The sequence below is a fragment of the Chelonia mydas genome, chromosome 1 (genome assembly GCF_015237465.2).
Source record: "Chelonia mydas isolate rCheMyd1 chromosome 1, rCheMyd1.pri.v2, whole genome shotgun sequence".
Taxonomy (NCBI): domain Eukaryota; kingdom Metazoa; phylum Chordata; order Testudines; family Cheloniidae; genus Chelonia; species Chelonia mydas.
In genome coordinates this window covers 307,173,452-307,245,540 of record NC_057849.1, presented here as the reverse complement: position 1 = coordinate 307,245,540, position 72,089 = coordinate 307,173,452, and the positions used below count along the sequence as shown (strand labels likewise).

General features: G+C 42.7%; 1 protein-coding gene across 1 annotated transcript; it reads left to right on the top strand.

Moving 5' to 3' along the window:
• The first annotated feature begins 14,238 nt into the window (after positions 1-14,238).
• GPR37 (G protein-coupled receptor 37) lies at positions 14,239-50,792 on the top strand. Its single transcript, XM_037888991.2, has 4 exons — positions 14,239-14,250; positions 30,504-30,552; positions 30,766-32,006; positions 48,091-50,792. Exons 3-4 carry the CDS (start codon positions 30,885-30,887, stop codon positions 48,907-48,909), a joined length of 1,941 nt encoding a protein of 646 aa, XP_037744919.1. The 5' UTR covers positions 14,239-14,250; positions 30,504-30,552; positions 30,766-30,884; the 3' UTR covers positions 48,910-50,792.
• The last annotated feature ends 21,297 nt before the right edge of the window (positions 50,793-72,089 follow it).

The following is a 72,089-nucleotide window of genomic DNA, read 5'->3' as shown; positions in this document are numbered from 1 at the left end:
TACTGGTATAAGCAGAGATTTTATTTCTGTGCAATTTCTCCACTTGCTAAAATGTTCATGCACCTACACAAATTGTCTACAAAATCCTATTTAAAGCTCAATTTGTTTCTATATATAGAGCTCTAACATTGAAGAAAAACATCAGAATTATGTTCATTAGCATACATAGAGGGGGTTTTCATGCTCGAGAAATAACTCTCTCTGCTTCTAGCTTGCAACTGTATGATATTCATAGCCTACTTGTTATTGATATAGAAATAACTTTGATATAGCTTTACATTTTAAAGGGTTTGCTAACTGACAAAAAAATGTTAGTCTTGTGAGACAGATTCATGATCAATATTTCCCATTGTAAAAGTGTTATTTACACACTGTTCTTGGCACGGTATTTTCCTGCAAGTATTGCTGTCCTTCACTGAATTTTATGATAAATGTACTGGAACAAACTTTTTAGTGCATTGTGGTTTTAACAAGCACCTTAAAAAGCAGCTTTAGAGCCAGCTCATATGGTATGGGAGGCAGAGGAGGAAGGAATGATTTTTGTTCCCTGATAATATCACTGCCAGTCAAACCAGAATGGTAATGTGATATTCCAATAATATGCACATACCATAGTGCATTGCGGGGAGATGGACAGGTAATGACATATGCACAGAAATCCTACAAAATATCTGTTGACCAAATTCTGAGGGCCTGATTCTGATCTCACTTACACCAGTGTGAATCAGGAGTAACCCCCCTGAAGGAATTACACCAATGCAAAACAGGTGTCTGATTAGTTGGGCCCTTGCATTCGCTCTTTATTCAGGCAAACACCCATTTGCAATCAATGGGCATGGCTGAATAAGGACTGAATAAAACTGAGCTGAATTGTGTAACAGCCTGGGGGAGCCTCCTCATTCCAGGGAGAGCATCAGGAGCCATTTACCTTAGAAAGACACAAGGCCTCCAGGAGCTCCTGGGCTTACAGCAGCCCTTTCTGGGGGTGCAGTTTACTATCCCTAGTGGAGCAGGCCAGTGGATAAATCTATAAAGTACCTACCTCATTCTCTTTCCAATCCCTCCTTGACAGTCACTTCTCTTGTGAATGATGCCCATGGAATGTTGCCAGCTGGTAATGGGTGGACATGCAGCAAGCTGAGATACAGCTACTGGTCTGCTGCTTGGTCTCCATTACTAATAGGGCTGGCCAGAAAACAAGAATTCTGTTTTGTGAGAAATGTCAAGGCTTTGAGATTTTTGTTTTGTTTTGTTCCTAGGTGGAATGAAAAAAAAAGACCTTCCAAAAATCGTGGGGGTTGGGGGAATTGAGCATGACCCACCCCGAGGGTTAGGACTTTCCCTGGGATATGGGAGACCCAGATTTAAGTCCCGCTCTGCCTTTTTGAGTAATCAATGTATGGGCAATCAGTAGACTACACTTACAGTTCAATATTAAAAATATTTTAGAGACCAAATAGCCAAGCTTAGCCAGTTTATTAGTCTTGGACAAAGCAGTACAGTAGGAAAAGAAGGCAGACATACCACTACTTCCAGGATGCAATCAATCTCACAACATTCATTCACCTTACAGAGATCAGCTTTGAGAATATGCACCTAAGACTAGCAATATTTATAATACACCTATTTACAAGCTAGACATCATTATCTACATCAACCAACACTTAACCTACCAATCCATATCAGCTTCTTTATATTGTTTTTCTGCACCATCCTATACCTTCCCTTATCTTTGTTTCGGCCATCACATTCCAGCTATCAATGAGTTGTGCATTACCTAACTATACCAAGCACACCATTAACAAGACATCTTGCTTCTGACAGGATTTGTATCTGTATGTGCCGAACTGTTACAAAGTGTTATGGGATATACCTTAGCATGAGTGAACAGGAACGCACAGCATTCTGGGAAAATATGATTCACAGCATAGAGCTTAATAGAACTACCCAACATTCATATATAATATAGTATATATTAATGTCATTGGTGTAATACCTATCAATGTGGTGTACAATACACATAACATATATGTTGGCTAACAGCTTGATTCAGAAGAGGGACTTGGATCAGGGTTTCCCACATCTCAAGTGAGTGCCCTAACCAATGGGCTATTGGCTGTTCTGGGTGCTTGCTTTTTCTCTTTCTCAATCAATTAGAAATTTCACTGAATAGTTTCAATTTTGATGAATCCACATTTTCCAATGAAAAAAATGTCAAAAAATTACTGGTCAGTTGTAATTAACAATAAAATACTCTATACCAGGGGTGGGCAAACTTTTTGGCCCAAGGGCCAAATAGGGGAAAAGAAAGTGTATGGCAGGCCATGAATGCTCATAAAATTGGGGTTGGGGTGCGGGGGGACTGGGGATGAGGAGTTTAGGGTGTAGGAGGGTGCTCTGGGCTGGGACCGAGGGTTTTGGAGGGCGGGAGGGGGATCAGGGCTGGGGCAGGGGTGCAGGAATGGGTGCAGGTTCTGGCTGGGGGTGCAGGCTCTGGGGTGGGGCTAGGGATGAGAGGTTAGGAGTGCAGGAGGGTGCTCCGGGCTGGGATCGAGGGGGTTGGAGAGTGGGAGGGGGATCAGGGCCGGGGCAGAGGGTTGGGGTGTGGGGAGAGGCTCAGGGGTGCAGGCTCCAGGTGGCACTTACCACAAGCGGCTCCTGGAAGCAGTGGCATGTCCCTTCTCCACCTCCTACGCAGAGGCACAGCCAGGTGGCTCTGCATGCTGCCCTGTCCGCAGGCACTGCCCATGCAGATCCCATTGGAGCGCTTAGGAACCGGAGCGGGGCCATGCTCTGGCTTCCAGGAGCCGTGTGGAGCGGCCCCGGACCCTGCACCCCAGCTAGAGCAGGGCCATGCTGTGACTTCTGGGAGCTGTGTGGTGCAGCTCCCAACCCTGCACCCTGGCCAGAGCTGGACCGAACTGCGTGGTGCGGCTCCTGACCCAGCGCCCTGGGTGGAGCGCCGGAGCAGGCCCCGACCCCGCTCCCCAACGGGAGCTCATGGGTTGGCTTAAAACGGCTAACGGGCCAGATCCCCACACTCCCTTATGTTTGCAGGAGGGGGAAGCTTCTTCTGCCACCTCTCACACTGTGGTCCCACATAAGGGATAGGCAGGATCTGACCCTGAGCTAGGACCTTAAGATTTAGTCCATGATAAATAAAAATATCTTAATTTTAGTGTTTAAACATTCTCTCTTTTTAGCGCTTAATCCAAAGTCCATTGATCTCCATTTTCTGTAGTATCTGGCTGATGAATCTTGCCCATATGCTCAGGGTTTAGCTGATCGCCATATTTGGGGTCGGGAAGGAATTTTCCCCCAGGGCAGATTGGAAGAGGCCCTGGAGGTTTTTCGCCTTCCTCTGTAGCATGGGGCACGGGTCACTTGCTGGAGGATTCTCTGCTCCTTGAAGTCTTTAAACTACGATTTGAGGACTTCAATAGCACAGATATAGGTGTGAGGTTTTTTTTTTTTGTAGGAGTGGTGGGTGAAATTCTGTGGCCTGCGTTGTGCAGGTCAGACTAGATGATCATAATGGTCCCTTCTGACCTAAATGTCTATGAAACTATGAATCAATGGGACTCTTTCAATGGTCCTAGGATCAGATCTTCTAATGTCTTAATAACCACCCATGCCACTGCTTCCCAAACCTCTTGTCCCTTTGCTTCACCTCCAGTGCCACTGTACCTGGTACTCCTAAACCCATTCTTCCTTCCCCCACCTCCCCCAGCCCAGGCTCCTCTCATTAATATTTGCTCTGTCGAATTGTCCGTTAGCTACATCTATGAATTCCCAAGCTGTAACATATTTAAATACTGCATATGATTTCTTATTGTTAGATATTTAAGTTACAGCTCATCAGTTTAATTTTTATGCTGCTACAGTGGATTGCCAAGTTTTCAGTGGTAATAACAGTAGCATCCTTAGAGGATATTCAGAGAGGGTTATTGCTAATGGTACTAAAACATCATCAATCTCCCAATGAGGGGAATATTATTTTTTTTTAAACTGCCAAAGTATTCTATGAAACCCCATTTCTTTTTCTCACGTATCTCTCTAAAGAAACGGCTAAAAATCTCACACACTCATCATGCCTGAGCTTCTATGGGATTTCATGAGCCCCTGTGAATTAATGTAGAGATCTGAGCCAAAGAGACGCATGAGCTGCTTTCCCATTCACATTTCAATCGTAATGTCACCTCATGCTTCTTTTCTTTTGATCATGCACATCATGCCAGGTAATATACAGCAGCATGACCACTGCATTAAAAGAGTGGGCACACTTTCAAATAGGCCCTGCTCGCTTTTTAACAGAGTGCCTAGTTCTTAATTAATAAATTGTAAAATCATAAGCCTAGGGAAAAAACTGCTAGAGAAGAGGAGGCTCTGTGAAGTCCCCAGTGCTCTCTGGATCATTTTGTCCTCTTCCACACCCTTTGGGTTTTGTCCACCAAGCTGCTGGGTCCCTGACGTCTGCAAGGACCATCCATGCACAGAAGCCCTGAGCCACCGATGACTACATAGCAGCCATACAGTGATGGATTCAGTGGCGAGGGCCTTCCCCTGGAGTACGTCATCGGTGGCTGTTCCAGAGCACACAGAGGCTGCAGGCCAACGTTAATACTGACTCCATCTTATTAGTGTTGCTAAAGGATCCAAACAGAGCTGGACGGGGAATGAAACAGGAATCCCCAATCCCTATATCCAGGTATCCCCAATCCAGCCTAGCAAGCAGGACCAAATTTCTAGAATATTAGACCTTTTGCCTCAGTTTTCCAATGCCAAGTGCAGTTGTCCACACACCATACAGGATGTCACAGCTGGCAGAAAGCTGAAAGACCCATTTTTAGAGGGCCAATCGTGTACCCACAATTATAACTCTGTGGGGGGGGGGGGGAAGCGGTGTCAGTGCTTTTTTTTTTAATCATGCATGTTAACAAAATGGCATTTCCATTTCTAAAAGGCTTGGCTCACTGGGCTCTATTGTCAGACTTGACAAGGACTGTCTGGGATAATAAATGACTATAGACCCTGCACAATTGTTACCAGGATGCATCCCTAACTATATTTTTAGAAAATTGCTATAAAGCACAAGTGTTTTCAAATGCATGTACTAAAACATACTCAATAACAATGTCCAATAAAACATTGAGTTAGTGATGGTCCCTTTGTCTCTGTTTTAATTTTATAATTAGTATAATAATTAGCAGGCATGTATTTGGTAGATACCAACATTTTTTTCTAAGATTTTTCATCTACTAACCTAACAATCCATCTGAGCCATTAGAAGTATATCTGATTATATACACTTAGGGCAATTTAGGACTTGAGAAGAATAGTACATTGAAAAAAATACTTTGACTAACAGATATTGCATCAAAAGTAGATTGAAAGCATGGCCTATTAAATGCTAGCAGAACTCGTAGTATTTTATGCATTCTACTGTCCCGGAGAAGTGCCTTAGGAAGTGTTAGTGTTCAGATTTTTAAACAGCTCTACCTGCTGCCAAATTCCTGCTGCTTCTATTTTGTGCTGACAGCCAAGTCCACTCCCGTCTCTTTCTTCCTGTGAATACGCATCATAGAGAAACAAAAAAAGATCTTCGGCAGCATACGTAGCCAAGATAGAGGGGCGTTTCACTTAGAGTGAGAACTTGTGCTTCAAGTGGCTGCCGAACTGGTCCAATGTGCATTCAGCGTATCCAGCATTCTGCATGCGCTGGCTTAGACACGCTGGCCGTCCTCCAAGAGAAATAGTTACACAGGTCCTCAGGCTTCATTTAAAAACATGGTGGTCAAAATAGCCCATATTTTTCCAGTAGTACAAAGTTGACCAGTGTTGTCCCTGTTTGATTTCAGTTGCTCGTTCTCTTCTTGTGCTCCTGGCCCTTTCTGGCCTTAGTAAGTGACAAATTTGCCATTGTTGATATTAGAAATTCAAAGTAAATTTCTTGGCAGTGGGAGAGGAGGAAGGATCTTGTCATAATTCTGCATTTGCTCCAGTTCTCAGTCCCCATTTTGGCCAGAAGGGGTGCCTCTAAGCAATATGTATATCTCAAATAAATATTTGAGCTAGATATGGCCCAACACAGCAAAGATCTCAATAAAAAGTTAGGCAGCTAGTCTGTTGAGACTACTGCCTATCACACCGGCCAGTACTGTCTCACTGTTGCCTTGTGCTTGCTCATCTGTCTGTATCCCCCTGTTGTCTGTTGTTTTATACACTGGCTATGGCTACAGTAGACAGCTTACAGTGGTGCTGCAGCTGTGCTGTAAGCTATCTCGTGTAGCCGCTCTAAGCCAACAGGCCAGAGCTCTCTCATCGACTTAATTAATCCACCCCCAGTGAGCAGCAGTAGCTATATCGACAGGAGAAGCTCTCTCACTGACCTAGCACTGTGCACACTGGTACTTTGGTCGGTGTAACTTATGTTGCTCGGGGGGTGGAGGGAGTGGCTTATTCACCCCTGAGCAACATAAGTTATACCAACTGTGACAAAGTCAGGCTGGACGGCTGCAAGAGGGTCCTGGAAGGCCAATATATTAGCCCTAGAATGATAAAAGCCCTTTTTCCTACAAGCTGAGAAGAGGTTACCTCAGGGGGGGTGGGATAGCTCAGTGGTTTGAGCATTGGCCTGCTAAACCCAGGGTTGTGAGTTCAATCCTTGAGGGGGCTGTTAAGTTGATCTGGGGAAAAAAATCGGGATTGGTCCTGCTTTGAGCAGGGGGTTGGACTAGATGATCTCCTGAGGTTCCTTCCAATCCAGATATTCTGTGATACAGGTCAATTAGGGACACCTGCATCCAATTATAAAGGCTGCAGTGAGGCCTTTAAAAACCCCTCCTCTGGGGGAGAGCAAAGGGAGAGAGAGACAGGATAGGACAAGAAGCAATGGGCTTAAATTGCAGCAAAGGAGGTTTAGGTCGGACATTAGGAAAAGCTTCCTAACTGACAGGATGGTTAAGCACTGGAATAAATTGCCTGGGGAGGTTGTGGAATCTCCATCATGGGAGATTTTTGAGAACAGGTTAGACAAACATCTGTTTGGGATGGTTTAGATTAGTCCTGCCATAAGTGCAGGGGACTGAACTAGATGGCCTCTTGAGATCCCTTCTAGTCCTATGATTCTATGACAAGCTGCTGCCAGGCTAGTGGCAGCAGGGAAATAGGCTGTTCCAGGGTGAGAGGCTGTGCTTCTTCCTGTAGGGGAAACAGCCAAACCTGAGTGCCTGCTAAGGGAAGGACTGAAACCCCAGGGCAACCAACAGGATGACACCAGTGAGGGAGCAGGGAAAGGTACCCCCCTGTTTTTTTGTTTATGAGACTGTTTCCTTCTTGTTTGGTGAAGGATTATCCCTTAGGCCTACCCTAAGGCCTACCCTGAAAATATGACCAAGGGAGCACAGAAGGGTGAAAGCAAACCCTGCCTGAGTGCTTGATTACCCCAGACCCACCATCACTAGAGGGGGAAGTGGTAAGTGTGGTGAGAGAAAAGAGGTGCCTTGCCACATTTGGTTAGGGTGACCAGATGTCCTGATTTTATAGGGACAGTCCCAATATTCGGCGCTTTGTCTTAGATAGGCACCCTGTTACCCCCACCCTATCCCAATTTTTCACACTTGCTGTCTGGTCACCCTACATGTAGTGTCAGGGGTGGGATAGACTTTGTGGCGAACCATCCCAGAGCAAGGTAAATAATCCCCACCCCCAAAATGGATGATGTAGTGAGGGCGCTGGTACAGGCCACAGCAGCACAACAAGAGGCTACCAGGGTCCAGATGGCTGCCCAACAGGAGTTGGTACAGCTACAGCAGGAAACAAATCAACTGCTGATGAATCAGGCAGCCAAGAATCAAGCCATCCTCCAGGAGGTCATGAACCAGCTGAAGGCCCTGCCCACTCTGATGCATGGCCACGAAGGGACGTGGTCCCTAAGGGCAAGTAGTTATCCACAGAAGATGACCGTGGATGATGATGTGGAGGCGTATCTTCTCGCCTTCAAGAGAACGGCCCTACATGAGGCCTGGCCCCTAGATCAGTGGGCCAGCATCCTCGCTGTTTTCTTGTGTGGGGAGGCCCAGAAGGCTTACTACGACATGGCGGCGAAAGCGGCTACAGATTATCCCCAGTTGAAGGCTGAGATCCTGGTGAGGTCTGGGGTGACAACAGCTATAAGGGCCCAGAGATTCCATGAGTGGAGGTACTGGGATGGAAAGCACCAAGGTCCCAACTGTTTGACCTGATCCATCTAACATGGAAGTGGCTGCAACCCAAGATCCACCACCCGGAGAAAATTTTGGAAGTCGTAGTCCTGGACAGGTTCATGAGAGGACTACCACCAGTCTTACGAGGATAGGTCAGCCAAAATTACCCCGCCTCCTATGATGAATTAGTTGCCCTCGTAGAGAGACACTTGATGGCCAAAGAACATTCTCAGACTACAGGGGAAGAGATGCGCCTGGTCAAGAGGCCAGTCCCTGCCCTGAGGGCCCAGGTTTCTGAAGCACCAAGCAGAATTATGTTGGGGAGAAAGGAGGCTGAAGAGCGGCCTGAGGCCATGAAAGGAACTGGGGAGAGATGGTTGTGGGGTAAAATCCACTAGCCCAAAGAATAGGGGGACACCTAGAGCAGGATATAGGTGTTATGCTTGTGGGGAAGTAAGGGATATAGCCGCCCAGTGCCCTAATGTGGAGGAGCCCGTGCAGTGCAATCTGGGGGATCATGAAGATCTTTGTGGCTTGCTAAACCTTGTGGGAGTCTTGATGGCCCCCCATAGATACATGTGGCCAGTTAGGATGAATGGCATACAGACCATTGCATTAGTGGACTCCGGAAGAGCCATCACGCTGGTCTCAGGGAAACTAGTGGGGTGGGACCAGCTGTCTTGGGCCAAGCACACCGGAATAACCTGTGTACATGGTGCTGTCAATTATTATCCGACCATCCCTGAATAAAGGGTAGCGCAGAGCTGCACTGCCTGGGTAAGCACCAAGACAGATTGTGCCTCCAAAGGTGCAGTCTCTCCAGGAGTTCACTGGTGGAGATGTACTTTGTGATGTGCATTAGGCTGCTGCAAATTTCTTCCCTTACCCCTCCATTCTCCCCCACATCTAGTGTTCCAACCCCACTTTGTAGATTGAAGCAGAGGGGAAAATAGGGAAGGGAGGGAATGGACCCAGGGCTCTGCTTTCTCCTTGCCCTCTTTTAGGTGACTTTCTTGATGGTGAGAGGAAGGCTGTAAATAATACCCCCACAGAGCAGATCATGAGCTACCCTGTATGTACCGCATACCATAGAAAACAGGTGTGTTTGCATTTCCATTACCTTTGGCATTTATGTTAGAACAGGTGTGTTTTGTAACGATTGTTCTTGTTACTTTAAAGTGGTTTCCATTCATACTTTCCTTTTCAGTTGCTCAAGACTTTCTTTCAAATAAATTTCCTTGGGGATTCAGTTCTGCTTACTTTATCTCAGCGCAAAACGTTGGAAAGCTTGAGGAGAATTGATTCAACTGGTTTTGATGAAGCAGGTCTGACAAAAATAATTTTCCAGCATTTCCCAACCAGAAAAGTGGCTGAAGCTAGGAATGCTAAACCTGGCTTTTATTTTAGATCTTACTGAGACTTAAAAAGCCAGTTAACTTTGATGAATATCAATTCAGAAGTTTAAAATGTATGAACATGTATAATATCATGCAAAGATTCTCAAATATTTCTATATTAAAATGTATTTTAAGAAAGATGAAGTTACCTTTTTCTTAGCTCCAAAAGCCAAAGAATACAGATAACAAAATGATCCAACTTCAGATAAATCTATGATTAAGCATTTAAATAGAAGTCTTCAGATTCCTCAGAGATGCAAATCTGGGCGCATTTATTTAGGTGCTTATCAGAAATTTAGAAGCCTAAATTTAGACAGCCATGTTTGAAAAAATGTGATCAGCGCTCATAATCTAGATAAGAAAGCAACCATGCTGTAGTTCAAGGACTTTTGAGCTCTGCTGCCAAAGTGGGTAAAGTTCTGCTGGGTCCTAGAGCTTCTCAAAGAAATGGTTGTATATTTTTCACATGGACAAAACAATGTATTTTTCCTTAATCTCAGTGTCGAAACACCGGAACTCCTTTAGTTGCAATATAAGAAAAAAAAGACAATCTGAGGAAGACACCCATCATTGGAAATTGTAGCTCAAACAGTTGCTTAGGAAAAGATATAAGAAACTGACAAGAGAAACCTATAACAGAAAGTGGTGGGCAACCGTACTATGTTACCTATAATAATTTTTAGTACCATGTTGATCAGGCTGGGCTTTTTGGTAGCTTTTTAATATGACTGATTATTTGTTGTTGTTTTAACAACTAAGGGATATTGCAGGTATTTCTGAAACTTCTCTCAGTCATCGTTATTGTTGTTAATTTCTTGTACTATGGCAGCACATAGAGGCCCAATCAATGCTGGATGCTCATGTACTAGGCACTTCAGATTTATAGTAGCAGTTAATCTGTGTTCCAAGGAATCTATATAGATCAAGACAGATAAAGGGCAGGAGATACAAACTGTTACTATCCACATTTTACAGACAGGGTACTGAGGCATGGACAGTCGAAATATCTTACCTAAGGTCACAAAAAAGATCTGTGTCAGAATGAGGGTTTTAACTCAGATCTCCCAAGTCCCACTGCAGCACTTTATCCACAAGGCCGTTCCTTTAGCTGCCGAGAAAATGAGACAACTGGATGTGCTGGTCCACAGTGGAGGAATGTGAAATGTGGCATCCTCCGAGGCTCCCTCCCATCTCCCATGCTGTATATATCAAGCCTCATTACTAAATGTAGGATAGAATATTATTATGCCGATGATGCAAATTGTATTTCACTTGCCCTGTGGAACTTGCAGATTCAGCCCCTGTTCTATAGAAAAGTCTGAGCGATGCTGCAAGTTGATTGCAGCAGTGCTTTCTCGTCCCCAAGCCCGCGAACACAGCCTTGCAGTTCGGCAGAAGTCATCTATCAGAGGAGTCTCACTCCTCCAGTCGCAGAATCATGCCGTTTACACCAGCTGAGCCTTTTTTATTCACTGATGACTTTGCAACTGAAGCTCAGTTATTCTAATTCCCGCTTCAGAGGGCTCTTGGTAGTGCAGCTACCGCTCTGCAGCTTATTCAGACTGCAGTGGCATGAGTGTTCACTGTTAGATCACAACATATTACACCTGCCCTACATTCTTTACATTGGTTGCTGCCTATGGTTCTTTAAATCCCTTACCAGGCTTCACTCTAGCTACATGTAAGACCTACTCCTTGAGCTTTGAACTGATGGGTATCTGTGCTTATATACCACCCACGGTTTAAAGATTCCACCATCCTGTCTGAAATCAGCCTGAGATCACAATTCTGTTATGACAGCCCTACAGCATAACATTCCCTCCCACCTCAAGTCTTGTTTCCTTTGATCTCTCCCCATTTTCATTATTTTAAAATAGACCCTGTGTTTTTAAAAAAATATTTCTACTCTATTATGATCTTATTTTAATATACAACACTCCAGCATTTTGGCTAGAGGGAGGAGAGTGGTACTATTTAAATATTATATTATATGCCTGTGAGTATACATGTGTGTATAACTGGGTGTGCGTGCATGTATACTACATATAAAATGTACATTTTAGTGTTGTACAGGTGTGTGGCAACTTGTGAAATTTCCCTGTATATTGTATGAATTTCAGGATATTGAGTGCATGCATCCGACGAAGTGGGTATTCACCCACGAAACCTCATGCTCCAATACATCTGTTAGTCTGTAAGGTGCCACAGGCCTCTTTGCAGGATATTGAGTGTATTTTAGTATGTTCTCTTATATATTTTATTGTATAAGGGTTCCATTACATATTGGGCACGTGTATAATTTCAATCAGCTGTTGTGTGTATGCAATTACATTCCTAATAAAACATAAAATTAATTATACAATTTAATATAGTACTTCCATGTTCTGTACTAGTTGCCAGAGCATACTTATATTTTATTAAAAAATGCCCTGTAGGCACCCACATGTTGGGATTTGTGTCCCTTAGGGCAACTCCTAATTTACTGAATGCCTGATGAAGATGTTTATTTTTACTTGATTTTATTTATTTTTGATAGTATAGTGGAATGGCTACCGTACAGGGGATAATCTTGATGGATTTGGTATGACAGATATGAGTACAGGAAACAATTTCTCATTCCTCATCCAGGTTTAAGATCATTGCAGGGAACATCAAGAAAGCACAGTTTGTCTGGATGCGAGTGGAAAAGGTAGCTGGGTATTTAGCATCACTTACCAGCATACAATCACTTGCACTGTGCAGATTTTTTCCTCCATTTTGACAGCTGTCCTTCACAGTTGTTCTGTCACCACCCTTGTATTTTTCAAGGAATGAAGACGCTTATGCCACCCGCAGCCCTCCAGTTAGGAATCCCTCCCCCCACATACAGCCTGTTTTGCATCTGTCTGTCTGGTCATTAATCCAAAGACCTTCAATGAAATCAGGACTCTCACCCTTGCAAGCTGGCTGTTTTGGTTTTGTTTTATTTCCCCATTTCGTTAAATCTTTTTGATCATCTATAGAAAATAGCAGCCTCTTACTTTAATTTCTCTGGGGTGCTCTAGTGGGTGACTTACCACACTATTGGACCTATGCAAACAGTCTTTCTCCTTCACAAAAACATAACGATGGAAGACACAAAACAGAGAGAACTAGCTTCCTGTGCTAGTGGCTTTACAGACCTACAGTTGCCTTTGTGATACTAGTATGCTAATGAATATATTTGTTTTGTTTGTTTCTTCACATAAATGTACTGTTAGAGGATAACAGAAACCTATGTTGAAGTGGACACAATAAAGACTTTTGCTGATACGGAAGTATACTGCAGTAGGGCACAGTGATGTGTGTATGTATGTATAATATGTGTATTTTTGTTACAAAGCCAATTCTCCCCCTTTTCCCGGCATCCAGTTGAAATGCATGTTGACAGAGCAAAAGAACGAACAAATCAAAGGGGATAAAACTCATTTTACAAATGAGTTTTTAAATTATTCTTAATCTGTGGTCTATATATAAAACTAAAAAGAACAATAAATGACGTGTGCTTTCCACCTAACCTTAATCCAGAGCCCCTGTTTTTACATAAACCTACCAGTCTGCGTTTTATTTGAAGAGACCATTTTAAACATTTCTTCCAGTTAGTTATCCAGACTCCTTCTGCAGGATGTCTTGGATGCTCTGTTCTTCATGCTTCTGACGAAATACCTTCTTTGAGAGGATAAAAATAATGTACAAGTATTCAGGCCAGATTCTTAGCCCTCAGTCTGACCCCTTTACCCTACTGTAGAATAAATGTGCCAGAAAGGAGCCCCAAAAGGGCAGCTGAGGGTTCTCCTGACAGGGGAATCCCTGGTTGGCAGAGAGCTGGCTATGCTGGCTGTCATAAATGTAAAGGGAAGAGTAAACCCCTTTAAAATCCCTCCTGGCCAGAGGAAAAATCCTCTCACCTGTAAAGGGTTAAGAAGCTAAAGGTAACCTCGCTGGCACCTGACCAAAATGACCAATGAGGAGACAAGATACTTTCAAAAGCTGGGAGGAGGGAGAGAAACAAAGGGTCTGTGTCTGTTGGTATGCTGCTTTGCCAGGGATAGAACAGGAATGGAGTCTTAGAACTTTTAGTAAGTAATCTAGCTAGGTATGCGTTAGATTATGATTTCTTTAAATGGCTGAAAAAAGAATTGTGCTGAATAGAATGACTATTCCTGTCTGTGTGTCTTTTTTGTAACTGAAGGTTTTGCCTAGAGGGATTCTCTATGTTTTGAATCTAATTACCCTGTAAGGTACCTACCATCCTGATTTTACAGGGGTGATTCCTTTACTCCTATTTACTTCTATTTCTATTAAAAGTCTTCTTGTAAAAAAACGGAATGCTTTTTCATTGTTCTCAGATCCAAGGGTTTGGGTCTGTGGTCACCTATGCAAATTGGTGAGGATTTTTACCAAACCTTTCCCAGGAAGTGGGGTGCAAGGGTTGGGAGGATTTTGGGGGGAAAGACGTGTCCAAACTACGTTTCCCAGTACACCCAGTTAGAGTATGGTGGTGGCAGTGGTTATTCCAAGGACAAAGGATAAAATTAATTTGTACCTTGGGGAAGTTTTAACCTAAGCTGGTAAAAGTAAGCTTAGGAGGTTTTCATGCAGGTCCCCACATCTGTACCCTAGAGTTCAGAGTGGGGTAGGAACCTTGACACTGGCTTTAAAATACCCTTTCATGATCCCTCCAGAGTAGGGAGTCTGTTTAGGGCAGGAGGGAACATAGACAGAGTTCAGGTTACTCTTGCGATTCTGGGCCAGTGCAAATTTACATAGAAGGTTGTTGCAGTTAGCGTACATTAGAGCAGTCCTGAGCATCAAAGCAGGCTACAGGGTCGGGGGGTTTGTAAAGGTGGCTTTACTCCTTCACTCTCTCAGGCCCTGCAGTTAGTAATGCTTAGACAGCTCCAAGGATCTGGCCCATCATGTGTCTGAATCACATCACTTACCATTCAAATGCAGGCTCTGCAAAGCTCAAAAGCTTGTTTCTTTCACCAACAGAAGTTGGTCCAGTAAATTACATCACCCTCCTTGTCTCTCTACTATCAGCAAAACTGAAGTTTTAAAACATTCCTAATCTTAAAAAAGACACCATGGGATCTTTTACTGACCACAAGATACACGGGGCCTTGGCATTATATTTTATGGGAAAGACATACTCTAAGAATCCAGTGCCTGCTAAAATCATGCTGAAGCACTGGTTCAGTAGTGATTCCAAGGAAAGAGTGCATTATTTTCTGAAGCATCTGGGTTTATCTTGGAGCTTTTCCATCTAAATACTGATACACTCTGACACTATTTAGCTTCAGAAATCACAGCCCGAGATGGTGTAACTATAGACAAGATCCATCTGTAGCTTCAGGTGCCCCATATGACAAAAGACTATTGTGCTTTACTGGGGGTTCGTGAGGCAGAATTTGCATCTAGGAGTTGCCTCTTCTCCTCAGTGATCCCATGACATCTTTATTAAGAGATACTGACAATTGGAACAACATTACCGTAGCTCAAGAAAATAAGTCTGCAAAATTAATTTAGGAAATTGTGCACGTACACCAGCCTCTTTCTGTAGGAGGTGGCAGACACATACAGGCAAGCAGCCACTCATGAAAACATGTGATCACAGGACAATGGACTTAAAATACCACTCTAGCTGCTGAGAGGCAGTTAATAGCTTTGTGAAGGTTGTCAGTGAGCAGGGAAGTGAAAGGTCTTTTATTATGGGGCAGCAAACTGGAGGGAAAGAGAGCTAGAAGTAGAGGAGGGGAAAAAAAAACAAAAAAACCCACCAAGGATGATAACTGGAAAAGGGGACCCAAATTAAATAACCGATAAGGCTGGTAACTAAGAGCCTGATCCAAAGCCCATTTTGGTCAACAGGGAGACGCCGACTGCAAAGGGCTTTGGATCAGGCCGTAAGTTAGGGAAAATTCATAAACACAACCTACGGAGTAAAAACTTGATGAAAAATAGAAAATGTATGAAATGAAGAGCTGGCACACACCATAAAATAGTGAACAATCCCACTCCATTTATTAATGGATGGGGGGGATCAACAAGAATATACAAAGTGGGTTAATAATGGCAGCAACAATCAAGGGCTTGTTCTTGAAAGGGGCTGAGCCCTCTGATTGCAGCCCAGCAAAGCACTTAGGCACACATTTAATTTTACGCATGTGAGTAATCCAACAGAAATCATTAGGACTTAGGTGCAGAAAGTTAAGTATGTGTTTAGGTGCTTTGCTGGATCAGGACCAGAGTGCTCAGCACCTCGCATGATTGAGCCCAGAATGGGTTAACGTTAGCCAAAGGGATTAATAAGAGGTGAAAGGTGAGTGAAAAGCACTAGTTTGAAAGTAGGCCCATTAGTAAATGAGGAGGGTGTTAGAATTTATGATTCTAAGGCAGATACATTTTTAACGTCTGTATTTGTCAAAAAAAAATAAAGATAAGAAGTTTTGACAGTTGGAAAATAAGAAAGACATGAAAAACTAGCTCTTGATAATGTGCAGGTAAAGAAATACTTGGAAAATCCAAACATTCAACCAGCTAATCCAGATGACGTGCATCCCTGGGTGCACCCTGCAAATGCTGAACCACTGACAATTATTTTTGAAAAGTCATGGAGAACTGGAACACAAACAGAGGAGTAGAGCAAAACAAGTGTGACATCAAGCTTTGAAAAAGGAAAGATGATTGATCCTTCATTCATTCACCAATCAGTGAGTCTAATTTCAGACCCTAGCAAAATAACATAACAAGTGCTGAGAAAAAAAAAAAACTGCAAACATTCAGAGGATAATACAACCATGGGCAATAAGCAGCATGGGTTCGGAAGGAACAAATCATGCTGGAAAAAAAAGTGATTGCTTTTTTGATAGAACTGCAGAACTAGTGAATAAAAGATATACAGCATGATTTTAATAAAGGATTTAATACAGCATCTCACTAAATCTCACAAAATGAATTCAAATTGCCTTGGACATGAGCACTGTCAGGTAGATTGAAAACAGAATGAAGGTTCCTAGACAAAGTGTGATGATAAATGGCAGTATACTGTGGGGAGGTGTGCAATGCTGCTGCTGAAAGGTTCAAAGTTAGTTCTGATTTTAACACTGATATTAAAGAAGAGGTAAACAGCATGTACAAGAACATTACAGAGAATACTAAAGTTGGAGTTATTGCAAAAGGCAGTCATGACTGGTAAATAATAATAAAAAGGACCTACAGTATTGATCTTAGAAATATAGACAGTAAATAACAAACTGAGATCTAAGTTAGTGAAAAGGAAGCAGCAAACTAATACATTTTAGGAAGAACAATCCACAGCAAGAAGAAAGCAACCTGAAAAGCATAAATTCCAAGAGACTTACACTTTGGGATGGCAGTGGACAGCAAATTGTACTTGAGATTGCAATGTGTTATGTCAGACAAAAAAGGCTAATGCAAGTTTGGGTTGCACTTGCAGAGACTTAACATCATGAAGCAGGGAGAGGAAAGCCCTCTGTACCGGGGTAGATGTAAGGATAAGGGTCTAGGTGGTGAATGAACTGAGGGGCCTGATAGCAGGGTCTAATGTACAATTCAAGGGGAAGAACCAGAACAGTGAGAAAGGCAGTCAGGAACTGAATGGTTTCAGAGTAACAGCCATGTTAGTCTGTATTCGCAAAAAGAAAAGGAGTACTTGTGGCACCTTAGAGACTAAACAATTTATTTGAGCATAAGCTTTCGTGAGCTACAGCTCACTTCATCGGATGCATACTGTGGAAAGCACAGAAGATCTTTTTATACACACAAACCATGAAAAAATGGGTGTTTACCACTACAAAAGGTTTTCTCTCCCCCCACCCTACTCTCCTGCTGGTAATAGCTTATCTAAACTGATCGCTCTCCTTACAATGTGTATGATAATCAAGTTGGGCCATTTCCAGCACAAATCCAGGTTTTCTCCCCCCCCCCCCCCCCCCCACAAACCAACTCTCCTGTTGGTAATAGCTTATCTAAAGTGATCACTCTCCTTACAATGTGTATGGAGTGACAGTCAGGCACAGGTGAGATGTGGCAGCTCCTTTCTCAGTGCTTCCTTCAAACTCAAGGACTTACACTTTACAGCCCGAAAGGATCATCTAGTCTGACCTCCTGAACATTGCAGGACCAGAAACTCACCCACCCACTCCTATAATAGACCCCTAACCACGGGCTGAGTTACTCTAGTCCTCAAATCATGATTTAAAGACTTCAAGTTACAGAGAATCCAGCATTTACTTTAGTTCAAACCAAAAAGTGACTATGGCAGCATTGGAGGGCAAAACCACCGCAAGGTCTTTGCCCATACTCACCTGGGTGAAAATTCCTTCCCAACCCCAAATATGGCAATTAATTAGATCCTGAGCATGTGGGCAAGACCCACCAGCCAGACACCTGGGAAAGAATTCTCTGCAATAACTCAGAGCCCTCTTCATCTAGTGTCCCATTGCTGGCTGTTAGAGATATTTGCTAACAGCAGTTGTAGATTGGCTACATACCATTATAGGCAACTTTGTCATAGAATCATAGAATATCAGGGTTGGAAGGGACCTCAGGAGATCATCTAGTCCAACCCCCTGCTCAAAGCAGGACCAATCCCCAATATTTGCCCCAGATCCCTAAATGGCCCCCTCAAGGATTGAACTCACAACGCTGGGTTTAGCAGGCCAATGCTCAAACCACTGAGCTATCCCTCCCCCCATCCCCTCCATAAATGTATGAAGCTCAGTCTTGAAACTGGTTAGGTTTTTTGGCCCCACTATTCCCCTTGGAAGGCTATTCCAGTACTTCATTCCTTTGAGGGTTAAAAACCTTCTTCTAATCTCAAGCTTAAACTTATTGATGGACAGTTTATATTAATTTGTTCTTGTGCCAACATAGGCCCTTAAATTAAATAATTTCTCTCCCTCCCTGGTGTTTATCCCTCTGATGTATTTTTAGAGAGCAATTATATCGCCCCTCAGCCTTCACTTTGTTAGGCTAAACAAGCCAAACTCCTTAAGTCTCCTCTAGTAAAGCATTCCTCTCATCCATTCCTCTTCCATTCCTCTCATCATCCTAGTACCCCTTCTCTGCACCTATTCTAGTTTGAATTCATCTTTCTTAAACAGGAGATCAGAATTGTACACAGTATTCCAGATGAGGCCTCCCCAGTGCCTTATACAATGACAATAACACTTCCCTATCTCTACTGGAAATACTGTGTCTGCTGCATCTTAGAATTCCATTAGCCTTTTTCACAGCCACATCATATTGGCTGCTCATAGTCATCCTGTGATCGACCAATACTCCAGGTCTTTTTCCTTCTCTGTCTCTTCAAACTGATAAACCCCTGGCTTATTGCAAAAAATCTTCTTTTTAGACCCTTGCATTTTGCACTATTACACTTCATCCTATTTCTATTACTTCAGTTTTCAAGGTTATCCAAATCTCCTTGTATGATATTCCGGTGCTCCTCCATTTTCCTCCCAACTTTGTCTAATTGCAAATTTTATAAGCACACATACTTTTTCTGCCAAGGTCATTAATGGAAATATTAACTAAAGTTCTCCCCAAGACTGATCCTTGAGGAACTCCACTAGTAACCCCCATCCAGCCTGACAGTTCACCTTTCAGCGTGACCTTTTGTAGTCTCCCCTTTAACCAGTTCCTTATCCATTTTTGACTCTCTATTAATCCCCATCTTCTCCAAATCTCTCGTTTTTCCTTTCTTTCCCTGGGTTGATTTTCCCCTTCAAGCTCCTTCTCCATGTTCTTTCAGGAGAACCCCTCCTTCCCTTCAATGACTGCTTTCTTTTTTCTCAGCTTCCTCCTTTCTTCTCTTTCCCTCCACTTTGTAATCACCAGTCCCTTCCTCTTTTCTACCCCATTCCCCATGTGTACTACCTCCCATTCCCCATTCCTTTATGTATCTACTGCTTGCCCACACTTGTCAGTCACACCATGCCACTAAAACACCACAGATGTCCATACACACAACATACACACAGACACACATACACACACACTGGCCTCCGCCACCCTTACATGTGCCCACTCCAATAGCTTCCCCACCCCTCACTGCACCACCTATTTCTTGCTCTCTCTCTCTTTGGTTCTCTCTCTCACACACACACGGACAGAGTCCCACCATCCAGCTCCAAACATCCATTTACTCACCACAGACACATGATCTCACTCCGGCATTACACACCTGATATTTACTAGGCATAGATACTGCTCCACTGACAACAGCAGCAGAAGAGTTTTCCTTCTGAGAACCACTTAAACCCAGATCAAGTGCAGGCCCATCTAGAAAACAAGTTCAATAATAAAGTGGCATCTCTCCATCACAGGAATGAAACTAGAACATCTGGAGAATCATCTAAGACAAGTGGCAAACAAAAGGGACAAGACTGAGGTGACAATTATCCATCTAGGTATTTATACCTCTCCCAGGTACTTTAAAATAGAAATAATCTCATTCTCTCTCTCCTTCCTTTTCTCTACCTTTTGTAGAAATAGCTTGATTATTTTTAGGTCTCTCATTTGTTTATGTTTCTGTCCATGTGTGAAGAACTTATTGAGGGAAAGTTAAACTGAAGTTCTCAAAGTGGTTACTTCCATATTTGTTCTTATCTCTTGCAGAAGCAAGTTCCGTAGTCCAGCCCCAGCTCCTGTGAAAGTTCTGTCATCTGTATGAGTCTCCAATTTTTGGCTGGAATACAGCTTTCATAGGAGACCACAGGTGCAGAGGGAGAGCAGATCTCTCAGGTAGCTTGGGCCATTCCAACACAAGACTTTAAATCTGAGAACAGAGCCCTGGAACTGGACTCTGTATTAAATGGGGATTCAGTGCAGAGAGTGGAGATCTAGGATGATATCAGGGTGACCTGTGTTGCTAAGCAGAATGACTATAGCTTTAATAGCAGTCAGAGCCTTTTCAAGGTGTATGGCTCCATTCCTAATGAACTGTAATAATCAAACCTGGAGGTCATGAAAGAGTGGAGCCAGGTCTGTGTTTCATGAAATTAAAAATATTGGTGAAACAGGGACAGTAGGCTGAAGTGTATAAAAGAAGATGAGAACAAAATGAGATAAAAATCCCTGAAGGGAAAAAGCCTCCGATGGGGATACTGTAGAAATTAAAATTCTTGCTCTAGTGAGAATGCTCTTGTATATGTTGAAAGATGGCATGGATTCCGCAAAATATGGAAAAGATTAAACCTGCATCCACAAGTACTCTCTTGCCTTTTGTATCTCCTGTTGCTTCTTGTACCAGGGAGAAAATCTTAGCTGATGTTTGAAAGAAGGAGGGAGGGAGGGAGCGAGAGATGAGGAGGGAGAGAGAGAGAGAAAAAAGGAGAAAAATACTGTATGTCCTATAAATAGATTTACAGGTGAAAGACTCTCCCCATCCAAGTTGTTTCTTCCTAAGGTCTAGGAGATGTAGAATAAGACTTTTCTGTCTGGGAATGTATCCTCTGCACAGAAACTTCTGAACAAGATTACTGGTAACAGAGATGAAACCAAACACTGGTGTCTGAAATAGAGTCATCTGGTGCAGATGAAGATGTGCTTTCAGTCTCTTTGTCTCAATCTATATTCTGACTAGGAAATGCAGTTATAAATATTTTGCTTCCTTTTCTATCTGATATAAATACAACTTGCTCACCTCTAAGCAATGGACCGACTTCATTCCTTTCCTTCCTCATTCGCTGTGGTATGCTTGCTATAACCTATGTTATTAGATGCACAATTTATTGTTCTGCCTCATGGAAAACGAATAGGACAGAAATGGAAGTAATAACCAGTTGTATGTTATTGTGTAATATAGATCACTTGTTTTAAGTAACAGAAACCAGAGGGCGTATCTGTGATTAATGGCTAGCTTTGTATTTCAAAACAAGAATAACTGTCCTTTTAAATAATAAATAAAATAATAATAATAAAATAATAAAATAATCCTTTCAAAGCAAGGATATATGGAGCCTCAGTGATATGAACATTTGATGCTGTTTTTTTAAGGGAAAACTTAGACCTTCAAAAAGGAGAGCTGAGGAAAAGTATTATAGTTTAAAATCTGAAGCTATACAGGGACAGTAATCCACACATTCAGATTGTCATATGCTTGCCTAATGGAGTTCAATCCGTGCAGAATCACAACAGTAATCATAAGTAATTCCCTATCTTCGGATAGAACTTTGAGTCCCTCTTTTTCAAAACTGGCATTTTACCATTGAACTAACAGCTTGGTCCATAGCCCACTGAAGTCAATAGAAAGGTTCCCACTGGTTAAGTGGGCTGTGGATCAGGCCCTAAACGATAAATTCCACTGACTCTACTCAGTAGAAATATGTTCTATATAAACTCAGACTTTTTGACAATATAATGTATCAAAACAGGAGAGATATAAAGGGAGGAGTTGTCTCTACAACTGGGGTTATCTAAAGTGAGGAAAGGTGTCACTCAGATGAGAGAGTTGATAATAAGAAATGATCTTGTAACTACAGTGAGCAAGATGAATGTGCCAGGGTCTGAAACCAACAAAGGACACATTACTTCAGGTAGATTTACTCTTCCCCCTCTTCATTGACCAGCTGTAGGATGTTAACACTGATCAGAGCTCATTAGATAGCAGAAATTCTTTTTCACTGCAGCATAATAACACATTCAGACTAAGTCTCTTCAAGAGAATGAATGTCTGAAATGTCAAAAAAGCAAGTTGTAGACACTGAGATCCTATTGATTTCTTTACCATAGCTGAAATGTAATTGCACACCAAGAGAGGGTAATGTATGTCCTTGGAAACCTTTCAAATGCCATACTTCCGTACTCTAATAAGGGATTAGAGTTCTTTTATTGTCTTTCCTATCATCATATATATTGGCTGCAAAGACACCGCCAAACCAAATTTCACTTGTCCAAACCAGATTTCACTTGTGCCAACCAACAGAGAAAAGTTAATTTTTATGTGTTAATCCTCTTGTGTTTTGTCAGTCTATTTCTAAGATGATATATGGTTTAGCACAGAGGCTGTGACAATTTGTAGAACTCCTTTAGCAGAACAGGACACTACGGAGGGGTAAAAAGCTTCTGAATTGGAAGTAGAATGATACCATTAGCAGTGGAAGAAATATCATTAATCTTAATGGAAGATCTTATCAGAAGAGCTAAATAACTAATACGAAAGTTACCAGGTTGGTAAACTAAGAAATAAGTAAACCAGAAATATTATGGACCACAGCAGAATTTATTAATAGTATATTTGAAACCATGGAAATCAAATTCTCAAACACATCTTTTTGAATCTTTCGAGGGGTCAAGCTCTGCAACAGCAAATGGTAGAGTGAGGATAGTCATAATGGCAAATTAATTGTTTTAAAAACCAATTAAAGAGACTCACTATAGTTTGCGAGAGCCAAATAATTATGATCAGAAGCACCATGACAACCCAAACCCTACACAAGACTACATCCCAGTAAGATAAGGAAGCACCCTGTGTGAAATCACTCCTCTGATGGCAATTCTCTTTTACGTGAATGTCTTGGCAAGATTAAAGCTATAGAGACGTCCATAAAAGGCTCCTATGGAAGCCACATGAAACAATGGGAGATCCTCACCTATTCAGATAAGATGACTATGTGGCTAGATTCCTAGAAAATCTTTATTTCTGCTCCTGTGTGTCCTTTCGACCAAACAAAATATTTAATGAAGTACAACAATGGGGCAAAATTGTCAGCAAAGAGCAATAATTTATGGGCCCTGTTTTGTGTTCAAAAATCAGTTATTGGTACTATTATATAAGCCAGAAGGAATGCTGACACAGAGAAAGTCAAGCATTACTCATTTCTCACCTCACTATTAAAGGATAAGTGACGTAAACCAAACGTAACTTTCCTCTTTTTGATCCATTATTTGATACCAGAATTATGCAAAAGAGCAATGTGTCTGATGACTCCTGTCTGCTGTTTCCCTATGAAAGCTAGAAGCAACACTCTCACTAACACCACTGTCCTTTAGGAACAAGCAGTGAATTTATCATATCTCTTTATAATGTCCTGTGGGAGCCTTCAGGAAGAAAGGAGCCATAAATGTACACTCATTATCATCAGCTCCTTTTACGCACCACCTGAGCACAGAATCAAACAGGAAAAATATGAAAAAAATTAAAAATACATTTTCCTTGCTCTTCTTTTCCTGCTGTCATATTTTTTTCCTGATCATCAAGATTTTTATTAGATAAGACTTGCTATTTATTAAGCACCCTAAGAATCTTCTTGACCCCTTAGCTGTCCCAAGTGTTCTTTACATTACTGAGACAGAAATGGCTTAATTAACATTATGGAACATTTAACATGATGGTGCCTGATTCACCACACTTGTTCTCAAGTCTAGAAATCTCTTAAAATTGCCACTGTTGCACATCTCAAACAAAGAACATAAAGAGGGGGTTCAGGGTAACTGAGAATTTTCAGAGCTCTTCAGGAGAGGGGCTTTCTGTTACTATGCATTAGTACAATGCCCTGCACAATGAGATCTGAGCTTGATTGGGGTAGTTAGGCTCAGATCCTCAAAGGTATTTTGGTGCCTAACTCCCATTAAACTCAATGGGATTTAGCGCCTAAATACCTTTGAGGATCTGCCCCTTAGTCACTACTGTAACACGCACATAAATAATAAATAATAAGAAGTTAATAATGATGCAAATATGGAAGGATCCATTCTTCATTGCAGGCTTGATCCAATTCCTATTGAAGTCAATGGTAATAGTCCCAGTTATTCCAATGTACATTGAAGCAGGCCGTAGATGCATAGGCACAAAGGGCTGCTCTAAGCCTTCCTCTTAGCTTAATATCAATCAAGGAAATCTGGAGCCCAACCCTGGAAGTGCACCTCATAGAAGATTAGGGTTGGAAGAGACCTCAGGAGGTCATCTAGTCCAACCCTCTTCTCAAAGCAGCACCAACACCAACTAAATCATCCCAGCCAGGGCTTTGTCAAGCCGGGCCTTAAAAACCTCTAAGGATGGAGATTCTACCACCTCCCGAGGTAACCCATTCCTGTGCTTCACCACCCTCCTAGTGAAATAGTTTTTCCTAATATCCAACCTAGACCTCCCCAACTTCAACTTAAGACCATTGCTTCTTGTTCTGTCATCTGCCACCACTGAGAACAGCCAAGCTCCATAATCTATGGCAGTGGTCTCCAAACTTTTTGGCTCGCGCAACCCCAGGGTGAAGACCGGAAGACCTGCCGCAGGTGTGCCGCCGATGGAAGAAGACCGGAAGACCTGCCGCAGGTGTGCCGCCGATGGAAGAAGACCGGAAGACCTGCCGCAGGTGTGCCGCCAATGGAAGAAGACCGGAAGACCTGCCGCTGGCACGCGGCCAACGGAAGAAGAACAGAAGACTTACCGCAGGTGGGCCGCCGGAGGGGAACACCAACCGTGGATGTGCAAAGCTGCCGCTGAAGAAATAAAATGGCGGAGTGCCATCCAGCGGCACTCCTGCTGCCGCACACCCCCTAGGATCATCTCACGCACCCCCTAGGGTGTGTGCACCCCAGTTTGGAGACCACTGCTCTACGGAACCCCCCTTCAGGTAGTTGAAGGCTGCTATCAAATCCCCCCTCACTCTTCTCTTCTGCAGACTAAATAAGCCCATTTCCCTCAGCCTCTCCCCGTAAGTCATGTGCCCCATGCCCCTGATCATTTTTGTTGCCCTCCGTTGGACTCTCTCCAATTTGTCCATATCCTTTCTGTAGTGGGGGGCCCAAAACTGGACACAATACTCCAGATGTGGCCTCACCAGTGCTGAATAGAGGGGAATAATCACTTCCCTCGATCTGCTGGCAATGCTCCTACTAATGCTGCCCAGTATGCGGTTAGCTTTCTTGGCTACAAAGGCACACTGTTGACTCATGTCCAGCTTCTCGTCCACTGTAATCCCTAGGTCCTTTTCTTCAGAACTGCTGCTTAGCCAGTCGGTCCCCAGACTGTAGCAGTGCATGGGATTCTTCCATCCTAAATGCAGTACTCTGCAGTTGTCCTTGTTGAACCTCATCAGATTTCTTTTGGCCCAATCCTCCAATTTGTCTAGGTCACTCTGGACCCCATCCCTACCTTCCAGCGCATCTACCACTCCCCCGCAGCTTAGTGTCATCCGTGAACTTGCTGAGGGTGCAATCCATCCCATCATCCAGATCATTAATGAAGATGTTGAACAAAACCGGCCCCAGAAACTGACTCTTGGGGCACTCCAGCTGCCAACTAGACATTGAGCCATCGATCACTACCCGTTGAGCCCGATGATTTAGCCAGCTTGCTATCTTATAGTCCATTCATCCAATCCATACTTTTTTAACTTGCTGGCAAGAATACTGTGGGAGACCATATCAAAAGCTTTGCTAAAGTCAAGATATATCACGTCCACCAATTTCCCCATATCAACAGAGCCAGTTATCACATCATAGAAGGCAATCAGGTTGGCCAGGCATGATTTGCACTTGGTGAATCCATGTTGGCTGTTCCTGATCACCTTCCTCTCCTCCAAGTGCTTCAAAATGGATTCCTTGAGAACCTCTCCATGATTTTTCCAGGGACTGAGGTGAGGCTGACCAGTTGGTAGTTCCCTGGATTCTCATTCTTCCCTTTTTTAAAGATGGGCACTACATTAGCCTTTTTCCAGTCGTCCAGGACTTCCCCCGATCGCCAGGAGTTTTCAAAGATAATGGCCAGTGGCTCTGCACTCACATCAGCCAACTCCCTCAGCACCCTCGGGTGCATTAGATCCAGATCCATGGACTTGTGTATGTCCAGCTTGTCTAAATAGTCCTTGACCTGTTCTTTCACCACTGAGGGCTGCCCACCTCCTCCCATAGTGTGCTGCAGGCAGTGCAGCAGTCTGGGAGCCATAGGCGCTGACTTCCACTCTACCCGGTGGGTGCTCGATCCCCTTGGCCCCGCCCTGGCCCCCTCCTCTTCCCGCCCCTGCACCACCCTCACCCCAACCCCATTCCTCCCCTTCCCCCAAGTCCCCACCCCTACCCTGCCTCTTCTCTGCCTACTCCCCCTCCCTCCTGGAAAGTCCTAAGCGCTGCCAAACAGCTGTTAGGCAGCAGGTGGGAAGTGCTGAGATAGTGAGGAGCGGGGACACAGCATGCTCAGGGAAGGAGGAGGAGAACGAGGAGGTGACGGGGGGAGCTTGGCTGCCAGTGGGTGTTGAGCACCCACTAATTTTTCCCCGTGACTGCTCCAGCCCCGGAGCACCCACAGAATCAGTGCCTATGCTGGGAGCTGATCTTGTCTGTGAAGACCAAGGCAAAAAAAGCATTGAGTACTTCATCGTTTTCCACATCATCTGTCACTAGGTTGCCTCCTCCATTCAGGGTCCCACACTTTCCCTGCAGAACTCTAAGAAATCAGTGGGAGTTCCCCAGGGGGAGAGTTCACAGGATTGGGCCCATGGTCCTGATTTTAGTCCCTGCTCTCACAATTATAAAATATGCCTTGGGTGATCGGTGTACTTTAACTACCTTGTTTTTGTACATTGAACTGAATGGACAAGGGACTTGGGAGAAAGGTGAGAAAAGAGTGGCTTTAAGGCTTGTTTTGGGACAGAGCCAGAAATATCTTTAAAAGCTTGGGTGCTGACCAAGGGGAAAATAATGTCTGCAAAGGGTTAAATTTGGACAAAACCTGAAATAACAGGGATGGAGGGACTTGCATTCTAAAGCAATTTCAGTGGAGATTTTAGTGTGTCTGAGTGTGGTCAACTATGGTGCACTGAGAAGGAGCAGAGATTTAGGGGAAATTTGAAAGGCATGGTGAGAGTTAGGAGGAAAGTCTCTGATTTTCTGACTGTGGGCAGCAAAGAAACTAATATAAGAGTGTGTGGAGGGAGGAGAGGGAGAGAGACACTTGGGCCTGCCTTCCCCAATCATTTGGAACACAAACAATTGCCTCTCCTTGAGGAGCTGCTGATGATTATTTGCTGCTGGGCTAGTATTAAGCACTTTTACACCAAAATATGAAGGGCTTACATTTACAGTCCCATCCTTGGATATCCCTTTCTCCATCAGCCATAACTCTGCCTGCGCAGCTCCCTTTCTCTTACCTTGTTCCCTGTCTCAAGCTTTACCAGCTGAAATCATCAGGACAATGAGTTTCTGGAAAGCCCTCTCTAGCTCTTCCACTGGAGAAGGTAATGCCATAGCACTTCTACCCCTTGAGCAGACCCTTTTCATAAGGTATGTTTTCACTGCCCTGTAGGATCCCTCAGACCGGAATCCAGCCTGAGCCCAAATGTTTACAATGCAATTTTGTAGCCCCACAGCCTGAGCCCAAGGAGCCCAAGACAGCTGACATGGGCCAACCACTGGTGTTTAACTGCAGCATAGACATACCCAGAGTCACAGTCCACAGATAAGACCACTATGTTTTTCTCAGACCCCAAGTCCTGAAGTCATGTGATTACATCAGAATTCTTTCTTTAATTAAAAAAGTAAGTTTCTAGCCTTTGTGATTACAGAGAAAAGGTTGAAAACCTGAGTGTAACCAATGTAGTGATATTTACTAGAGTCTGCAGACAGCCTGAAACAACAGCTGTAAGAGGTTTGACCTGTACTATCTAAATGCAGGGTTAACTCCTGGTCTCCTTATTCTAGGGGCTCTGCCAAAACCATCCCAGCAGAGGATTCTTTGTGAAGCAGAAGGGATAAGTGCTGTGGGCTCACTGACACAAATAGCTACACCCCAGCTATTGCGGAAAGTACTGGGGCCCCTGCTACTGCACATGCTGCCACTTATTAGGAAGGGAACCCCATGCTGCTCCCCCAACCTCTGGGAGGAGAGCTCCCTTGCCACAATTCCTGCCACTCCTGAGGGGAGGGAACCCTGCTGCCACCCTTGCCTGTCTGGGAAGAAAGAAAGCCCTAACATGCTCAAAGAGTAATGGTAGGCCCATGGTCCAACAGACTTCCCTTGTGTATTTGGCCCCTGCCACAAACACTCTAAGTGGGGTTGGAGTCAGAGGATGGATGAGAGATCACAACAACAAAGGAGAGGTCTTGGGGGGCCTGTGTCCTGCTGTGTGTAGGGTCCCAGGATGCCATAATCTGGCTCTCGTTCTTGCCATCCTTACCCTTGGATGCACATCTTCTCCTCTCCAAATCCAGTGGTGAATGAGGTAACACTGATGGAAAGGAAGATTGCTCCATTGGGAGCCTAGGACTCCAGTACCCCAGTTCAATTCCCTCTTCTATCACAGTCTTCCGTGGGCAAGTCTGACTCTCAGTTCTCCATCTGTAAAATGGGCATACAAGAGCCCTTCCCTACCTGATAGGGGTGTTGTGAGGGCACATAAATGAAAGCTATTTGGTGCTCAGATGACACCGTTAAGAGGCCCCGATATGACTACCAAATAGCCAGAGGCTGCAACTGCAGAGAATAGTAACTCTCCATTTAAAGAGAAAAAACATCAGTGGTTCCTTCAGGAGGCCTTTCCCCCACCCAGGAGGTCACACTCTACTGTGCATGAAAACGCAAAGGGTTCAGCCCGACCACCGCCACCCATTCTCCTGCCGGGGATGGGATCCAGGCCTCAACCTCCGGAGCAGGAGAGCCTGCGTTCTAGCCCCACGGCCACCTGCAAGCGTCCCCGCCCACTGGCCAGGGTGCAGGCTTGGGACCAAGGTGCGAGGAGCTGGTCGCGGGGAGGGAAGGGGGTCAGGATGGGACAGGAAGGACCAGGAGTGCCGCAGGTGGGAGAAGGCAGCAGCAGCAAGAGTAGCTGGCACGGAGAGTGGAGGTGGCGGGAGGGTGTGACTGGAGAATTACAGGAGACCCGGAACACGAGGGTGGGGGGAGTGGGGTGTGTGGGGGGGGGCAGCCGCAAGGGAGTGATCCCCGGGGTTGCTGCGCTTGCCATGTCCGGGCAGCTCCTTCCCGGATCTAACCCAGCAAGGCAGGTCTACCTAGGCTGGGTGGGAGCAGCGTCTTGCCCTGGGAAAGTGGGTCAGGACCTAGCTCCTGCGCACAGAGGCGCGGAAGCGAGCAGCGCAGCCGCCCCCCGGCTCCCGCCGCCACTCGCGATCGGGGGCAGCAGGTCGCGCGAAGAGCCGCCGTGCCGGGCCCCTGGAGTGGCGCTTGCGCACTGCGGGCCCCCGTCCCTCCCCGCAAGGGGAAGCCGCTACAAAGGGGCGCGCGGGCGGCGGGAGGGTTCAGTGGGGCGGGAGCCGCCAGGGGAGGCCGTCTCCGAACAGCTCGCCCCGGGGGGAGGGCGGGAGCGAGGAGGGGAGCCACCCGGCTCCAGGCAGCAGTACTGAGCCACCGCGCGCAGGCAGCTCTCCTCCTCTTCCTCCCCCGTCTGGCCATGCAGCGCAGCGCGGGCTCGCTTCTTTCCACCGGCCCGGCGGCTCTCGCCGCCCCTTCTTCACGCCCGTCGCGCTGGCGAAGGAGAAGCAGCCGGTCAACACGTTACTAGCGGGGGGACTCCCGGGGCTGCTGCTGCTCCCCTCTGAACTTGCAACGGGCGCGAGGAGCCGCTTGGCCGCTGCTAATTTCATGATCTGATTTCACCTTGCGGTGTTACCCGCTGATCAGATGCGGTCGCTAATTCCAGCAAGAGTTTTGCAAAGCTCTTAAGCACCCTTGGGCTGGATGCAGCAACCTGTTTACTCCGAGGCGCTGGAGAAGAGGAAGGAGTGTTTGCAATGATCTGGCAGGGGGGAGGGAGCGTGTATGTTCGCAGAGACCTTTCCGTGCAGTAAAGGCAAACCGCCGGGATAAAGCCAACATCAAGAGGATGTGATTAGCAGCTCGAGACCCGCTGCAAGTGTTACCCCACAAAGGGCGGCGCGCTGGATGGGGGGCGGGGGGTTCCTCTAGCGTTTGCACTTGCTACGTTAATTCGGAGACGTTGATGCAACTTCTCAAGGTTTGTCCCGCCAGGCTGGGGGGGGGGGCGGGGAGGGACAAGATCCCGCCTCGGCGTGCAGTTTATTTTCCCTTCGTTTGTTGTCTGATCTCTCTCCCTCCTTTCGGTACATTTTCTGCGGAAATGAATCGAACTTGAAACGTGCAAAGGCTCAGCAGTGTCCTTTATTAATACTCATCCTCCTTCTCCCCACCCCCGCTTTCCCCCGTGCAGCTGGAGCCGGTGTGCGAGTGTTGTCAGAAGCAGGGACATGGGTCTGACTCCTAACACCAGCAGCGTGGGCAGCAGCTGTTTATAAAGGGGGAGCCACCGAGTGCCACCACCTCACCGCCATGCAGCCCCACCGCGCGCCCTTCGCATTCGCCTTGGTCCTGCAGCTGCTCGGAGCTTTGACCCCCTTCGCCCAAGTGGCCGGCCCCCGGGCGCCCGTGGCCCCAGCTGCTCTGGAGGGGAGAGCGGATCGCGAGAGAGAAGGTGCTCCGCATGCAACCCGGCGCCAGGCAGCCCCTGGGCTGCTCCAGCAAGTGCTGCCCTCACCCAAAGAGGAGAGCCGCCGGACCGTCAGCGGATTCAGTTTAGGAAACGGTGCCAGAGGGTCCTGGCAGAAAGCGCTTGCCAGCAGATCCAAAGCAACAGCACCACATGCAGCGGCGGAAGAGGCTGCACCGATGCACGGTGCTAGGGACTTTGCTGCTGACGCTGCCCTTCGCTTGGGCGTGAGGAACAGTAGCAGTGGATTTCCTGCCCTGGAGCCTAGGGGGCAGCCTGAGACCCCTTGGCAGGACCCTGGCGAGGGGAGGGTGAATACGGACCGATCGGTAGCTATGGGGATGGGAGGATACTCTACTCTCCAGCGGCTTGCCGTGCACGGGGAGGAAGGTAGCAGCCATGCTTCAAGCCACAGCCCCAAGAGGCTTGCCAGGAGCAGGAGAGGAGCCAGCGAGCTGCAGGGCAGGGGCAAGGGAGGAGGGGGAGGGAAACCCAGGAGCCTTAAGAATAGCAACCTGGCAAAGCCTTTCAACAGCTCCTTGGGCAGCCCGGCACCTCCAGCCAGGGGTGATGGCGAGGAGGAGGATGCCCCTCAGCTGCTGCCTTTGAATGGCTCCTCCCGCGGTGGGCTAGAGAGGGGCGCAGGAGCCCGCAGCAATGGGACAAGCCGCCGGGCCCGGCTGAAGAACCCTTTCTACCCGCTGACTGAGGAGTCGTACGGCGCCTATGCGGTCATGTGCCTGTCCGTGGTGATATTCGGCATCGGGATCATGGGCAACATGGCAGTGATGTGCATCGTGTGCCACAACTACTACATGAGGAGTATCTCCAACTCCCTGCTGGCCAACCTGGCCTTCTGGGACTTCCTCATCATCTTCTTCTGCCTGCCCCTGGTGATCTTTCAGGAGCTCACCAAAAAGTGGCTGCTGGCAGACTTCTCCTGCAAAATCGTTCCATACATCGAGGTAATTACAGTTGTTCATAATAATAATAGCTTACATTTATACAATGCCTTTCCTCCCAAAGGATCTTACAACCTTACACTCTTTGGTAAACTTTAGACATAGGGATTCTTATCCCATCCACAGCAACCATGCCTGCAGAAAGAGGAGGCCTCTGGTAGCAAAGTGGGAAGAAATGTATAGTTTATGCGTCCATATTTTTTTCCATAACTAGGACTTGCTGTTTATTACTAGCAGAGTATGTTGACAGCTACTGAATAGAGTCATTGTCCACCGGGTGTGTAGAGGCAGTAAGCCCTGTTCGGAACAGTCAGATCACTTGATCTTCTGTATGTCACATCAAAAAGACGATTTTCTTTTCCAGTCATTTTTTAAAAATTATATTAAATGTGGAGGGTGTGCATGTTGATTACAGCCAGAATCAGTTTATTTTACTGCCAAAAGTGCTTGCAATGAAGACTTTCCTCCCATTCCCTAAACTTCTTTTAAAGAATGGAAAATTAATTTATCTACCCCACCCACAATTACACAAGAAACTGAGGAATATATTGGCAGGTTTTCAGAGCTGCTAATACCCAGGTATTTCTCACGTAGTCATACAATCTGATAAAGGATATTGCTCTCACTCAAGCTGATTCTGCTACACTTCTTTTGCCTCTTGTGACCCTGCAGGGAAAGTATCTATAAAAATTGTCTAAGTCTTTCTTCTTGTAAAGCTGATCCTGCGGTGAGGGAGGTGCCTTTATAGTCAAAGAACTGTGAATGTGAGATGTGCACTAATAACTTATTCTTCTATTTCCAAATCCCACAATTATTTGGTTTTTCTTAAAAAATGACTCAGGTTCCATTTAATTCCTAACCTCTTGGCAACTATTCAGACACTCTGCCAACCAAGCTTTCAGCCAGCTGGCTAGAATCCTGCTACCGTTCAGGTTCTCCACTTTATTTACTGGAAGCAGAAAACTGAAGCTTGTTGGTAGTGTGTAGCCCATAATTCTGGCTAGCTGTGCTATGTGCCTTTGACACTATATGTATAACATTATTTCTTTACCGAAAGGTATGGGATAGTGAGCAAAAAACAACTGTTGATCAACTGGTCCTTAAAAGGTTTATTAGGCACACAGGAAACTATTTTTTCATTCATAATTATAGTGTCAATTTCCACATCACATAGGTGCATTGAATAAAATATAAGTAAATGGTGATATATTTTAGGGATTAGAATCAGACATGTAGCCATTAAAATAGCTGTCATCACTTCTTTATATTAGGCACAGTGTGTTACTGGGTGGTGTGCTACAGTTCGATGCATCTAATTTAAGTCAGTGGAGTCCAGTGGTCAACAGTTTCCACACTACATTAACTTAAAATAAAATATTAAAAAGCCTAATTTATGAAGTAGAAAAATCAAACACATTTGGTTATTAATAACCAAATTTATTTTGTTGAGAATGGAGGTTAGTAGTGAATATAATGATGGTCATAAAATTGAATTTTTTGATTTTAAAAGTCCCATTTGCCAATAATTAATACACTAAATGAATAAGCAGCATCCGTTTCAATGAAATTAATATCTATTATATTTAAAATATCCCAAGACTTTCCTATAGTGTTATTTCGCACTTCCTTATTTTCCTGTGCTGCATTTTTATACAAAATAGGAAATACCTTTTGTTATCATTGTAATGCTGATTCCTGTTACATGTCTGTGATTTGAAATGGCTTTTATGTCCTGTATTATCTGACAGTTACACAGTATAGCCACATCATTCTTGAAAATGTAATTGCTTACGTTATCAAAAGTTTGGGCTTGCAAAAGATCTGAATACTTCATAAAGTAGAGAAAGATTACAAGAAACTGTCTGTTTTGATGTAAGATGCTACTGATTTAAGAAAGTAAGAGATAAATATAATTTTCCAAAAATCCATAATCATCAACTAGTTTTATACACATTTAAACAATTAACTATATAGCTTTTTAAGAGTGGCAGTTTTTGAAGTTAGCTTAGTTGTATAGATATAAGGTGCGATTTTTGAAAAGTGTCTCAGTGACTTAGGACAGTGGTTCTCAAACTTTTGTACTGGTGTCCCCTTTCACACAATAAGCCTCTGAGTGTGACGCCCCTCCCCATAAATTAAAAACACTTTTTTATATATTTAACACCATTATAAATGCTGGAGGCAAAGCGGGGTTTGGGGTGGAGGCTGACAGCTCATGACCCCCATGTAATAACCTTGTGACCCCCTGAGGGGTCCCAACCCTCAGTTTGAGAACCCCTGACTTAGGATGTGTGGTCCTATGTCACATAGGTGCTTTTGAACCCACTTGTACTTTCAAAGGTGCATAGAACTAGTTGCTCAGTTGAGAATGTCTGATTATCCAGAGCAAGTTATGTAACTGTAAGGTGACTCAAGCTTGCTTTGTACTGTATTTAAAAGTCTTAACTAACGCAATGAACTATATATATGAATAGTCTTAGTTTAGCAATTTATGCCTAATTGCTATCTATTAGTGCTGCTTAATGGATGTTAATTGTGCAGAAAATTTTTAACAAGCAGATACAAGCAATTGTTTACACTTCTGTGAAAAATTTTTTAAAGATTTTTTTTTTTCTGTCTGAGCTTCCAGCGTTATGTCTGAAAGATTGGACCCCTTAATAGCATCTAATTTAAAGTGCACTTTCCACATTTAATAAAGATCTGTTGCAGCAAACCATAAGCATGCATTTCTGCACCATAAATCTGCCACATTTGGGTCATCTCTAGCTGTCTTTTCAACTACATAACTGAAAATAATGAAAAGAGTATTGAAAACCTTGTGGAGAAATAAACTTAACTGATTAATAAAGGCTCCAATGCTCCTTATACATGTCTAATGAGAGGGGAGAGAGCCCCTGGGGATCGTAGCTTGGGAGGGTGCAGAAGCTAGGAGTGCCATCAACTCTGCATGCCACTTTTTAACCCTGTGTTCAGCATCTCTGAAAATCTTGCCACTTTTTATTTACATTTCTAAGTATAGATTTAAGAGCCTAACTTTTGGCACCCAGGTTTGAAAATGTTGGCTTGAGTAATATACGTTGTTTTCCCATCCACTTTCCTTGATATTACTCTCTAAAAGGGGTTTTAGGAGCAGCACTCAGGTCAGAGCCAGGTGGTACGGGGGTTCAAGCAGCACTGTAAAATTGGCCTTGGCAGATCCTCCCCTTCTGGGCACTGAGACCCTCAGCCTCATCTGGTTTGGGTGAACTTCACCTCTATAAGGGAAGAATTAGAAGAAAACTCAGGAATGCTAAAAGATGGTGTATCCATTCCCCTTTGTGCAATGGAGCATCATTATGCACTCCATGGTTTGTTTTTTGATTTGATTTGTTTTTCATATCCTAGTTAGGCTTTAATAGAAGTATGGTGACCAGCAATATTAATGATACTAACACTTTTCTTCTTCAAACATTAACAAACATTACTTAAATGGAACCCACAAGCCTGCTGTGAAGTGGGATTTTTATAGTTTGGAAATTGGAAGCAGACAAGTTAAGTAACTTGTGTAAGGCCACAGTTACTTGTTTAAGGTAACAGCAGGGTTGTGTCAACCATGATTAGAAAATGCCCCCAACTTCCAGACTTGACTTGGAACCTCCTTCTAGTTGTGTGTGTCTGTCCTGCTTTTAGAGGTTAGAATAGAAATATGGCTGGTTTGGTTAAAATAGGTTGAAAACAGATATAACATGCTTAAGTATCAACTGAAAAAAGTTACCTATTCAGGGATTTAATTGCTCAGGGATTGGGAAAGGGGTGTAGAGCATATCACCCTTCAGGTGCTGATTTGAATCCAGCTCAGTTGGTAGTGAATAAAAGTCAGTGTCTTTTGATGCCTTGTTCATTGATCTGTATGCAATGTGTTAGTGGCATCAGTCCAGTTTCTGGTGGGCAACTTCCAACTCACTAACGCCACCACACAATTATCATTCTTAGTGGCAAGTGTAAGGATTGATTTGGCCTAGAAAACTGACTGCTCTCTCTCTACCCCAGAGTTGGTCCATTCATGGCAAATTTGAGGCACATTTATGGGAAAGTTGGCCATTCTGTGCCTGTTCCAAGACTGTTAATACAGCCTCGTTTGATACATTCGGCATTAATAAAACAAATACATTAAATATTTTGAGCTTTCCAAGGCAAGGACTTGTACAGGGTATAGCATCTTCTGAATTTAACAAATAATAATTTTAAAAGAAGTTTTTAATAATTGCTACGCTTTTATTTTATAGCTGCATGATGACATCAGCCACTAGCACTGCTGTATTTGGTGTTCTGTCAGTGTTTCTTTCCTCTACAAACCTCTGTCTTCAGCGGGTTTATAAATTGTCCATAAAAATTTGCTTTTCGCATTAACTCTGTATGCAGTATTTCAGCATAGAAATGAATTTGTGTCAGACTGGGTTTAAAATTGGATCAGCAATATTGGTCATACAACTGTGGAAAGAAAAAGGCAGCTTTATCACAGGCATCACTGAATGTTGTCTTGGCATTGGGCTGTCCTCTCTCACAGATACTAAGTGCTTGTGTGACAGGGTGTTCCTGTTAAGTATGAAGGGGCAGGTTTAACAATAGTGTCATGGTGCTAGTGCTAAGAATCAGGACATGAACTCCTCATCTAGAATGGTGAAGAGTTTGAACCTCACTTAAGAAAACTGCTGTTTCCTAAAAGTGTAAGTTTTGTTTACCTGTGTTTATTGGTAGATTTCAAAGAAGAAAGGGAACTAAAAATTGAATCTATTACAAATGAACAAAAATAATGATTGTTTGTTTATTTTAAAGAAGCAACAATAAAAACCAGTTAATCTGAAAGAGCATCAAGTTCCTCACTAATGAGGAGTCCCAGGGTCATGACATTAGGGTTAACTGCCCCTCCAGCAGAATTCAAGAACAGCCACCTAAAATAAGTACAGTATACTAGCACCACCTGGACATATGAAAGGGTAGCAAATACAGAGCAGTGTGCCAAGTAGCACCATGATAAGTGCTCTGTGCTACTACCACAGAAAGCAGCCACATTATAGACATCTGTGGAACGTTTCCATGATACCAACGTTCATGATTACCACAGGGCTTTTCTGATCCTGAACTTGATATGCCTCTTCCTCCAATATACAGATGCTGATTACTAATAGCAGATGAGTATTGTGTTTCTAGTCCACTCTAGGCCTGGGAATATTTCATTTTGGACCAGAGTAATGTGCTACATACAGTGATGCTACTTTGCCTATCTTAAAACATAGAACAGTGAGCAAGGTAAGTATCATTTTATCATAGGAAGAATAAGGATTTATATTTTACTTCTGTATTTTTGTTGTTTCATTGTAACTGCTATAATTTTTTTCCCTTTATTCAACACAAACATTGACTAATAAAAAGATACTCTAAATACTGCAAAATATTAAGTTATAAGGAAGTACAAGAACATACAGTATTGCAGATAATGAGCTGATTGTATTTATTTACTTTAGGCAAAAATGACAAGGATTTAGGAGCCACCACAGGATGTTGAATTAAAAATAGGAATGCAGAGTCGGTGTGCGTATAGAGCTGTCAAAATAAGAGAATAGACTATCAAGTCTCAGAAAAAAACGTTTACAGTTTCTTTATGGATATAACAGGAGTGAGCAGGTAGGGACTAATGGGGTCTCATTCTGGGTTCAGAATCAGTGCATCCAGTGGCTCTCAATATTTTCTGTAGAATGACCCCATGTTACAACAGAAAATGTTTCCAGATCCCTTTCCCATTTAGCCATAAATAGGGCCTTACCAAATTCATTGTGCATTTTGGGCAATTTCACAGTCATAGGATTTTAAAAATCATAAATTTCATGATTTCAGATATTTAAATCTGAAATTTCCGGGCCTTGTAACTGTAGGGGTCCTTACGCAAAATGGGGTAGTGGGGGGATCACAAGATTATTGTAGGGTGGTTGTGGTATTGCCACCATTACTTCTGCGCTGCTGCTGGCGGTGGCACTGCCTTCAGAGCTGGGCGGCCAGAGAGCGGCAGTTGCTGGCTGGGAGCCTCCCTACAATGACCATGCAAACCCCGCCCTCCCCAACCCTCTTTTGGGTTGGGACCCCCAGTTTGAGAAATGCTTGTTTCCCCTATGAAATCTTTTCGTAGGGTAAAAGTACACAACAGACCAGATTTCACGGTCTGAGACACATTTTTCACGGCCATGAATTTGGTGGGGTCCTAGCCATAAAGAAAGGTCATGCCCCCCCAGGTCGGGATGTCATGACCTAAACTACATTTTTGTTTTGTTCAACAATTCTTCCTTAATCCTATCTCTGCCAGTCTTATTTCTGTTGCCTTTCCCCATTCATTTAATTTGTGTCTCTCCCTTGATCAGCTGGAGGACCACATCTAAAGTTCTGGAGGTGAGGATTGAATGCTGTGGGAGAGTGGCCAGAATTAGAAGTAGGACCGACTGATGAAAGCTTTAGAACATTCAGTTAACTGCTGAAGTGCATGAACAGGGACTGGTAGACTAGGACAATAGGGTAGGAGAAGAGAACTGATGCAATAAGATGGCTTACTCCTCCAGTGAATGTTTTCATGAATTTAGTGTCACTGTTTAATGACTCAAAGATTGACTAATGGCTAAGAAGTTAATGATCCAAAGGCTATGCCAACTCTGAAGGACTACCCTGGTGCCCAATAAAATCCTGTTTTAATGTACATCTTAAGTGTGTGTGCAATATTTTGTAAATATTTTGAAAGGAACAACATGAAAATCTTTCAATGAGATATTTTTAATGGCAAAGTATTTTCTGGGCATGTTTTTGTTGGTGAGAAGGAGGGGAAATCTTTCGTTTTCTCCTCTTCCGTAATTAAGGTTTTACTGAACAAGACAGTTGGGGGAGTTTATTTTCCTCTTAGCAGATCAGATTTGTTTTCATGTAATTGGAAATGTGGAACTTTCAGTTCTGATCTAATAAGAGAAACATGAGCCTCGTCTGCTGGTGTCTTCATGAACATGTAAGAATTGAAGGAAAAGTTCTGCGATGTAAGAGACCCACATGGAGCTAAATCAGAAAATTAAGTGAGGAAAGTTTGGCTAACTTAAAAGTGTAAATTAATCATAGAAAATCAAAGGCATAGTGGGCCTGATTCACCACTGTGGTGCTCAAGTATTAAACTTCTATAACTCAGTGGAATCAGATTTTTAGAGTAAAGACTGAAACACTGGGCCAGATTCTCAGCTGGAGTAAATCACTGTAGCTCCATCAAAGCCAATGAAGCAACACAGATTTACACCATTTGAGGATCTGGCCCTCTGTCCATACCCACCGTGTTGTACTTCTTGATTGGAGATCTGTTTACAGTGAGTTATTGGAGTTCTGCAATTATCTAGGCATAGTGCCATGGGTTAAAGATAGAGCAAGGTGGATTTGATTTAAATCAAATTGATTTAAATCGCAAGTCAGGAAAACTCGATTTAATCATGGATTTCTACATAAAAGTGCATTCTTGTTGGTTGTTATAACCTTAATACATCTTCTTCACAACTCAGAGATAGATGTAGGTTTCTTTTTTAGAAGGTACACACTATACATTTTTAAACAGTGATTTATTTTGAAAACTTTTCAGATTAGTTTTACAGCTGTATCAGAAAATGAATGATTGTTTGGTTATTTCATTTACCAAAGGTAATTGAAGCAGATATTTATGAGGTCATTGGGAGGTGAACTATCTCCAGTTCAACATGTTAATCATTTATATTTGGAGGATTTTCTTGTTATGCTGTATTAGGAGGAGAAAATCACCAGACAGACATTTAAATTGTTTTATTTAACTAAAACAACAACATTATGTATTCTGGATTTTTTTTCTTCAACAGCAAATATATAATACTTTAACAAAACAAGCGTATGAATTTTTGAATTTAGTTAAACATTCACGTTTTTTAAAATCAGGTTTGTTTTTGTTAAAATTGTTTTTAACTAAAGTAGTTAAATGAAATATTTTCCAAAAAAACCCCAACAAAAATTAAATCGACAATGTCAGCCAGGCAACATGAGACACTTAAAATATTGGCTTCTGCAGCTAACTCAGTTGTCTTCACCTCGATTGTCCTGTTTGTTCATAATCTCAAAAAGAAAAACAAGCTTTCCTGTTTTTTCAAGTCCCAAACAATTTCTCTATTTGGAATGAATTAGTCCAAAGGAAGAAAATATTCTTTCTACAGCAGTAGAAGAAGCTACTGTTAAAAGTGAGATTATCACTTCAACAGTCTCTGAATCCAAGTGCTTAGTGTGACTTTCTTTAAAACATCATCAGCAAACATATACTTGAATGGTTCACTCTTAGCTCTGAAGTTTATTATAGGTGGAATTATGGAGGGATGATTGCTGGATGTCCATGTCATAGCCAACTCGTCTTCTTCTGCAGTTAAGGTTTGAACCTGGTACCAAGTATTAAGAATATTTGCAAGAAAATGAGCTGGGGATAGTGCTTGTCCCATTCGTTTTTTTAATGCTTGTAATTTAACTCTGTCATTGCATATTTCTCTCTTTAAGATCTCACTCAGTTCCTTCCAAATTTCAACAGCGTCAGCAATAAAACAGCTATTTCCCTGCATTTTCTTCAAGGCTACAGAAATAGGCTTCAGGGTACTCAGCATGTGTTCAGCATTTCTTCTAAGCCCAATGTTGAGAACTTTGGCTGTGACTGTGCCATTTATTTTTTCGCGATTTTATTCACAAACTGTCATCAGATTAGGCCAGTTCTTGATATAGTGCTCAAAACAGTCCACTACTGAGTTCCGCTGCACCTCTTGTGGGAGCGTTAGCTTGGTTCCGCCCACTTTTTTCAGAGCAGCTGTTGCAAAGTGGTTGTTACGGAAGTATTTTGCAATGTCAACAACATTAGCCTTTATTTCTGGAATACTGAAGTCTTTGGCTAGGAGGTGCATCAAATGAGCTCTGCAACCATTTGTTATTAGCTTGGGCCTCTCTTAACTCTCTTCTAAATTTCTTCTCATCTTGGATACATTTGCAGCATTGTCTGTGACCAAGCTGCATACTAGATATTTGAATTTTTTTTTCAGTTTGTTACAGCTTTTTCTGCTACTTCTTGTAAGTATTCTGGTGTGTGTGCATTTCCTGATGTATCAATTGTTTCTGTAAGGAAGACATTCCCTTCTTCTGTTGTCACACAAGCACATACAACAGGATCATTGTGGACATTGCTCCACCCATCAAGACTCAGGTTAACAATTTTAGCCTCTAGACCTTTTGCATACTGCTCAGTTTCTCTTTCATACACTTTATCCAGCAATTTGCCTGCAACATCTGCTCTGTTGGGTGGACTGTATCCTGGTCTTAATGACTGAACCATGTTAATGAAGTGTGGGTTCTCAATCGTATGGAAAGGAGAGTTTGTTGCATAAACAAACCAGGCAATTTTTTCATCAATTACCTCTTTTGGTTCTTATCACAAATGTATCTATGGTTGTTTCTGGATGATGGATATTTTTTTTCTTTTTGCTACAGGTGATATACTGTGGCTATGTGACATACATGATGTGACTGAAACACTATAATTAGCAGATAACTCTGAAACTATAGAAAATGATGGTGATCTTGAAGGTGGATAGTCTTCAGAATCCTGTATGTTGAGAATGGATTCTCCTAAACAAAATAAGTCCATGCAGTTATTTTATTATTATTACCATACTGCTCATTTAGTATTACACATTGCATTCACTGACACTCAGTACTACTTTAAAGGTGAAATTGTAAACGGAAGATCTGCCTATTTCAGCTATTTATTTTTTATCATGGCTGCATCTAAAATGATAGTACCATAGAGTAACAACTATATTTTTTTGCTCAAACATGAGAATTCAAGACTAGTCCAGAAGGAAGACAGGCAGTCCTTACGTAAGAAGTATGAAATAAAAAAGTTTACCAACCTGAAGATCCTGCATGTGTAGACATGTTCCTTTCATCATCTTCAACACAGCTTCCTCCTGAGAATGAACACTTGTCATGAGGTTATTTCATTCAGGCAACCAGGCCTTGTATTTCTTTGTTGCCCTGTTTGCATTTTGCACGTATTCCTGTCTTACCCACAGCTAGAAGAATGTCATTAAAATATTCCCAAACTGGGTCTCTTTTTAAGGCCTGCTGCCATTACAGGTTTTCCCTTCTAGTGAGAAAATGGTATGGTAGATCTCAAATTAATGAAGGATACACTCAGAAAGAGCTCAAGACTTCTGGAATATGCTGCTCAAACAGTTTCACTTCTGTTTCTAGTGCCTGTCCCTCCTTTCTCACATTTATCTCCAGGCTTCTTCTCCTTGTCCAGATCTATTCTGACCCCAACAATCTTCTGTTCATTGAACTTTTTGAAACTTTGCACTTTTAGAGAGAGGTAAGGGATTGACTCTGTGTACACAAATTTGGAGAGGGACAATAGGGTTGAGGTCTGTTCTCAGCGCTATATATTATTTATTTATTTAAAAACATTTTTGCTGTTAACAAGCATGTTATCTCTGGAGACACAAATCCACAGTTTGAGAACTGCAAAACTAAGCATCTTTGATGGTATCTTCTAGACTGAGCACTGAGTCCCATTGGGTAGATAGAAAGATTAACCTAAATAATCTATACAGAAGCCCCTGGAACCCCATAAGATTGGGTCCCTAATCCATGAACTATTGGAACGCATGTACAAAACTTTTCTTAAACATTATATGAATATAAGCAAAAAGAACGAGGAGTATTTGTGGCACCTTAGAAACTAACAAATTTATTTGGACAAAAGATTTTGTGGTCTAAAGCCCACTTCATCAGATGCATGCAGTGGAAAATACAGTAGGAAGATATATACAGAGAACATGAAAAATTGGGGGTTGCCATACCAACTCTAACGAGACTAATCAATTAAGGTGGGCTATTATCAGCAGGAAAAAAAAAACTTTTGTAGTGATAATCAGGATGGCCTATTTCCAACAGTTGACAAGAAGGTGTGAGTAATAGCAGGGGAAGAATTAGCATGGGGAAATAGTTTTTACTTTGTGTAATGACCCATCCACTCCCAGTCTTTATTCAAGCCTAATTTAATGGTGTCCAGTTTGCAAATTAATTCCAGTTCTGCAGTTTCTCATTGGAGTCTGTTTTTGAGGTTTCTTTGTTGGAGTATTGCGACTTTTAGGTCTGTAACTGAGTGACCAGGGAGGTTGAAGTGTTCTCTGACTGGTTTTTGAATGTTATAATTCTTGATGTCTGATTTGTGTCCATTTATTCTTTTGCGTAGAGCCTATTGTCTCATACTATAGAATTTATAATCCCTATTCCATGATGAGAAATCTTTGAGCTATAATGTATCTTAATTAAAACTATCTTTAGATAGGTTTTTTCCTGAAAAATCCGATTTAAATAAAAATCCATTTTTATTTTTTTTTTAAAAAAAAATCACTGATTTTTATCTACCCTGAGAGAGAACTTTGCTCATAGCAGTGTTTCTCAGCCCGTGGGCCACTTGTGGCCCAATCAGCACACAGCTGCAGCCCATGTGACATCCTCAGGGCCATACAGGTAGTATATATATTGTGTGGATGTGGCCCACATAACACATAGAGAGCTGCATATGCTGCCCTCAATGGTAAATAGGTTGAGAGCCACTGGCTTGTAGCTCATAGCTATCCATGTCCTTGGTTTTGTCAGTTTAACTCATTCATAGCACTACTGTAACATATTTGTGAAGATTAACATGCAGTTTGTTAATACGGAGGCACACACTTAAAGTAAAACTGTTTACAGCAAAGTAGATTGAATGCCCTGGGGAAAAATCCCTCCCCCCCCGCCCCCCCCCCCCGTCACACAGGCTGTGGTCAACACCCATTGATCTCAGTGAGTATTACTCATATCCTGCAGGGGAGACAATCAGACCCCAGAATTGTGACAGTGCCTTGAAGCAAGGCAGTTACAGTGAATCCCTATTCATATCTATTCTGGAGGAGCTGGAAAGGATTTAGATTAGAGTATTCCACTGCATAATGCTTTTTTACCATTTTTTCCATGCAATCATTAAACTCATTAATGTGTGCAAGATAGGAAACCAGTGCATGAACCAGATACATGCTAGCATTATTTATCCTGTTTCATCAGTAAACTAACAGCTGCATTTTGAAAGATGACTTCTCCTGTTCCTAGTTGTTTCCTCTTGCCCTTTTTCACTGTCTTAAACCTCTTACGTCGTCAGTCAGTTAATTTGACAGGAACCCCGTAGGTTATGTTTGTTCATGGTAGACATGCCTTCTTTCATTAGTCCAGTTCTAACTGCAGCATCTAACGGTTCAGCCATGGCAAAACATTATATGATATAATGGGACTCTGAACCACTAAAAGGAGGTGTTTCTGTTACTCAATTAGAATAGACATTAAAAGAGAGGAAAAAAGTTTACTTAAAAAAGGGCAGTGTCTCTTTTCCTGTACTGATTTTTGCAGTTCCCTCACCATTTTAAGACTCAGGAGCATTTCCTTCTCTGCATATGGAGAGACTCTTGGCAAGAGGCTAAGAGCTGTGTGTTGATCCATTTGGTATTCATGTTGGAAGAGAAGATGGTTAAAGATGTTGATGTCAAGAATACACAACACATTTAAATGTTTCAGAGACAAAAATCAGAAATTGTAAATTTGCCACTGTGACATCTCAGCCCTGATGTATGAAAATTCTTTTTATTAGCTCATTTAATCATTGCTACTTTTTAATGCTTATTAAAGATTTTCCTGTAACTCTGATTTCCCTTTAGTTATTTTTGTTTTTTTGCCAATATTACCAAGCTTTTCTTTGAGCCTTATCAGACAGTTTAATTCTCAAAATTAATAGCTTCACCAATTAAAAATGTTTACAGTTCTGCTTTGTCGTCATTAATTATTCCTCCCAGTGCAGGTTAATTAATAAGAGATTGAATCTTACTCATTCCCTCTCTCAGGAAGCTGCCCAACTAAGCCGATGCTAACAGGTTTAATCCTAAGGGTCTCATATTTTGCAGTGATATTGAATTTTAGCAATCAGATATGGCCATTAAATGGTCAAGCCCAACATGAATGATACATTTATATAATTGTGTATAATTGCACTATCTATCTTTGCAGAACTTTTTATGGGATGTATATAAACAAGTATATTTCAAAATTATGATGGAAATCAGAATGCATTTTGAAATGCACCCTTATAGAATCTTAAGTACCTCACTGCACATTGAACTTCGGTAAGCAAAAATTACAGTCAGCTGCCCAATAGCTCCATAAATTTTACCAGTTAGTAACAGACATGGCTAATCTATTATCACAAGTAAGCATTCTTCTAAATGAACAGGAAAATCATTTAACAATTCCTATTAACATACCTTCACTGCTCTTTTGCACCAGCACATTTTGGGCACAGCAACAATCTATAATACTATGAGAGTCAATGAGTTAGAGTGCACCACAACAAAATTGAAGGATGTAATCTTTCTCCCATTGAAGTAAACAGGAGTTTTGCTTTTGAATTTGAATTGAAGTTGAATTTATTGGAAGCAGGATGGGCTAAAAATGTGTGTGATCTTCTCACAAATTTGTCTTTAGGAACTGAAATATAAACAATATAAAATGATAGGGAGTTAGCTTCTGAGACAGTACAAGATCACTACTTACACATGGAATGACAGATAGTGGAGCTAGACAAGATGTGATGGGGCATCCTGTCCATTCCTCTGCTAATGCAACATTTTTCCTTACAGTGTATTATTGAAAGTTTCTTCTAGTCCAGTTTTAAATTGCTTGAACAATGGGGCATCAACCACTCCTCTTGGCCTGTATCCTAGAGTGCAATAGCCCCTGCTACTAGGACATGATATTCAGCCTAAATTTTCCTGTGAGCTAATTGTAGTATTCAAGATAAAAGGGTGAGATCCTGGCTCCACTTAAATCAATGAGAATTTTGCCATTGATTTCAGCAGGGTCAGGATTTCATTCTAAATCTCTTTGGGCCAGATTTTCAAAGTTATTTACATACCAAAATATGTGGCTAAACATCTGGGGGGTGGGGGGGAGAGGTTGCTCAGGGGGGATTTAGATTGAGTGTTGCAGTACCTAAATTTTATGTGCCCTGCTGCATAGGCACTGGCTCCAGGGCTGGAGCACCCACGGGAAAAAAATAGTGGGTGCTCAGCAGCCACTGGCAGCCCAACTGATCAGCTCCTCCCCCTCCCTCCCAGTGCCTCCCACCTGCTGCGATCAGCAGAGGTTGGGCCTTTGGGGAAGAGGTGGAGTGGGAGCAGGGCCTGGGCTGGAGCAGGGATTGAGCACCCCCAGGGAAAGTGGAAAGTCAGCGCCTCTGCCCTGCCGCCAAGTGGAATTTACAACCCCAAGTTAGGCACCCAGGCTCCCCGTAAAGTGCATTGGGCGCTTATAAAAGGGATTAACAGAAGCCAGCATGCTGAGGGGGGAGCTGCGTAAACGCTTCAGCAGGAAAGACTGAGAAGAAGGGTGTGACCTAAGCTCCACCTCTCATAGAGAAAAAACAAAGAGGAGGCTTTATGGCACCTTAGAGACTAACAAATTTATTTGGGCATAAGCTTTCATGGGCTAAAACCCACTTCATCAGATGCATAAACCTTTCATAGAGAGTTAGGTGCCTACATCTGGGGTGGAGGGAGGTGCCACCACCTGCTGGAGAGTCACAGCCATGAACTTTCTCATAGGTACTTAAACCAGGTCAGTTATTTCTTAAGAAAACCGGAGGAGGAGATGGTGCCACTAGTACTCCCCTGCTCTTATCTCTAATAGCCCAGTGGTTAGAGCCCTCACCCAGGATGTGAGCAACCAAGGTTCCAGTCCCATCTCTGCCTGCTTTAACAAAGTACCTGCTGCCCGTTCAAATAATTCAGTAGTCATTGGAGCAGGGACATAGGTCTCCCACATCCCAGAGGGGCACCCTAATTACTGGGCTTGAGAGTCATTCTCCCTTTTTTTCTTCTGGCCCAATGAATATTTAATTATTTATACAAAGTGGAATGGCTTCATCAGGAGAGACTGAGACACCCCCCGCTGTCCCCGACCTAAATATTCCATGGTTCAGTGAGTAGGGCAGCCTCCTGAGAGATCTGAGATGTGGATTCAGGTCCCTGCTCTACCTCAGGCAGAGAGGGGAAGTGAACCGGAGTCTCCTGCGTGAGTGCCCGAATCACTGAGCCAAAGGTTGGGGAAAGGGGCACTGTTGCCTTCTTCTCTGGCAGTGGTGTTTGGTATGGGGTCCAATCTGTCAGGTGGCCTGAGAAAGCTTTCCAGACAGAGCTCCACAAGCAGCACAAAGCCTATGCACCTGCAACAACTGGTGGTAGCTGAGTGGACAGGTTGAGGATCAAAATTTTAGAATTAGGTGCCTAAAATGGCAGATAGGTGCCTGAATCACTTTTTGGATCTGGCCCCTACGGACTTCAGGTGCCTACAATGTTAGGTGGCAGCTGAGCCAGGGTTTTGTGAATGCTAGTGGCACCCAAAAGGGCAGTTGGGCACCTAAGTCAGCCATATGAATCCCACCCCCATCAAGATTTGTCAGATGCGCCAAAGCAGATTAGGTGCCTAAATCACATTGATTTCAAAGGAGTTAGGCCCCCTTCCCTGCTTTTGAAAATCCCACTAGACATCTAGCTGCATCTTTGGGCACCTAAATACCATTGAAAATCTGGCCCTTTTATTACGGCACTGTAAATACACGGCAGAATGTCTTTAAAGGTAAACATAGGATAGTAAATTACATTATGGCTTTTGCATTTTAGTAGTCCGGGTATTTTTAAACAGTCATTTTATATGACTTGGAATGATGTGAATTGAAACCAACTCCACCTGATATATGAGGAAGGAGGATTTATAAATGGAAAATATTCAAATAGACATTTTACTAGAGAATTTTATTGTGACGGTGCTGTATACAAGCTGTATACAATGTTAACAACTTGGGATCTAGCCTATAGTCATCTCCTATATTTTAAAAATATATTTCAGACAGTGTCCGTATTAAAAATGTGTTCACTTTTCTCCCATACAGGTAGCTTCTCTTGGAGTCACTACGTTCACACTATGTGCCCTCTGTATAGACCGATTTCGTGCTGCCACTAATGTACAGATGTATTATGAGATGATTGAAAACTGTACTTCAACAACTGCCAAACTGGCCGTTATATGGGTTGGTGCTCTGTTGTTGGCACTTCCGGAGGTTGTTTTACGCCAGTTGACAAAGGAAGACTCTCCATTTAGTGGCAGCCCACCAGGGGAACGGTGCGTGGTAAAGATCTCTACTGAATTACCTGATACCATTTATGTATTAGCTCTCACATATGATGGTGCAAGACTCTGGTGGTATTTTGGCTGCTACTTTTGTTTGCCTACTCTTTTCACTATTACCTGTTCTCTGGTAACAGCAAGGAAAATCAGACGAGCAGAGAAGGCTTGCACACGAGGGAACAAGCGACAAATTCAGCTGGAAAGTCAGATGAACTGCACAGTGGTGGCTTTGACCATTTTGTATGGGTTTTGCATCATTCCTGAAAACATTTGCAACATTGTGACTGCATACATGTCCACAGGAGTCTCTCGGCAGACTATGGATCTCCTCCATCTCATTAGCCAGTTTCTTTTGTTCTTTAAGTCCTGTGTGACCCCAGTCCTCCTTTTCTGTCTTTGCAAACCGTTCAGTCGGGCCTTTATGGAATGTTGTTGTTGTTGCTGTGATGAATGCATCCAGAAGTCTTCAACGGTAACAAGTGATGACAATGACAATGAGTACACCACAGAGCTTGAACTCTCCCCTTTCAGTACCATCCGTCGTGAAATGTCCACCTTTGCTTCGGTTGGGACTCACTGCTAATCGACTCTGTGGCTTTATTTGCAGTACCCCTGTTTTTTTTTTAAACTTCATATTTTTCTTGTTGGAACAAAATGCAAGGAAAAAATGTTGCTTCTAAGAACTACCCTGTAAACCGATTTGCATATTAACAGTTGTGCTTTGGAAAATAATTTCTGTTGAGTTATTAAAATGAGAGAGCCAACATGGAGTTTTAAACCATTGTATTTGGGATGGTGCTCGTATTCTATTGTTTGAGGTAGCGGGGCAACCACGTCGACCTATTTTATTTAATTCCTTGCTAATTTTTTTATAATCACTGTAAATTGATTACATAAACATTGTGGTTTTTTGAAAGATGTTTAATGTAAAAGATGTGGTGGAAAGTATTTGAAGCTAGTTTTAATCCAATTTACTGTACAATATTGTGAGAATATTTGGAGTCTGGGAAATTTACAAGGTAGTATAATAATAAATGAGATTTTATTCTTTAATGTCATTGTCAATCTGTATTTTACCATTTAAATATTATTAAATTGCCTTAATAAGGATAAAAATCTTTGCTTTACCCAGAATAATTTAAATTTACCATATTTAATTTACCATTCACGTACTTACCCTTGGAGGTAGTAGTTACTATGTTTAAAGAAGATGCTTACAATGGAATTAGCTTTACATGAGTGGTTTTTAAATGTGCATTATGAAGGTTCAATGTGCTACATTTAAAATTTCCTTTTAAAACTTGTAGTTATACAGTGCCTAAGTTACTTTGGTCTATTTGAGAAGTAAGATTTGCTTTCGCCTTGATTTGTATTATGTGTGGCTTCATTTGCTGAGTTTCTTTTCACTTTTTTCTACACTAAGGACATGTCCTCAATCTGCAAGTATAACTCCTAGTGGCATCCATGAGAGTCCCACCGCAGAGCCAGGGTATTATTTTGCCATAGGGTTGGTGACAATAAACATGAGGGACTGGAAGATGTGGAGAGTGAATTCCTTTTTTTAAAACACAAATGCATTTTCAGACACACAGGGCCTGATCCAAAGCCCACTGAAGTCAATGGAAATATTCCTGTTGATTTCAGTGGGTGTCTGATCAGGCCCACATTCCCTAAGTATTCTGGGATATGCAGCATGAATGTTAGAAGTGGATACGCTGTAAACAAATCATGAGTATTAATTATGTATTTTTCACGGAGGCCACAATCCTCTACAGGCTCGCACTTCACAATCTGTTTTTTAAGAACCATGTTGTGTTTGTCTGATTGTTTCTTTCTGTCTACAGACCTGTTAAACTAGGAAATTGAATTTATTATTTAAACCATTGTTTTCTCAAGTGACAAAATGAGCATATTTTTGTCCTCTGAAATAAAGTGTGGGTATACCTAATATAGTCCACCTTCTACAGGCTCTTTAAATGTCTTGGAAAAATTGATGTGACTTCTGAAAAGAAAGAGAGATTTTCCTTTATGTGGAGTATGCTAGATTTTATACCTTTACTTTGTATATCGGTGTGGGAAAAAATAATTCCTCATTACTTTCACTTAAACATACACCAAATTCAGCAGAAAAGGTACTTATTTTGTGTATGTGTCCACTCTATTCCTTGTATCTGTTAAAATTGGACAACCATTATTGCATTACGCCCTGATTAATCAAGCTATTTTAAGCATGTGAATAATCCCATTGACTATAGATAGGCACATGCTTAAATACTTGCTGAATCAGGACCCAAGTTCTCCCGCTGTTTTGTAGTGTGGTCAATCACGTGTGTAGACAAGAGATCCTTTTGTAGACATTTCCTTTCCCAATTCCCTTTCTATACACTATATGGAAGCTAGAGTGCTTGATTACATGAAATAAATCATGGACAGTATTAAGCAAACAAGATGAAAATAAATTTATTTAATGTGATGGTGGCAGCTGCTTGGTTACATGTCCCCGTTCCCACATTTTGTTTGTGCTGTCTATTTCTCCTCTTGTGCTTCAAGAATCAACATTTACCCTGTACATTTGTTCTAAACTATCACTTTTCAGTCTGAATTTGGTTCTGTTTGCAACCCCTCTCCCATTTTGGTGAAGACTGTGGTTAAATGTACCCCTAAGAGGTATCTGAAAAAAGAGACTGGGAACAAGAGCACAGGATGCATAGAGATGCTATGTATTTAAAGTTTAGTTGTTCAAAAAATCACTTGGAAACTTTTATCATTAAATTTATATAATTTTGGGTGCAATACTGTGCAGTACAGCACAGAGCTGCAATTCCCCAGGGAGAGATGAGGGCCCATTATGCCTCCATTTCTCCTCTAGCTTCACAGCCTGCATTGGGAGTGTATAAACTGCACCGGGAAATACCATTTTCCCCCTAGATGTTCAAAGCTATATATCCCATATAGCCAATCCACTGAGCTATCCTTCCCCACTGACACATTTCCATACTATACATTAATTCTTCCAGAAATATTGTAAAATAAAAAAATATCAAAATACTGACAAGAGAAGACAAATGAATGGGTAGTATTTGAAAATCAGTAGCAATTGCATGGCTAAAATCCCACTTACCACTTTGAAAATGCACAGTGACAGAGATGGGGAGGGATAGCTCAGTGGTTTGAGCATTGGCTTGCTAAACCCAGGGTTGTGAGTTCAATCCTTTGAGGGGGCCATTTGGGATGTGGGGCAAAGATTGGGGATTGGTCCTGCTTTGAGCAGGGGTTTGGACTAGATGACTTTCTGAGGTCTCTCCCAACCCTGAGATTCTATGATTCAGTGTGTAAGGTTTAATCTTTCTTTTTGTGCTGCTGAAAAGAACATTGTTTAAGCTTGTTTCCAGCTACTGTCTTGGTCCAAAATAGTTGTTGGACACTGGTGTGGCCCTTTTATTCTCATTTGCATTCTAAATTGATTAAACTTGTTCCACGTTAACAGGTTTTCATTGTTCAAGAGGCATAATATAGTGATTGTGACAGAAGTGTGGCTTGTTAGTGCATGTAGGTGTAAAATGGTAAATGAGTTCTTTGTTTGCTGAAAAGAATAGGTACTGTATTTTTTCCTATCCTAATGCCAGGATTGCCCTTCAGAAATAGCTTTCATTTTCTTAGGGTATTTTTTTCTTCGTCACTTTTTTTCACTCACCAATATTTCCTTGACTTTTTATCCTAAGAATTTCTAGAATTATCCACGCCGGCATATTTTGCATGTTAATTGAGCAAAAGAATGAGATAACTTGCAGGATTGCTCTGGGGACACAGAAACTTTCACATCCTGGTCTTTATTCTCCATTCCACTAAACTGCCTTTACATCCCTATAACTCTATGGAAAACACAAAAAGCAATAGTGCCTGCCTGCCTGCATGCCTGCTGAGGGGGGAAGGCACAATTTAAAGGTTCACCTTCCTCCCAACAGGTTGAGTCATGCCCTCCTTCTTACTCTCTGGCCCCACCCTGTAGCTCCCAGGTGCTAGCTCCCCATGGAGAGGCAGGGGCAAACAGCTGGGAACTGCAGGGAGGGGCTGCTGCTTTAGCTCCCTGGGGAGAGGCAGCAGCAAAAGCAGCAGCTCTCCCTGAAGCTCCCAGCTGTTTGCTGCTGCCTCTCTCCACAGCCACAGCTCCTAGCTTGCAGCTCCAGCAGGAGGGGGTCCAGCAGCACCATGTGACCGAGCAGGGCCAGTGTGTTGTCTCTGACTTCTGCCCAGTGGGGAGAGGCTCCCGCAGGGCCAAAGCCCAGAGACCCAGCAGACACGCCCTGGCTCTTGAACTTCTGAAGATTGTCATATGCGGCTCAGAGGGTTAGTCAGTTTGGACACCCCTGTGATCGAGGTCTATAAAATCATAACTGGTGTGGAGAAAGTGAGTAAAGAAGTGTTATTTATCTCTTTACATAACATACATTTCATAGGGGGTCACCCAATGAAATGAATAGTCAGCAGGTTTAAAACAAACAAAAGGAAGTGTTTCTTCACACAATGCACAGTCAACCCATAGAACTCCTTGCACGGGGATATGGTGAAGGCCAAACCTATAACTGGGGTAAAAAAAGAACAAGATAAGTTCATGGAGGAGAGGTCCACCAATGGCCATTAGCCAAGATGGTTAGGGAGGCAATCCTATGCTCTGGGTGGGATCACTCGATAATTGCCATGTTAATTCCCTCAGAAGCACCTGGCATTGGCCTCTGTTGGAAGACAGGATATTGGGTTAGATGGACCATTGATCTGACCTAGGATGGACATTCTTATGTTCTTATCAGCCCATAGCCTAAATAAACAAGGTAGACAAATGATGTCTGCATCCCCTCTTTAGAGAAGGAGAACTGAGAAGCTAGGGCCCAGATCCACAAAGGTACTGAGGTGTTGCAATACTTAACCCGTAGGCTTCCTGATGCCTAGTGGAATTTTCTGCCCTGAGTTAAATGCCTAGACTCTCCATACAGTGCTCTGCTCAGAAACCAGCCAGCTGAGCTGGGAGCCACCTAGTCAGGGGTGAAATGTTGAGGAAATGCATGGGGCTTAGGCCCAGATCCTCAAAGATATTTAGGCTCCTCCCATTAATCTCAGAGGATTGTTGCTGTGGGGCCAGAGATTAGCAACTTCCTCCCATTGGGACCCTCAGCCAGGAACCCTCTCTTGGGGTTAGGCACTGAAGCTAGGTCAGACTTTTCTCATGAAAAAACAAGAGAGAAAGAAAGAGACCATCTCTCCCCAGTACAAGTTGCTTGGTGCTCAGGCCAGTCACCTGGGCTGTGGGAGACCCAGGTTCAAGTTCCTGCCTTAATTAAAGTAGGGATTTGAAACCCAGGTCTCCCACATCCGAGGTGAGTCCCACAACCACCACACACCAAATTAGGCCCAGCTGGTGAGAGACAAAAAAATCCATTCCTGTCTAGTTTGAGAATCCCAGTTTGGCTTGCACTGGGGCTTTAAGCAGCTTGTTGGCTGTAAGGCGGCATCAAGACTTAGGTGGCTTTGCAAATGCCTAACAGTGGAAACGTAGGCACCTGTGCTCTTAGACAGCAACTGAGTGGTGCTTTTGAGAATGTCAGTGGCACCCAAATGTTGGACTTAGGCACCTCAGTGGTTTTGTGACTATGGATCCAATGACATGTTTAAGGTCATAAAGGAAATCTATAGAAGAGCTGGATATTGAACCCAAAGGTCCTGAGGTCCTGTTCTATGTTTCATCCACAAAACCGTCCTCCTTCTTCTTAGCAGAGCGTTAAACAACTAGCATAATGGTATTTTTCTATAGATTGCAGACATGTTGTTTAAAAGAAAAGTGGTAACCAGCGGTTGTCTGCAATAATGTCTCCTTTTTCTTTCCTCCAGCGGTGCTGAGGTCAGTCACAGTGAATGTGCAGAGTATATGAAGCATGTGCATAATAGTCTTCTCGGTGTGTTTTCTTATTCTTCAAGAACTGGCCTTATTCACCATTACCTTGCACCTTGTGGAGTCATTTTACACCTGTGTATAATGGGTGTAAACCACTGCCAGTCTTTCCGAAAGATGGCCAAGTTTTATGCCCAAAGGGAAATTGAATGGTAAAGATAAGTGACTTACCTAAGGTTACACAGAATCAAGTGTCCACGATGGGCACTGTCCCCTGCAGGGGCAGTGTAGAGGTGCATCAACCTAGCAGAATCTCTTGAGCACACCGTAGGTGGCATTCACAAGTGGGAATTTAGGCTAAGCATTGTAAGTACTAACTGCTTGCATTCTGCTACCCAGTGGAATTCACAATGCTGAGCTGGGTGCCCATGCTCCTATACAATGCGTAGGCATCCACAGACCTTGAAGGAGAACTTGCCCCACATTTTTGCAAGGATGAACTCAAGTGTTCTGTGCTACTACTTTGGTTTTGCTTTACAGATTATTATTAATCAAAGGTTAACAGCCACTCATATTCATGTTGTTTATCAGTAAGCTATCTGTCAGGATTATGTAATTCTCAGTTTACATCATTTACTAAATGGCAGAATCATAAATGAAGGTGGTAGACTTGCTGTAACTTAAGGGAAAAGCTTTTTTTTTTTTTGCTTCTTAAATCTGCATAATTCATTCTTAATGTGTGTGTAGTTAGGAAAGTAATTTTCCCTTTCTAACTAAGAAAACAGCGCTCAGGATTGTTGGTCTTTTATCTAGATAGGCCAGATTTATCCTGGTCTAGGCCCACTGAAGTCAGTTTATTTACATCAGCTATTAATTCAGCCTATTCTTAGTATGAAAAGAGGAGCAATGATGTCCACAATAGAAATGTGATCATGGCTAGACTGATTTTGAAGAATATAGATTTGGAGAAACTGAAAACCTGGGGGCGGGGAAAGGAAAAGTTAAGCTGATTTGCGGTGTCACCTTTTTAACAGGAAAAGAGATAAAAACATTACAACGGTATCTCCTGGTTCAATTTTATAATTGAAGTGGGGGTCCAGAACTTGTACAGTATTGTCTGGAATAACCTTTTATAGCAGCTGGACATGCATGCGATAAATCCCAATGAAGACATTTCAACGTACTTGTGAGAATAAGCAAAACAGCCTGTTACCTGTTGTGTCAAGGGACTAGATGCTGCCCTTCAGATGTGCCTGTGGTGGTCCAATTTGATTCAACGGGATCCCTGTGTGTGTGCTTGAAGGAAGAACTATTTGGTCTTAAAGCTTTATATAGGGAACACAAAGCCCTAGGTAAAAAGGCAGCCCATCTATGTTTGCAGTCAGCAGTTATATCCAACATTTTTTCCTCTAAATGCTATGCTCTCTGATTGGAAACTAATTACACTAGCTGTTTCTATTGCTTCTTTAAGTGGTTTATTTCACTTACTAACTCTACTCTAGGTTCCCTTGGTGCTCTTCACTCCCTTCTCTAAATGGTGCTTATAAGAAAACCTCACTTCTTTTGCACAGTCCTGCAATCTGACGGTTCAAAGATAAGTGATTCTTCTCAGTATAAAGTGTATTTACAAATAAAGAACTGTTTTATCTCCACACCCAAGCAAGCAGGATAGGAGAGAAATCCTGTCAGAACTTGCTTGGGAGCTGTTGATGTGGGTGGCGTTCCAACATGACTATTGCATTAGTCCTGGATCTTGCAGTAGTCCCTCTACATGGCCATCGCCATGGGGCTTTGCCTCTGTGGGTTGGATAGGGTCAATGGCATTGTCCCCTTGCAAGAACACAGGGATTCCCTTGTAGTATAATGCAGGTTCAGTCAGCATTATTTCATACATCGACGCTCTCCGCTGAATGAACTGGGTCCACAGACACATCCTGAGTGGGCTTTGCTGTCAGCTGCTGACTGTGGGAGGGAGGGACAAAGGAGAGGCCCAGAAGCAAGTTAATTTGTCATCCGTCTTTCAGTTTAGAATTTTACGGATGACTATATCTGTCCCCATGTCTCTAAGGGGTCAAACAGGTGGGGCACTGCACTCTAGACACTAATGTGGTGCTCCTGTACTGCCATGGAAAAGTGGTGCTGGAGTTGTTCTGTTAAGGGACCAAAAACAATCTGATGGAATACTGGTTTATTTTCATATGTGCAGCCTTATTTGTGTGGAAAATCTTTTCAAATAAATAGACCGTTCCAGGAGAGAAGCAGGTTAGTTGGATGTTTCTGATACGATAATCAGTGGTGAAATAGTTAACCATGTTACCATTTACACAGGCATCACTGGGATTCAAATGAATGAGGGTAGTTCCTAGGTCTCTTAATGCTCCTGTGTCAGCTTGTCTTGCTCAAGGCAATACTATGTCTGTTCATATTCAGAAGGTTCCCCAGCTTGAAGGGGTTGAAACTTTTTAAAAAACAAACAAGCAAACAAACACAAACAGACAAACAAACCTCAAGGAGAACCTGACTCCTTGTGCTCTGTGAACTTTGTTTAACTTTGGGTTTCTCTTTTCTCTGCTTCTGCCCACCGCTATCACTGCAGCACACTCAAGGAAATTAACCAACACTTTATTACACACGTGAATCATGCCCATACACAGATTAGAACCCTGCAGTTTAACTAGAGCATGACAATGAGCAGGCACAAAATTTGTTGGTGTAAATTCTACCTGCAAGATGGAGGCCAGCGAATTGAAAATTTAATAACATCTGTTACTGGGTTCTATATACCACCATCCTTTCTCAGCATTGTAATAAGGGATTCATTATTTCTAGCAACTTTACTCATATTATTAATGAATTGTCTTTTCCTCTTAGAAGCCTTATCTTTTCCATCACAGACCACTGTTCCTTAAAGCTTTCTTGTTATTTATCTTTCAGTGCTATATCCCTTCATTAGATTCTTTCCTTCTGCTTTTCTTATTTTTACAGTTTTATTTGTTCCTGCTGTCCTCTTTACCAGATGTTTTATACTTCAAATACTCTCTTTTTTTCAGTCTTAGAATATGGTGGGCATGTAACAGGATTAGGGCTGGTCAGGACCCAGAATTCCCATTCCACAGGAAATGCTGAAGCTTAAAAAACAAAACAAAAACATTTACCAGGAAGTCCAAAATTTGCATTTAGAAAAATCAAAAGGACTTTCTGATACAGCTTCACTACTATTTTTAGCAATGGTAGCTAGAGAAAAGCTAGAGCAGATATGCCTCCCAAAACTGCAATCACACCTTCAATGGCAGTGTAGACATACCCTGAGAGCTTTGTTACTTACATTAAGAACAAAGGCAAAATACAAGTCTAGGTTGTAACTAAGACAGTGTTGACTGTGTTAGATGTAGGGAGGGGAGACTGCCTGTTACCAGGGCCAAATATTTATAGATTTTAAAGCCAGAAGTCAGCATGAGATAAAGTAGTCTGAACACCTTTATAATACAGGCCCTAGAATTTCACCCACTTACCCAACTGCATTGAGCCAATACCCTTGTTTGACTAAAGCATATCACCAGGCTTGATTTGAAGAGATCAAGAGATGGAGCATTGTGATGGCCTTTGCTTGTGGGGAACGTGGCCTAGTGATCAGGGTTTAGGCCTTTCAAACTGCAGAGGGGAGAGGTTGGTAGGGGAGCCCAGACCCTCCCACTTCACCACGCAACAGCCCAAGGACCTATGAAGGCTATCAAAAGTCTGACAGCTGGGGCACCTTAAGGCTGCCCTGCTTGGGCCATTTTCTACCACCCTACAATTTTCCAGAGTTCACCATCTGTGGTGAGGAGAGGTGCCAGGGGTTCAGTTCACTGCATGGCATCTCCTTGTGGCAATGTGTGGCATGGTAGCACCTTCTCTCTCAGGGCAGTGGCTGTCTCTTCCTGTGGCTTGGCCCTGGGCCAGTCAGTTCCAAGTCTCTCCCCTGCTAGGGTAGTCCATAAACAACACAATGGGAATTAATGCAAACAAACTGAGTCCATTGGGGGAGTGAGGAAAGGCCTCCCACTCAGGGTCTATCAGAAGCAGGCCCTTGCTACCCTCAGTGAGGGTCCTTCAGGCAGTTGCTGATGGGAGAGATCCTGCCTTCCCTTAGTCCAGGGATTGGCAACTTTTGGCCCGCGGCCCACCAGGGAAAGCTGCTGGCGGGCTGGGATGGTTTGTTTACCTGCAACACGCTCAGGTTTGGCTGATAGCGGGTTCCACTGGCTGCGGTTCACCGCTCCAAGCCAATGGGGGAAGCGGCGGCCAGCACATCCCTCAGCCCACACCGCTTCCCGCAGCCTCCATTGGTCTGAAACGGCAAACCGCGACTAGTGGGAGCCGCAATCGGCTTAACCTGTGGACGAGGACGGTAAACAGACCGGCTGGGCCTGCCAGGGGGCTTACCCTGGTGGGCCACGTGCCAAAAGTTGCTGATACCTGCCTTAGTCCTTTCCTCAGGAGCTTCAAGGAAAAGTTCCTTTCTCTTCCCTGGCCTGACCGCAAATGAGCGGTTCTGCTCTCTTTTAACTCCTCCTCCAGTCTGGGTATCTCTTGCAGGTGTGGTGGGCCGAGGGAGAGGGGGAGTGGCTGTCTGACCCCAGAGCAGCCCACTAACCCCTTGTTGCCCGGTGTGGGGTTTTACCCCATCACAAGAATCCACCACATTCCAGTTTGTTCCAATTGTTAATCACACTCACTTTTAAAATATGTTAAACATTTTGCTTTGTTTTTACCAGGGCATATGTGGACTAGCTCCAGTTACTTTAGTGGAGTTACTCCAGATTACATTGGCATAACTGAGTTTAGAGATTTGGCTCTTTGATCTTTGAAGTTTGGGATCTGAACTTCTTCAAGTAGGTCCATCTGCTGATTGTTGGATACTCAATGTGAGTTTTTACTGAAAAATGCAGAGTAGTTATTAACAGTTCCTCTCTTCAATATACCGCTTAAAGAGTTTGTTCTTCCTTCGTCAGTCTCCTTACCTGGCACACAGCCCATTAAAAATATCCTATTTATGATGCTTTATATAGTGCCTGGTTCCTATCTACTGTCAGCACTGCACTGTCTCTATCTCTTAGAGATGATGTGTTCTCACTAACCCCAGAGGTGGTTTACTTTTTTTTAGTTACTAAGTATAATCATTTTCTATTTCCAGTGTTTGTTTTCAATATAGCTTTTATTCTTTTAACTGTAGAAAGATGGTTTGCTGAAGGCAACATCTGGTAATTGGCATAAATAAATAAAACAACCCACACCCTTGCTGTTGATAAACAAATTAATATAAATCCATCACAGGCATTTAACCTTTTCAGAATACAGTATTGTCTGCTAAAGAGTGTCCCTTCAAGATAACATTTCTCTATATATTTCAGATATTATTTAAAATAATAGAATGTGTCTTTCATTACTGGAGACTTGGGGTCATATGCTAATCTGTAACACAGGGTGAAAACTGGAGTAACTGTATTCACTTTAATGGCATTACTCCAGTCTTACTCCCATGTAACTGAGATCAGAATAAAGAAAAGGAGTACTTGTGGCACCTTAGAGACTAACAAATTTATTTGATCATAAGCTTTCGTGAGCTACAGCTCACTTCATCGGATGCATGTAGTGGAAAATACAGTGGGGAGATTTTATATACACAGAGAACATGAAACAATGGGTGTTACCATACACACTGTAACAAGAGTGATCAGGTAAGGTGAGCTATTACTAGCAGGAGAGCAGGTGGGGCAGGGGGGACCTTTTGTAATGATAATCAAGGTGGGCCATTTCCAGCAGTTGAGAAGAACGTGTGAGGAACAGTGTGGAGCGGGGGGGAGGGGGAAATAAACATGGGGAAATAGTTTTACTTTGTGTAATGACACATCCACTCCCAGTCTTTATTCATAGATATGTGGACACAGTTGGCATATCACATATCTATTCAGGGGACACCATCATAGGGCCTAATCACATCAGCCACACTATCAGAGGCTCGTTCACCTGCACATCTACCAATGTGATATATGCCATCATGTGCCAGCAATGCCCCTCTGCCATGTACATTGGCCAAACAGGACAGTCTCTACGTAAAAGAATGAATGGACGCAAATCAGACATCAAGAATTATAACATTCAAAAACCAGTCGGAGAACACTTCAATCTCTTTGGTCACTCGATTACAGACCTAAAAGTGGCAATTCTTCAACAAAAAAACTTCAAAAACAGACTCCAACGAGAGACTGCTGAATTGGAGTTAATTTGCAAACTGGATACAATTAACTTAGGCTTGAATAGAGACTGGGAGTGGATGGGTCATTACACAAAGTAAAACTATTTCCCCATGTTTATTTCCCCCCCTCCCCCACACTGTTCCTCACACATTCTTGTCAACTGCTGGAAATGGCCCACCTTGATTATCACTACAAAAGATCTCTTTCCCCCCCGACTCCCCGGCCCCTGCTCTCCTGCTGGTAATAGCTCACCTTACCTGATCACTCTTGTCACAGTGTGTATGGTAACACCCATTGTTTCATGTTCTCTGTGTATATAAAATCTCCCCACTGTATTTTCCACTACATGCATCCGATGAAGTGAGCTGTAGCTCACGAAAGCTTATACTCAAATAAATTTGTTGGTCTCAAAGGTGCCACAAGTACTCCTTTTCTTTTTGCGGATACAGACTAACACGGCTGCTACTCTGAAACCTGAGATCAGAATGTGGCCTTCCTTACTAAAGCTTCTTTTTGCACTAAGCAAAAGGCATTGAAAGAAACCACTGCTGCTTGCAGCACTTGTATGTGGATGTGAGTTGTACAACAGCCAACAGTCAATCTTCCACATACCTGTTCCTCAAAAACAGCGCTGGGCAATGTGAAATACAGGTGAGTCATGAGTCCCAGGACACATAGGCATAACAACGGTTGATAAGTGTGGATGCACCAAAACAGTTCTGTCAAAAATATAGTGTGAATGTGCAAAATCACAGCAATAGGAATCAGGGCAACAAACCATTCCATGCAGTCTATGTCCCTTTAAGGGGTTCCTCATTTAGGGGGTGGCCTACCTGAGACCTAAGCCATCCATTGAATATTCCTTTCCTGTGCAGACTCTGCAGCTGCTCTAAACCAGATATTTCAGGCTCATGACTGCAGTAGCGCTCTGGGACTGGAGGATCTGTGTATCAGAGAGGATCCTCTGGCTCTATCCCTCCTCCACCCTTCTCAGCCTCCACCACTCTGTACAGGAAACCCCTGCAAAGCTATGGTCTGAGCAGAGGTGTGCACCTTCTAGTGGCCCCCAAATCCTTTTACAGTAAAACTGCATCCATTCTGCTATCAGAGAGACTGCTATGCTCAGAGGTGGGGGCTGGATTTGCCTTTTAGGGCAGACCCGTGGCTCAGGTGGTCACAAGTGAAATCGGTGTGATGACTCCCAGTCAACCTTTATTTGCATCACAGAACCACCATGTTATTTAGTACAATGCAGCAGCAGGGCTAGCAGTCTGCTCTGCACTGGAATAATAGGGGTGTTACCGGTGGGAATGAACAACACTGGCAAAACTGGGTAGGGACTTTTCACGCTTTGCCTGACTGCACCAAATGTTCGGCTTTCACCAGTGCTATTAGTCTCTCGCTTTCATGGGTGTTAAAATGTTATCTTTCCTCTCCCATTAAAAAACAAAACAAAATAAAAACCTAAGACCAAATGCAATTTGAGTACATGAGTTTCTACTGGAGTACTAGTTTTTTTTAAAATTGCTACGGTTGTTACAAACAATAACCTATTAGCTTAACTTAAATCATCTCACTGAGGACACTACACGGTATGTCATCTTTAAGCTTCTGCAGCCTGATGACCTGAGGGAAGTTTTACAGGTGCCTTGCCACAATTCATTTCTTCCCCAAGCTGAGCTACCAAGCTAGCTGCTTGTATTTGTTTGCCACAGCTGATTTCTTTGTTTGCCTCTTTGACCCTACAGCTACAAATGTGTAGTGTCAATGACATATAGGGGAGATTGTATTTTAAGTTATTGATGTTAAGAATTAAAGTCTAAAGTGAAGAGTGAGGTTATCTGGTTCTCTTCCAACTGAACTGGGTTACTTCGGTCAGTAGTTTGGCTTCATCTTTTTGCTAATATCCTTTTTGGGGTTAACTTATAGATATAGATATTTGAGCAGCGCTGTATTAATGTGCTTATTAGTCTGGAATAATTTAAGGCAGACTAACATCTTCCTGACAGAAAACTGTCAGGTCAGGTCTGTCATGGCATCATTTACTTCAGGCTATATCACAATTTCATTTCTGTGGCACAGCTACAACAGTACAGAGGCTTTGTTTTATTTATTTATACAGTTCAAATATGTGGGCTATATTTCTTTTAACCTACTTGGCTTTACTGTTTATCAGAGTCCTTTATTAGATGATTCTGTACCTCTTTAGCTGCACAGAGGGCAACATTCTGCTGATTAATATTGAATGATAATTTCTCTAAAAATAAAAAGCAGCAAATCTAGGACAAACATGCCTTATTCTCTAGCATCATGTAGGTCAGGAAAGAGGTCTCTAGGTCACTGATGAGAAGTAAGTTAAGGAGAAATAGAACAAATCTCAATATAATTCAAAAGGCTGCTTTTTTTGTGTTCATTCTTTTAAATGCCCTTGACATTTGGCCAAATTAATGGGTTAGATCAGGGATCGGCAACCTTTGGCACACGGCCTGTCAGGGAAATCCGCTGGCAGGCCGGGACGGTTTGTTTACCTGCAGCGTCTGCAGGTTCGGCCGATCGCAGCTCCCACTGGCAGCAGTTTGCCATTCCAGGCCAAGCAGCGTGGGCCGAGGGATGCGCTAGCCGCTGCTTCCCACAGCCCCCATTGGCCAGGAACAGCAAACCGCGGCCAGTGGGAGATGCGATTGGCTGAACCTGTGGACGCTTCAGATAAACAAACTGTCCCGGCCTGCCAGCGGATTTCCCTGATGGGCCACGTGCCAAAGGTTGCCAATCCCTGGGTTAGGTTGTGCCTTTCCCATGTGAAAAAGATAGAAAAGTGGGGCAGGAGGGGAAACTCTGAGAGGAGGTTCCTCCAAATTCCTTCATTAGTGGGACAAAGTTGCCCGAACACAGTTATAGAGAAGCCCACGGTGCCACGCCAAATATCGTGAATTCCTTGAGTATTTGAAATTACTGTGGGCACAGGGACACCTGAATGGAGCTCCTGCACCTCCTCACTGGTTTGAGGCTCACAGGGTCTTTTTGATGGGTTTTCCCTAGCTTCAATAGTACTTTATAATAAGGTTAACTAGTTACCCTGGGCTTATGGCTGCTTTGGATTGCTGGAGCACTGCAAAGCAGCCAGAGTAAATTAGTGAATCTGGTCCTATGCTCATAAATATTTAGTAACTTATTTTATCACAGTAATGATGTCTTTGTGGCCTTCACCCTAGCACTCTGTTGTTCAATAATTGTTACGATGTGGGAAAAGACTCCTGGTTTTTGTGTGTGAAGTATGTGTTACAGCCAATTAGGAGGTCCTGCTGGTTACTATAGTGTTATGTCTTTTGGGATGATGGTAACTAAGCTGCAGTTCTTTAAAAAAAATATCAATATCACTTTTTCTGGCATCATGAATGGAAAAACTCTCCATAATGCAGTGATATATATCTTGCAGTGATGTCTTCATGCTTTTTTCGGTGTTAATTTCTTGAAAGAAATATCTTTGATTCCAAGTGGTCAAAATCTTTTTCAAATGTTTTTTAAATAAAGCACTGTTTGTGTTCCACACTGGTGGAATTATCCATGTACCTCTAATGTGGCCTAAACAAATGGAATCCTCAGTTCCATGTTTAATTTCCTGTGCTTCATTTTCCAGGAAAGAGTCCTTTTTTTGTGCTGTATTCTCTTACAATTTTTTCCTTATGAACTGCAGTAGAATGCACCACCTGAAATATGGAAAGAGCAGAATTATCTGAAACTGGAAAATAGCCACATATTGATTAATATCCGGAGGGTACACAAAACAGTTGTATATAGAGATATGTAACCAATACTGCCAGGCTTCATAATTCTTTATGATGTCATTTCAGCAAGGCAATTGCCTTATCTAGCAATGTAGCAAAATATCTAGCAATTGCCACGCTGATCTAATAAGATCATGGAGAGTTATAGCTCCTGCTAGTTCGTATCCAACTCAGAGGAAATTCATTGCAAAATAGTTCTGTCATTTTGGGTGATCAGTCATAAGGAAATAGCAGACTCTCTGAACCCTCCCAGCTGTCGGTCTTGCATGGCTTTAAATACACACCTTCTCCCTAACACTAATGCTTTTTCTGTAGATCTCTTAGGCCTACACTACACTGGAAAAGGTTTGCTGGTAGAGCTATAGATTTACAGTAGGGCTTTTGCTGGCATAAAAATGTTGTTAAAAAGTCATACCCCAACTGATATTACTATACCAGAAAAAGTTTTAAGTGTAGACCTGGCCTTAGACTCTAAATTGGCTTACTTTCTGCTAAGCAAAAGATTCCATTGCCATTATAGGTCATAACCACAGAAAAGCCTGAGGTTACACAAGGTCCACTCATGCTGCAGATAATGTACATGCTTTGCTTTACTACAGCTCTGTGGTAAACTGAAGGAAAGTATGATTGTCCGTATTTTCCATTCAATGCAGTAACAGAGCTCAGAACCATATCTTCCAAATACTTGAAAGGCTGCTGGGAATCCATAACTTGAGAGTGGTGTGAGAAATGTATATCACAAGTACAATGTATGGAATATAGACACCTTGGTTATCTCTTAGGATGACATTTATTTCATTTTGGCTGTCACAAAAATGTGCTTTGTGTACTTCACTGTTTACATTCAGTGATCAGGCATTCTGAGATAAAATGTGGCCATAGCCAATGTAAAAATGTAATGAACTTTTCAAAATGCCTTACTCGTTGCCATTTACATTTTTATGTGACTTGGCCTGTTAAGTTGTTTTACTGAATATAACAAGTGAAATCTCCAAGACCTCATCAGCAGAGTCCCTGTTAATGAGAAAGGCATCAAGGCACTTATTATCTATAAAGTCCTGATTCAGCAAAAGAACTTATTTACCCATTCTTCAATGATAGAATATCTTCAGTACTGTGTATCTTGGAGGAAATATACTTTAGAAAACGATGCTTAAAAAAGAAAATTTTTAGCATTTTAGAAAAAATGCTTAAAAGCATCTTTATCCACAGGAATGGATAAAGTCTGGGAGAGTCCATAGATGTCAGATGTTTAATAGCTGCTCTTGCTTCCAAGGTACACTAGAATGCACTGCCCTGGGGACTCGTCTAAGTTGCAGCGGCCTCCCTGATGCTGCCCTGCGGAACGCACTACCCAGAATCTCTGCTGTGCTGAAGCCTTACTCCCAAAACGCCTCCGCTGCCTCCATTCCTGTCCTATGCCAGAGCTTGTGAGGGGGTCTTCATAAGGCAGCCTTACATCAGTCCCCCACAATGCCTGCACCAGGGGAAATCCTCCAGCACCTGAAACTGGAGTTTTAAGGTCCCATCACACCTCTCTGACCTTTTTACCCAACACAAATGAGCTGGAGTAGGGGTGAGGAACATACCCAGTATCTCAGATAATAACAGTTTTCTCACGTCTTTTGGCAGGTTAGTCCATTGTGCAGTTGTCCTCAATGACATGAAGGACTACCTACTATTTATTATTATTAAATATTTATATTGCAGTAGCACATACCAGCCTCAGCCAGGTCATCACCACAATTTAGGAAAACAGCCTTATTCAGGTTATCAAGCATATTCTTAATCAGGGCCCATATTTCCTAACCTTAGACTATTATTGTTATTTTTTTATTTATTATTAATATTATTTATTAATTATTATTATTATTTTATTTTGGTACCCTCGCTGATTGCCTGAAAACAAAATTGACTTTATTTTTCTACCAGCACATCTGGTAATCTACGTATCACCAGATTTTCTTTTGTGTAGTGCCCTTGCTGAGCTTGTACCAGCATTAAAACTGAAATAAATAGTTGTGATTGCACTTTTAGAGTGATTTTTAATACTTTTTAAAATTAGTAGCTCATCTAGTAAATGCGACCTTACTGAAATGTGAATATTTTTAGAACTTAAGTGCCTATTTTTTAAATTTTTACATAAAACTCATGATAAATTGTGCACTCAAGAAAAATGTAAATTGGAATTTAGACTGCTGATATGGCCCATTTAAAAAAAAATGAAGTACTTCGGAATCTAAAGAGGCCAAGAGGACAAGTTGTATTCCAAATTAGAAACTTTTCTCTTCAGAAGGAAAATAATCATGTCTAAATACATCAGATGCTGATCCAACCCATTCAATAACTGTATAAGAGCAAAAGGAACTCTCAACTATTCACTTACATTTCTTGGGAGTATATGCTGCATTGTTCCAGCTAAAGGAGTTGAAATATAATACACACATAGAATGTCTAAGTACAGTGTCAATGACCTTAGAAGAACAGAATATTGGACTGGGTAAGTATCTGGATTCATCCAGCACAGGCAGAGCAATTCCATCTAACTCATTTCTCCCTTCATAATTTAAGTGTTTTGTTAAATTGGAGCTAGAAAGTTCATATCTGAGAGATTTAGAAGAAATCAAGCAACCCATGGTAAAAGTGATTCTTATTTCTCTCCAGTTGGCTGATTGCCTGATTCAGTTCCCATTGAAGTCAATTGCATGACTCACATGACTTCAGTGGTTCAAAAATAAGCCCAAATTTTTGTAGTAGTTTAAATGTTTAAATCCCACCACTATTTAACAGGTATTGTGTCAAACATTGCATTCCATATAGAGGGTTTCTATGATCTCAATAGGCACCTTACACATTCATACAAAGGTTAGGGCACTTTTTTTTTAAAAGAGGAGACCCAGAGTTCCATGCATGAAAACTGTCCACCTAGACCAGTAAATTGTATGTACCTGTTAACCAGTTATGTGCACAATTAACTGGTTTGAGCACATTTTTTGCACATAGGCACATTTTTGGAGGTTCAGCCTATACTTCTAAAAGCTTGAATATTTACTCCTAAAGAACTGACTTTTTGATTCATTGGACTGTATTGTCTTTCATTTCCTGTATAACACCCAGAGCAGTGGCTAGGCACTTTATAAACTATATATATTAAAAAAGGAGCATTCCTAGACTAAAATTGGATTTAGTCTCCACATAGAAAGAGATTATGGGTATAATTAAAAAAAACGCTAATCCTGTATGGAGAGCCTCATGTATGGATGATGTCTTTGTAAACATTAATAAAACCTTTAATCTTACATTCAAAAAAGTACTGCAATACAGCCAGTTATGCAGAGAAACAAGAACAATTTTAATTACTCTCATGGTAAGGAAAGACTTGAAATTAAAAGCAGCTTATCACTGATCAGTCCAGACCTATTACTCTGGTAAAGGCACTTGGTAAATTCATTTCAGCATGCCAAGTGCCAGATTGGATCATCTCCTTTTGAACCTTGTATGCTTAGAGCAGTTTGGTTCTTCTAAAGGCTGCTTGACATCTGTTAGCATTAGAAAGCTCATGTACCTGATGCACCAATCTCAGGGTGCAATCCTGATCACTGGGAGTTTTGCCGTTGAGTTCAATATCATCAAAATTTCACCCTCAGATTGTTATTAATTCACTATTAATTATTATTCGTATTACTGTAGTGCTTAGGAGACCCTGTCATGGATCAGGACCCCACTGTGCTAGGCATTGTATAAACACAGAGCAGAAAGACACCACCTGCACCAAAGACCTTACTATCTACATTTATTATCTGTACTGTGTTATGCCCAGATCCTCAAAGGTATTGTGGTGCCTAACTCCCAATGAAGTTAAAGGCCCAGGTCAGAATCAATGGCCCAATTTTCTAGGTGTTGTTCAAACATTTAGTGAGCAAGACTCTCTTCCCAAAAGAGTACACTGTGGGCTGGGGAAAACCATGATGCATTGAACATATGTCTGTTGAGCATTCCAACAGCTGCCATTTCTTTTAATATTTTTACTTCAGAATTGTTAAAAATAAAAAAAGCTTAAGAGCAATACAATTACCCATTCTCATTCTTATTTAATTGGGCTTTGGGGCCTCTTGGCTTGAGAAACAGGTTTAATCCTGTTGTTAAGAAAGTTAAAATGGTCACTTTAAAATAGCTCTGCACACTGATAATGAGTTAGCCCTCTAAGTCATTCTAGAGCACCTAATTCCTGCCTCCAGCCAACTATTTGACAGTTTAGCAAATTGTCTCTATATAAAGTAAAGGAGCCTGTTGACCTAACTGAACAGCTACATTCAGATTCATATCTAATCTATCTATCTATCATGTAGATGTCACTTTAGGAAGAAATAACAAAATCTTTACTTCAGACAAGAAGCTGTATGGATAAAAAACCATACCAGAACTTCAACAGTGGAAGAACAATAAAGCTTCCAACTTTCCTAATTTGAAGACTAGAAATATTTACAGTGAATATAGCTTCTACATTACTCCTGTCTCAGAGTAGGCTGCCTTTGAAATCCCAACAAAGATCTTTAATTATTTAAATACTACCTTTCTAGTTTTAATCTGGTAGAGCAAAAGATCTTGAATATCAAATTAAGTAATAAAGTGCTGATGGCATTAAGGATACATGGGCCTGTCTGACCTTAAACTTTATCATTTATCATTTCTTATGTGAGCAATAAGTAGGTGGATATCTTTTTCCCCATATAGTTGTATTAAAATGGCTGAACATAGGAAAAAAGGCCCATTTCTCCGTTTTAGGTCATTAACTACTCTCCACTTCATCTTAGTCAAAGCTCCACTTAAAAGGAATCCTTTATTCAGTCAGCTCCTCATGGGAGTACTAAGAAGAGGAAATAGACATGTGTATCAATAGGTATTGTGTACCCATTTGGAATAATCCTGTTCTTAAGAGAGGTCAAAAGATGACATATATTCAAATATTGGAGCTGTGTGGCATTATAATACAATTATAATAATACTGGACTCCAGAGGGATTATTTAAGAATACATTATCTGACTTCACCAATTATTAGGTATGTTAGATGAGGCCCAAACCAAAACTCGAGATCTGAACACTCCCAAAATTTGGGGAGGTTTGTCTCACAGGTTTATTAAGAGAGAAGGTGAGATGTTATCCCTGCTTCAGCCTCCTTATACTGTGTAAAAGGGCCAGAGTTGCATAAAGGGGCCCTAAGAGCCATGGTCCAGCAAGTGCAGGATTCCCAGGTACAAGCACTGTGGAAGACAGCCATAAGGTTGCAGGCCGTGGTGTTGGAGAGGAAGGAGGGGCACGCATGTCAGGAGCAGGGCTGGAGCACACAGCACTGCAGGTATACTGAGCACCGCTGCAGCCCAGGAGGCTGTTGTAACTTAGGCAGGGAAGCCAGGATATCAAGTTATACTGGAGGGAGCGGGTCTCTCCAGCCCCCACTGGAGTCCAGGATTGGGAGGGTGAAAGATCTTTAGAGGTAGAGCACAGAGTCTCACCCACAAAAGCTATAACTGCATAACAGTATTCAGGTAAATAATGAAGGTCTCTATCCAGTTTTAAACCATCCCTTTACAAAAACATAGATGAAAGTGAATATATAGTTGTTTATTTGTGGCTCTCCTCTTACTGATGGCTTATTCTGATTTTCACACACAGTGCAATGCATAAAGCCAGTAGTGGGTTAGCCACTGGGCCAACAGGGCCCATGCCCGGGGCCCAGGCCAATTGGGGGCCCCCCCAAAATTAGCGCCCCCATGCCCCAACCCACTCCGCCCACCTGGCGCTCCTGCTGGGGAGAGGGGTCTGGGCGCTGGGGCTTGCAGGAGCGCAGGGCAGGTGATTGGGCAGAGCAGGGCAAGCCCCTGCGCCCCTACCCCATTTCCCCAGCAGGAGTGCAGGGGCAGCAGGGGGACTGCTGGCAGAAGCGGTGGGGAGAAGCCACCATGTAAGATGGGGGAAACCCTAATCTGCCCCTCGATAGAGCTCTTGTGTTCTCCAGTTGTGATTATGGGAGGCTAGTTGGTTCACTTGCCAGGTAATCAAGGTACATCCCAGGAATCCAGTCAGGTCTGATGGGAAGGGAGATGTGCCAGTGTAAAAGAACAGAATGGGGGAGAATGAGACAAACTCTCCAGACCAAATCCTGCTCAAAGGTAAAGGACAGGACTCTGCTCTCATTCATGCCAGTGTAAAACAGTGGAGTTGCTCCTGACATACAACAGTATATCAAGGAACAGAATCTGGCCCTGCTCCTGTTGTAATAACTGGGACCGAGAAGGCCTACCTCAGTTGTGAGTCTATTTGTGAGAAAGAGGAGGGAAGTTTATGGAATGATTCCATCACCCGTAATAACAAATGTTGGTGAGAAAAGGTAACAAAAGTCCAAATCAGCCTATACAGAAGATTGCTTACAAAAATAAGTAAAAGTGAAAAAACAGAGACTGAGTTAGTCTAAATAATAAGGCTTTACTGATACTACTCAATGACGGTGCTGAGACCATACCTGGTAAACAAGAAGAGTGTGGGACCAGAAGCCAATGAACCAAAGTAGGCCTGATTGGTGAACCAAATAATAAGATGGACTATTCTGCCTATTACCTCTCTTTGGGGTACTTGAAAAGAGACTTTTGGGGGCGGGGACATGTAAACTGATTGGAGGATTCCTGCAGAAGGGGGAAGGCTATCAGGCTTCTTCTCCACTCCAGGAATTACATCCTTTGCCCATGGACCCTGAAGGTCAATACATTATTGTAAAGCCCAGGCCTCAGCACATCAGCAGGGACACCAGCCCATCACCACTGCACCAGCAGAGATCCCAGACTGGGAGATGAGCCAGAGCCCAGGCCAAATGCTGTTGTGGTCGACCTGCCAACTTAGAACATGCATATGTGATCAACCTGCTGCATGTAGGCCTGAGAATATCAACAAATGCCATATTTCCCTCACCTTTACAATTTCATCTCTTCTCTCGCTTGTTTCTGTCTGTCAAAAGCAGAAAAAGTGACCACTCTTCACATCTCGGAACTGAGCAATGAAACTAACCCTTCCCTCCCCACCAAGAAGTGTTGTCCCTGGGACTTTGCTAGGTTTTGGTTAAGTTTGTTTTATATATTCATTCAATTTCATTTTTAAAGTGCGGCATAACTTGTTTTAGCCCCTTTTCTCTTGTGTATCCTAACCAATACATCTGCAAACCTGAATTTCTTAGTGGTCTGCCATAGAACTAAGCAAACTGAGGTCTCTCTGTGCCAAACCCTTGAATCTTTAAACTGTTTAATGTTGGACAGTTTCAGGGTTATGTTAACACCTTTGACTTTTGGGGCCCATTTATTCCATAATACAACAGTCCTTACTCTCTCAGTCAAAACTCACATTGAAGTCAATGTGATAGAATTTGGCTGTGTCCTAGCTCCTGCAACTCGAGGTGCTCAGGACATTGAGTGATATAACAGTTATTTTACTTGTCAATACATTTAAGTCTGTTAATCTTTGTGGGGGGAGGGGGAGCGTCAGTAGTTAAAGCAATCCGAGGTAGATTTAACTTGACTGACCAGCATTTACTAATCAGATCATCCTCATAGGTCTCCCTGCCCTTGGGAGGGTTGAATAATCTCTGGGGTGTACAAAGCACTGACTCTTTTCTCCCATATTCAGACAAGCTGTGGGCCACCCACCACGTCCCTCAAAGCAACCAGGCTCCCTCAGGATCTGGTCTCTGCATGCAAATCTAGCCCCATCTCCAGGCTGGGGGAGCGGGATTAGGGTTTGGAGTGGGAGTTGCATTATGTTGATATTGGCCCTGTCAGCATTAGTTTTCCTGGTGAAAATAAATCCTGG

Coding starts and splice junctions, on each gene's coding strand:
- GPR37 (XM_037888991.2), top strand. CDS start 30,885: ATGCAGCCCCACCGCGCGCCCTTCGCATTCGCCTTGGTCCTGCAGCTG. Junction 32,007..48,090: donor AAATCGTTCCATACATCGAG/GTAATTACAGTT, acceptor TCTCCCATACAG/GTAGCTTCTCTTGGAGTCAC.